A 72,089-nucleotide genomic window follows, 5' to 3' on the forward strand; every position below is an offset into this window, starting at 1 on the left:
TAAAGTCTAAAATTCATCTATCCATAAACAAAAATTCCTTTTTGCGAGTTGGATCCAGCACCATATGCCAAGGAACATGTGAGGAGCATCACCCACTTTTCACTGGGTAATAGGAAGACAGATCCTGGTGTGGACTATGGAACCAGCAGAATCCAGTGAATTGGCTTCATCCCACCTGCCCACCCCTCTGCCCCCTGAGCATGGCACCTGGCAACTGCTGATTTGAGCAGATACCCACAGATAATGGGCATTGAAAACTTGTATAAGCTCAGTTTTTTAAAGGAAAATTCTAGCACTCCACTGAATAAGAAAAAAAGATTTGGGGCATATTAGACTGGGCAAGGGAAGATTGCCAGCACTGCCCCTCTCTGCAAGGTGGCACAGGTTCATTAGAAAAAGAGGAAGCTGGGGAGAAGGGAAGAGTGGTGAGTGACCACCTGGGTTCCCTAGCTGTGCATGGCACTGCTAAAGAAACCTATCTCTCAGATGATGACAGCAAGATCTCCTTGACTAGGGGGAGGGAGGAGATTGGGAAACAGGCAGGTAATATCAGAGGACATTACAGCGATAGTTCCTGCTGACTGTGTTCTGGACTTCCGCGAGAAGGCCACCTAGGAGTGGCTGGCAAAACTTCATTAGAGGATCTCCCCACCTGGCTCACAGGCACCCCCAGTGCCCCAAGTGTCAAACCCATATCTCCCTTGTCCCTCTGGCCTTCTCCTTGTGCATCTCTCTCAAGTGTGGCAGTGAGGATAAACTCAGTAGACAGCAATTACATATAAAAAACAAAACAGGGTCTGTGGGGGAAGGGAGAACCCATAGCCTTGAGCTGTAGCACTACTTTTGATGGGGGTGGGGAGATGTGACCCAAGGCTGGCCTGATGCATTGTAAGATTGAAAGAAGACATTCAAGATTAAGAATTCTGCCACAAGCGGGAGCTAGAAGTGTAGAGCTGCGGTATCTATACAAGGTCAGAGAAAGCCCTAGAACATAAACAGGACCAACAAAAATTACTTTCACCTGAAGGCAGCTAATAAAGTTTAGAGGAGCTGATGGCAACTTTAAACATATAAAGAGAGAGATGCAAAACTCCAGGGGACTAGAAGAATCAGGGAAAATGACATCAGCAAAAGGATCATTGTAAGTTCCCAATAGCAACTCAGACATCCAGAGTGCAAGACAGAATATCCAATAACTGCAGAAAAATATTAAAATGTGTCACACATGTAATTTAAATACCAGAGGAAGGAGAAATAGAGAATGGAGCAAAAACAATATTTTAAGTAGTAATGGCTGACCATTTTCCAAAATTAATGACAGACACTGAAACATAGATACAGGAAGACCAGGAACACCAACCAGGATGAATACCAAGAAAGATTTTCTGAACCCAGGCATACTGTCGTCAAAGTGAAGAAAAAAAGTACTTATTAAAAATCTTGAAGTCAGGTGAAAAGAATTACCTATACAAAAGCCAGAATAAGAATTTCAGAAGACTTCTAACAAGAAAACATGCAAACAAGAAAATAATAGAGTGGAATATTTAGAATGTTGAAAGAAAATATCTACCAACCTAGAATTCTGTGTCCAATGAAGTTATTCTTAGAAGTAGTGAAATAATTTTCTCAAATAAAAACTGAAAGAATTTGTCGCCAGCAGAATCATTCGGAAAAAAAAAAAAAAAGCATAAAAGAATTCTCAGGGAGGTGGGAGATTACATAAGAGCATCAGAATAATAATAAATGGTGGTAAAGCAAAAGCTCTTATTTTTCTTTTCTTAACTGATCTAAAAGATTTTATTTATTTGAGATAGTAATAATTACAATGTATTAGGTGATTGTGGCATGTAGATAAAGGGAAAAAAATGACAGAAATGTTATAAGAGACAAGATAGAGATTTGGGAATGCTTTGTTACAAGGTATTTGAACTATACATGAATTGTGATAGTGTCAAAATAACCCCAGGCAGAATCCCAGTAAGCTGTTTTGTACATATTGACAAGGTAATTGTAAAGTTTATATGGAAAGGTAAAGGATCAAGAATAGGAAACGCAGTCTTAGAGAACAACAAATTGGAAAACTTTTACTTCCCTTTCCCGAAAGTTTCTGTAAAGCTGTAAAGATCAAGGCAGAGTAGGAATGGCAATAGAATGAACATATATAGGCCAATGGAATAGGATTTAGAACCTGGAGATATACTCACACATGTATAAACAACCTATCTTTGAAAATGGAAGAAAGGAAATTTAATGGAGATAGTCTTTTCAACAAACGGTGCTGAAAAAACCTGATGTCCATATGTTAAACAAACAAAATTCTACACATAGACCTTACATTTTTCAGAAAAATTAACTCAAAATATAACATAGATCTCAGTGTATACCATAAAACTACAAAACATAGAGAAGAAAATCTAGGAGAAAAACCTACATTACTTGGGTCTGGTGATGAATTTTTGGATCTAACATCAAAAGCACAATGCACAAAGAAAAGTTGATGTTAAAACTTAACATTAGGGAAACAGCCAATTAAAAATGGGTTAAAGATCTGACCAGACATTACAACAAAGAAAATAAACATATAAAAAGATAACCAACTCTATTTATCCTCAGCTAATTGTAAATTAAATCAGCAATTAGATACCACTGTATGCCTAGTGGAATGGCTAAAATAAAAAAAACCTGACAAAAACTACTGACAGTGAGGCAGGGCAACAAAAACTTCCATTCCTTGCTTGTGGGAATGCAAAATTGGCAAACCATGTTTAAAAATAATTTAATAAGGAAGGGAAGGAGGAAAGATGGAAGGAAGGAAGGATTTTGACAATTTCTTATAAATTCACATTAAATTATTTAATCTAATAGATTAAAAATCTAAAAATTCATATTAGAATATATTCTGGCAGTTTATAAGTCTAAACATAGTTTTATTATACAATCCATCAGTTACACTACTATGTATGCAACAGACTTCAAAACTTATACACATGGATGTTTATAGCAGCTTTATTCATAATCATCAAAACCTGGAAACAACCAAGATGTTCATTCATTGATGACTGGATAATTAAACTATGGTACATTCATGCGATGGAATATTATTTCATAGTTAAAAGAAATGATCAGTTGGGCCGTTAAAATAAGTGCATGAATCTTAAATGCGTTACTGCTAAGTGAAAAATGTCAGCCTGATGGCTGTCAGAGCCAATGTAATGTATGATTCTTACCACAGTTCCCATGGGGTTAGGAACTTGGTTGGAGAGGTGAAACACAGAGCAATTACAGGGAAGTGAAACAATTGTGTATGATGCTGCAATGATAGGTATATGACCTTAGCGTTTGTCCAATTCCATAGACCCTTTCAGCACTAAGTGAGAACTTAAGTATATGCGGATATTAAAAAATTGGAGACTCCCGGAGTAGTGTGCACAATGTAACAAAATAATCTAACTCCAATATAAATGTATGAAACAACCTCACTGAAGGGTGTGGTAGATAAGCTTTATCCTAATTAACTTTAAAAATGAGTGGAATTCTTAAGATTAAAGTTTTTTTTTTTTTTTTTTTTTAAAGCTGTATATAAGACTGTACCCTGCTTGATAGTTGCTCATCAGAGTCTGGGTTAACAATTCTGATACTGCTTTGCATATATAATGGAATTAAGCTAAGTAAATGGATGGTGGATGGTGGGAGGCAGATTTCTTGCTGTTAAAGGAGTTTATTTTAACATTCGTGTGGTATGAATTAGAGTTGAATATACCAATATGAACTCAGGTTCAGCTTTATATAGATACAGATAGTTACATATAGAAATATGTATAGATTTGTCCATATGCATGGCTTAATATGCACACACATGTTTCCTTGCTCTGTCAAATGAAAGGGCTTAGAAGCAACCACACTCCAAGAGTAACAAGTGTATTTAGCATACGGATCTTGGTTTCTAATATCAATACTCAGTGAAAAGGAACCAAATCTCCTTGGAGAAATGGTTGATTCTAAGACTGAGGCAGGAAACATGAGAGTCTGGAATATTTTGTAGTACCAGAAAGTATGGGAGAGTGCAAGCTTAAAGCTAGCAAACAACAAAACCCACAAAGTGTGAGGACATGTCAGAGACACACAGGAGAGCTCCCATACTCCAAAGCTGGGGCGGGGGTGGCGGAATGAATACAAGCGTACCTCATTTCATCATGCTTTGTTTTACTGTGCTTTTCAGATATTATTCTTTCCTTTTCCTTCCTTTCCCCCGTCCTCTCCTCTTCCATCTTCTCCCCTCTCCTCTCTCTCTCTCTCTTTCTTTCTTTCTTTTTAACAAATTGAAAGTTTATGACAATCCTGTATCAAGCAAGGCTATCAGCACCATCTTTCTTTTTTTTTTTTTTTTTTTTCAATAGTATTTGCTCCCTTCATGACTCTGTCACATTTTGGTAATTCTTGCATTATTTTAAACTTTTTCATTATTATCACATTTCTGGTGGTAATCTGTGATCAGTGATTATGACTTGCTGAAAACTCGGATAGTGGTTAACATTTTTTGGCAATGAAATATTTTTTTAATTAAGGTATATACATTTTGTTAGACACAGGCCATTGTACATGTAAAAGAATACAATATAGTATAAACATTACTTTTATATGCACTGGGAAACTGAAAAGTTCATTTGACTCACTTTATTGAAATGTATGATTCATTGCAGTGGTCTGGAGCCAAACCCGCAATATCTCTGAGGAATGTCTTTAAATAAATTTTGGATTATAATCCAAAGCCTAAAATAAATATTCATGAGAATTGATATAAATAAAAACAAACAAACAAACAAACAAATAGGAATGAATAGGATTCTAAGATAAGGATTCCAAATAATGAAAGCATATACTCCAAGTTCTAGAAGTGAAGCATAGCTCCCCATTCCCTAAGAATGGGCTGCAGATAATGATTTTCCTCTAAGGAATATAATAAGCATGGGAAGAATATAGCAGTAAGTTTACAGGGGAAAAATCTGGCAGAATCTAATTCAGCCAGGCATTGAAGGCCAACATCAGCAGTGGTAAGTCATGTTGATAGATCATAGATAGCCTTGCTATGCTGTGATGAGAATAGCACTGGACCTCTGTGGTCTTCCTCCCCCAAACTCATATTCCAGACTGAGCATAACAAAAATATCAGACAAATCTTAACTGAGAGATATTATAACAAATACCTAACTACTCCTCCTCAAAACAGAGAAGGGCATCATCAAAAACAAGGGAAGTCTGGGAAATTGTCACAGCCAAAAAGAACCTAAGGAGATATGAAAACTAATATAATTATAGATAAGATACTGGAACAGAAAAAGAACGTTAGGTGAAAAATAAGGAAATCTGAATAAAATACAGACTTTAAGGAAAATTTATCAGTATTTGTTCATTAATTATGATAGCAGTATGATACTGGTGTAAGACATTAATAATTTGTTATGGATTTGCCATATTAACACCTGTTAAGTGGATGTTGAGCAGGTCAGTAACGGATCACAAAGGAAATTGAAATCGAGAAGTTTATTATGTACAGTATGAGTACTGGAAGAACTACATAGTATATCTTGAGGGTCCACATGAGGAAGACAAGGCAGAGTGTAAACAGAGAGGCTGGTTCTGGGGCACGGGCCTTTGTTGGGGTCTGTGGGTGGAGTGTTTGGGGGTTCTCAGGCTAAGGCCAGATTGGTCAGTTCAGTCTGAAAGAACCAGTTATGGTAAGACATGTGGGGATCTTATCCAAGGGCCATAGAGGGAAGGTGCTGGAAGAAAGGGGAGACTGTTGATTATAAGAGCTGTTGGAGAAATCATACCAAAGATTTACAGTGCCTGTGACTCTACGGGCTGCTATCTAGCGCATGTGCTTGTATGAGGAGGCTACTGTCAGTTTAGGATCATGGCAGGCTGCTTGGACAAACAGAATGGATGCAGAGCATTAGTCTCATGGAGTAGTTTATTTATTTATTTTTTAAAGATTTTATTTATTTATTTGACAGAGAGAGATCACAAGTAGATGGAGAGGCAGGCAGAGAGAGAGGAGAGGGAAGCAGGCTCCCTGCTGAGCAGAGACCCTGATGCAGGACTCGATCCCAGGACCTTGAGATCATGACCTGAGCCGAAGGCAGTGGCTTAACCTACTGAACCACCCAGGCGCCCACTCATGGAGTAGTTTAGATAAACTCTTGACATAAGGGAAACTGGAGCTGGGATATTTAGAACTCTCTGTTGTCTCCACAATTTTTCTGTTTACCTAAAACTGTTTTAAAAATTATTTTAAAAATAGTTTCAAGAAGGAAATAAAATTGGCATCAGCAAAGTGTAAATCTTCAACTATCTTACGAAAAATGAAATTAGAGTTCTTTCAAGAGTGAGCAAATAATAAGCATTGTTCGGGAGAAAAAAAAGGACATCAGAAGTTTAGTGTAATCGCTTCTCAGCCTTTTGGCTAAGATCAAGTGTAGAAAGTTTACTGTACATGGACCTTTTTAATATGTTTTAGTTAAGATGTCCTCAGTAAAATTTAATTTAAAAATCCATAATAGACACAATTTTGATATAAAGAAACAGTGATACATAAAGAAATAAGTAAACTTTAATTGAGACTAATTTTTTTAATGAAAATGTAAAAAAAAATACTGAATTATCAGATGTTCCAATGTGCTATGTAGCAGCTTCTAATATACTCAAGAAACTTAATTTTATGTATTAAATATTAAAGGTTGCCTGTAAAGAAAAGAAAAAGGATATGTAGCTTCTGAATAACAGGAAAAATATTAAGACCTAACGACAACAAAAAAACCACTAGATCAGTCCAATAAAGACTGAGAGAGAAAGGAAATGGATTTTAAAAAATAACAAAAAGAATATATAAAGTAAATGGCCAGAATACCTATAAGCATTCATTTATCATAAAAGTATTAATGAGTGAATTCCACTATTAAAATATGGGTATTGTTAGACTGTGTTAAAAATGCCCAAACCAAAATTCACTTACTATACAAGAGCCATGCTTGAAATTAAAATACATAAAAAAGATTGAATGCAAAAGGATAGAATTATGTATTACCAGCAAATATTAATCAAAAGCAAGGAGTTGAAGAAATGTTACTATCAGACAAAATAGAATTCAAAGTGAATGATTTATATGGGTCAAAGGAATATTTCATAGTGGCAAAAATAGCACTATGCCAAGGTAACAGGACAGTCATGAACTTTTATGTGTACATAGTTTACAAATTACATAAAGCAAGCTTCTGTGCGAATGTGTATATCATATGCATATATGCATAGATATATAGCTCTATTATCTATATTATGTTAATAATCTATTATATCTATTATATATGTATTATATATATTATATACACTATATATAATGTATTATCTATATGGTGTTATCAAAAAAGATAACACACATTCCTTTTCAAACATACATGAGTATTCAGAAACATTCATTATGCATTAAAGCATGTAGAATACAATTTTGGTTGCTTGTCTAGCAAATCTGGATTTTCCTCACTGATTCTTTTTTCCTGGCTAAATATGACAATAAGGACTTCAACTTCAAAAGAGTGGAAGAAACTGGAAGTGGACTTCTATGCAGAACACTCTTCTGTGTCATTTTAATGTGGTATGGAGAACAGGAACATAAGCCAAAAGTTTAAAGACAGTGTGCAGGTGTGGGGTTAAGGAAGGTGTTTCTTTAGGTTGGATGGTAGGTGTTTCTTTTATGCTAATGGAATGACCAACTAGAGAAGTAGAAATTGGTGAGCCAACCATACGTGATAATTGCTGAAGTGAAGTCTTTTACAAGGCAAGGTAGAAAGGGCTCCAGAGCACAAGAGGAATTTCGATAGAAATGGACTTCCACTGTTAACAGTGACTACTTCATAGGATGCAGGTTGTATAAGACAGATTTCTATTACAGGATTGTAATTGAAACACTAGTTGAAGTAGCTACTTGGCAAAATGTAGTGTTGGCAAGTCAGAAGTTGCTGAATTAGGAAGTAACATTAATTTTTTTTTTTAGTATTTCCCTTGAATCAAAGAATTTATGAAAAGACCATTTTCACTACTTATTTGGCTTAGTCACTTGATTAATATTACCAAAGGATGTATTTTTATCATATGACTGTTAGCAATGAGAGAATCTTCCAACAAGGATTGTGAAACATTTTATTAGAACTAAATATAAAACATCGGGTTGTAGATTAATTTAAAAAGAACTAATAATGAGTGAGGGATTTCAAAAGATGTTCTGAAAAAAAAAAAAGTAGATAGATGAGGCAGTGCTAAGGAGGGGAAGAAACATCGATTTTCATTTAAACCTTGTAGATCATGGAGATATCCTTGGAGTTCTTTTTTCCAACAGTACTTCATCAGCCTGGGCAATGACATGGAATAGGATCGTGATTCTTTCATCTCCATGGCTGTTTTTCCTTTTTCTCTCAAATGACTGTGGGGAGGAGATGCCTCTGTGGAAATGAAAGAGAATTAACAAAATGTCCAGAGATATGAATTTGATATGCTAACTTTGGCAGTTATCTTGGAAGATGTTACTATTTTGCTCTTTTTGTATCTCCTCTTCATTCATTTTTTTCCCCCCGTTGGAGACTGGCTATAAAGCCTAGACATATATAAAATACTAGATCTGTATGTTCTTCAAAATGTTAACTGCTAAGTTCAGCAACTTGAGTTGTCACTGAATTACTTCTTTGGGGAGAAAGACGAAGGGAAAAGAAAGCAAAAACAAAACTCAGGTTGATTGACAAACTGCCCTGGAAGACAAATTTGCCTTCTGAAGCCACCAGGAGAGAAACTAATCATTCATTATAATTAAACAATAGCTGAGTCTCCTCCAGCGCTGGTACCTTGCCTAGTTTAGAATTGTGAAAAACTCACAAAAGGTGGCATGCTTTCCAGAAATGCTCAACAACAGTATCCATGTTTCACATGAATGAAACATTACTTTGCTGAAGCTTACTTCTGTCTTCCCCCATTATCTTATTTTTCTCTGATATAGAAATTCTCATTTTTCACAAAATTCTGTGAATCTTTTTTCTTTGAAGTTAAATAAGGTGTAGGTGATTGACAGGATCCAGCTCTTGCATTTTTACCAGATAATGTTAAATTATCTACAGTCTATAGATGGCTCTTCTGAAGTCTTTTAGGGATGCACAACAAAGATAAAAGTACAGCATAAAAGTGGACATGTTTTAATTCTAGAAATGAAATTTGAATTGAATGTAAATTACGGTATAGAAGAAATAACTATCTGTGGGAACATTGACGCTGCCATTATTGTAGATATTCTAAATACACATGCAAAACTTAGTGAATATGAATATGTTAACCCAAAAGAAGAAAGTGATTGTGACAAACAGGATAGAGATGTCCTAGAGGAAGGTGACACTAGCAAAATTGTCACATTAAAGGAGCTCTCTGAGATCTTTCACAACACTGACGGTGCAAAGGATAAAATGTTGGAAGCTGATCGAAACATAGAAAGAATTATGCATTTTCACCTAGACGTGGAAAAGATGCTCGTGCTACATGGTAAATTGTAAGTTGGAAAAAAAAAAAAGGCAGAGACCTTCATACTACTCTTGATAATTTTTTCTTACAAAGACAATAAAACACTCTAAATTTCAATGTTGTAAGTTATAGTATGCAAAGTAAATATTTATATGTTTTCCTGTCCCTATACATTTGTAACTGACAATAAAAGTTTTTAAGGTTTTGAAAACAGGTGTTACAGGTCACAACACAATCATAACTTTTCCCATTAATTATTTAAGATTGCTTTGTGTGGTTTTACTGTGTATGTTCATTTTTATGGTCTCATACAACTGTGCAAAGTGAGGACTGCCTGTATGGTGAAATAAAGCCTCCCATTTTAGGGTCTTTTTGTAGTAGACAATTTTATCAAGTGTATTTGAAGTGTACAGCTGTCAGAAGATGCCAATTGACTTTCCTTCCCTTGGAGGAAATCATTTAGGACATGATGAGATGTGGGTGATTCCAATGCAATACCCTGAAAGTCCAGAGCAATAAAAGTATGACACACAGGGGTCAGGTTCCTCAAATCAGTTTTTGATGTGACAGTTCTCAGAACACAGCCACAAAAATCAAGTTCATTTTGTTGATTAAACCTAATTGGAATAAATAAGTGGAAGCTGGAGGACTTATTTTAGTGATGTATAGGTAAGGAGACCATTTAATTCATCATCCAAACCAGAACACTACTGAGTGAAAGGGATGCTAAAAATAATTACAACTATGCAATTCTTGAAGTATTTCTTGATCAGGGAATTGGTTTTACTATATTGGTGAAACCAATTATTTTTTCCTATCTCGTTTTTAAATTATTTCTAAAAAATCTTAAGTAACATTTTTATTGGTCAAAAATGCAAAAAAGAGTAACATTTTTGTATACTAAAGCCTGATTTTTAAAAAAGCCCTCAGATTGAGTACATAAACAATAAAAATTAACATAAGCAATATAACTTTACTTGGTGCATATTCAGCTTTTTTCAGTTCTTTTTATTAGGTGATACTTTCTTGAAATTTTTATTTATTTTTTTTTAAGTAATCTCTAACCCAACATAGGGACTGAACTCATGACCCTGAGATCAAGAGTCACATGTTTCACTGACTGGGCCAGCAGGCACTACAAAAATATCTGATTTTTTTTTTTTTCAGGTCAATAACTTTTTTTTTTTTTTAAACATATAATGTATTATTTGCTTCAGGGATATGGGTCTGCGAATCATCAGTCTTAGGTCACAGTACGCACCATAGCACATACCATCCCCAATGTCCATAACCCAACCACCCCATTCCTCCCACTCCCCAGCAACCCTCAGTTTCTTTCCTGAGACTAAGAGTCTCTTATGGTTTGTCTCCCTCCCCTGTCCCATCCTATTTCATTTTTTCCCTCCCTGCCCCCATTCCACCCTACCCTGCTTCTCATACTCCTCATGTCAAATAATCATATGATAATTGTCTTTCTCTGACTGACTTATTTCACTTGGCATAATACCCTCCAGTTCCAAACACGTCATTGCAAATGGCAAGATTTCGTTATTTGATGGCTGTGTAGTATTACATATATATATATCACATCTTTTTTATCCATTCATCTATTAATGGACATCTAGGTTCTTTTCATAGTTTGGCTGTTGTAGACATTGCTGCTATAAACATTTGGGTGCACGTGCCCCTTCAGATTACTACATTTGTATCATTTGGGTAAATAACCAGTAGTGCAATTGCTGGGCCATAGGGTAGCTCTATTTTCAACTCTTTGAGGAAACTCATGCTGTTTTCCAGAGTGGCTGCACCAGCTTGCCTTCCCACCAGCAGTGAGGACTTTTCCCCTTTCTCTGCATCCTCACCAACATCTGTCATTTCCTGACTTTAATTTTAGCTATTCTGACTGGTGTGAGGTAGTATTATGCTGGGGTTTTGATTTGTATTTTCCTGATGCCAAGTGATACTGAGCACTGTTTCATGTGTCTGTTGGCCATCTGGATGTCTTCTTTGCAGAAATGTCTGTTGTCCTCTGCCCATTTCTTGATTGGATTATTTGTTCTTTGGGTGTTGAGTTTGATAAGTTTTTAATGGATTTTGGATACTAGCCCTTTATCTGATATGTCATTTGAGAATATCTTCTCCCATTCTGTCAGTTGTCTTTTGGTTTTCTTGATGGTTTCCTTTGCTGTGCAAAAGTTTTTGATCTTGATGAAGTTCCAATAGTTCATTTTTGCCCTTGCATCCCTTGCCTTTGGCGATATTTCTAGGAAGAAGTTGCTACAATGGAGGTCAGAGAGGTTTCTTCCCGTGTTCTCAAGGATTTTGATGGATTCCTGTCTCACATTGAGGTCTTTCATCCATTTGGAGTCTATTGTTTTGTGTTTTGTAAGGAAATGGTCCAGTTTCATTTTTCTGGATGTGACTGTCCAATTTTCCCAACACCATTTGTTGAAGAAACTGTCTTTTTTCCATTGGATATTCTTTTCTGCTTTGTTGAAGATTAGTTGACCATAGAGTGGAGGGTCTATTTCTGGGCTCTCTATTCTGTTTCACGGATCTGTGTGTCTGTTTTTGTGCCAGTACCATACTATCTTGATGGGTATAGCTTTGTAATACAGCTTAAAGTTTGGAACTGTGATGCCACAACTTTGGTTTTCTTTTTCAACATTCCTTTGGCTATTCAGGGTCTTTTCTGGTTCCATGTAAATTTTAGGATTATTTTTTCCATTTCTTTGAAAAAAATTGATATTATTTTGGTAGGGATTGCATTAAATGTGTAGATTGCTTTAGGTAGCATAGACATTTTCACAATATTTGTTCTTCTAATCCATGAGCATGGAACCCTTTTCCATTTTTCTTGTGTCTTTAATGAGTATGTTATAGTTTTCTGAGTACAGATTCTTTGCCTCTTTGGTTAGGTTTATTCCTAGGTATCTTGCAATTGTAAATGGGATCAACTCCTTAACTCCCCTTTCTTCTGTCTTTCTCCTGGTATATAGAAATGCAACTGATTTCTTTGCATTGATTATATATCCTGACACATTACTGAATTCTTTATGAGTTCTAGCAGTTTTGGAGTGGATTCTTTTGGTTTTCCACATAAATATCATATCATCTGCAAAGAGTTAGAGTTTGACTTCTTCTCTCCTATTTCAGATGCTTTTTATTTCTTTTTGTTGTCTGATTGCCGAGGTTAGAACTTCTAGTACCATGTTGAATAGCAGTGGTGATAGTGGACATCCCTGCCATGTTCCTGACCTTAGGGGAAATGCTCTCAGTTTTTCCCCATTGAGGATGATATTCGCTATGGGTTTTTCATAGATAGCTTTGATGATATTGAAATATGTACCCTCTGTCCCTATACTTTGAAGAGTTTTGATGAAGAAAAGATGCTGTACTTTGTCAAATGATTTTTCAGCATCTATTGAGAGTATCATATGGTTCTTATTCTTTCTTTTATTAATGTATTGTATTACATTGATTTGTGGATGTTGAACCAACTGTGCAGCCCAGGAATAAATCCCACTTGGTTGTGGTGAATAATCCTTTTAATGTACTGTTGGATCCTATTGACTAGTATTTTGATGAGAATTTTGCATCCCTGTTCATCAAGGATATTGGTCTGTAATTTTTGTTGGTGGGGTCTCTGTCTGGTTTTGGGATCAAGGTAATGCTGGCCTCATAAAATAAGTTTGGAAGTTTTCTTTCCATTTCTATTTTTTGGAACAGTTTCAGAATAGGTATTATTTCTTCTTTAAATGTTTGGTAGAATTCCTCTGGGAAGCTGTGTGGCCCTAGGCTCTTGTTTGTTGAGAGATTTTTGATGACTGCTTAAATCTCCTTACTGGTTATGGGTCTGTTGAGGTTTTCTATTTCTTACTGGTTCAGTTTTGGTAGTTTATATGTCTGTAAAAATACATTCATTTCTTCCAATTGTCAAATTTGCTGGTGTATAGTTGCTCATAGTAAGTTCTCATAATCGTTTGTATTTTTTTGGTGTTGGTTGTGATCTCTCCTCTTTCATTGATGATTTTATTTATTTGGGTTCTTTCTCTTTTCTTTTTGATAAATGTGGCCAGGGGATTATCAGTCTTATTAATTTTTTCAAAGAACAAGCTCCTAGTTTTGTTGATTTGTAGTACTGTTCTTTTGGTTTCTGTTTCTTTGGTTTCTGCTCTGATCTTGGTTATTTCTCTTCTCCTGCTGGGTTTAGGCTTTCTTTGCTGTTCTTTCTCCAGCTCCTTTAGGTGTAGGGTTATTTTGAGTACTTGAAACCTTTTTTTGTTTCTTGAGAAAGGCTTGTATCACTACATACGCTCCTTTCAGGACCGCCTTTGCTGTGTCCCACAGATTTTGAACACTTTTCTTCTCATTTTCATTTGTTTACATGAAATTTTTCAATTTTTCTTTAATTTCCTGATTGACCCATTTATTCTTTACTAGGATGTTCTTTAGCCTCCATATATTTGAGTTCTTTCCAACTTTATCTTATGATTGAATTTTAGCTTCAAATCATTGTGGTCTGAAAATATGCAGGGAATGATCCCAGTCTTTTAGTACCAGTTGAGACCTGATTTGTGACCCAGGGTGTGATCTATTCTGGAGAATGTTCCATGTGCACTAGAGAAGAATGTGTATTCTGTTACTTTGGTATGGAATGTTCTAAATATATCTGTGATGTCCCTCTGATCCAGTGTGTCCTTTAAAGCCTTTATTTCCTTGTTGATCTTTTGCTTAGATGATCTGTCCATTTCAGTGAGGAGGGTGTTAAAGTCCCCTAGTATTTCTGTATTATTGTTGAATTGTTTCTTTGATTTTGTTATGAATTGGTTTATTTAATCACTGCTCCCATGTTAGGGGCATAGGTATTTAAAATTGTTAGATCTTCTTGTTGGACAGACACTTTAGGTATGATATAGTGTCCTTCCTCATCTCTTATTATAGTCTTAGGCTTAAAATCTAATTGGCCTGATATAAGGATTGCCACCCCAGCTTTCTTTTGGTATCCATTAGTTTGGTAAATTGTTTTCCACCCCCTCACTTTATATCTGGAGGTGTCTTTGGATCTAAAGTGAGTTTATTTTATACAACATATTGATGGTTCTTTTTTTTTTTTTTAATTTATTTTGATACCCTGTGTCTTTTGATTGAGGCATTTAGCCCATTTACATTCAGGGTAACCATGGAAAGATACGAATTTAGTGCCAATGTATTGCCTGAAAGATAACTGTTACTGTATATGGTCTCTGTTCCCTTCTGGTCTACTACTTTTAGGCTCTCACTTTGCTTGATGGACCCCTTTCAATAGTTCCTGTAGGGCTGATTTGGTGTTTGCAAACTCTTAGTTTTTGTTTGTCCTGGAAGCTTTTTATCTCTCCTTCTATTTTCAGTGACAGCCTAGCCAGATATAGTATTATTGGCTGCATGTTTTTCTCATTTAGTGCTCTGAATATATCATGTCAGGCCTTTCTGGCCATCCAGGTCTCTGTGGATAAGTCTGCTGCCAATCTAAAATTTCTACCACTGTATGTTAGAGAGCTCTTGTCCTGAGCTACATTCACAGTTTTCTCTTTGTCAATGAGACTTGTAAGTTTTACTATTAGATGAGGGGGTGTGAACCTATTTTTATTGACTTTGAGGTGGGTCTGTTCCTCCTGGATTTTGATGCTTGTTCCCCTCACCAAATTATGGAAATTCTCTACTGTAATTTGGCCTAATATAGCTTCTGCCCCTCTCACTGTTTCTTCTTCTTCTTATATCCCTATTATTCTAGTATTGTTTCATCTCATGCTATCACTTATCTCTCAAATACTCCCCTTGTAGTCCAATAGTTGTTTATCTCTCTTTTTCTTAGCTTCTTTATTCTCCATCATTTGGTCTTCTAATATCACTGATTCACTCTTCTGCCTCATTTATCTTAGCAGTAAGAGCCTTCATTTTTTTATTGCACATCATTAATAGCTTTTTAAATTTCAAATTTGTTAGATGTTAGTTATTTTATTTCTCCAGAACGGGATTTTATTTTTCCAGAAAGTGATTCACTAGTATGTTCCATGCTTTTTTTGATCCCAGCTAACATCTTGATAATCATCAATCTGAATTCTAGATCTGACATCCTACTATTGTCTATATTGATTAGGTCCCTAGCCATCAGTAATGCCTATTTTTTTTTAAATTTTGAGATGAATTTTTCCACTTGTCATTTTATCCAAATAAGAATAAATGAATGAGAGAACAAAATACTAAAAGGGTAGAAATGATCCCAGAAAAATATACACTAACCAAATTGGGAGATACCCAAAACCAGGGTGGTGGGAGAAGAAAGGAGGGGGAAAGAAAAAAAATATATATATGTATACGTGTGTGTGTGTGTGTATGTGTGTGTGTGTGTTTATGTGTGTATATATATATATATATACCAAAATAAAACCAAATATATGTATATGTATATACGTATATACATACATACATATATACATACATATACATATATACATATATATATGTATATACACATATGTATATGTATGTATACATACATACATATACATATATTTGGTTTTATTTTGGTCTGTTAGAAATAACTGCCTCCCAAAATTTTAAAGAAAGAAAAACTTGTATATATACAAAAATAAGGGTAAACAGGATGAAGAGATGTACTATGACTGCAAAGATGAAAATTTAGAACGATTCTAAAAAAGGAATTGATAAGAAGTTGGTTTAAAAAAAAGGAAAGAATATGATCAGGCTGAAGACTAAAACAAAGCCACTCATTAGATTTGGGTTATTTTTTGATCTGTTAGAAGAAACTGTATTCCAAAATTTTAAAGAAAGAAAAACCTATATGTATACAAAAATATGGCTAAATACAATGAAGGGATAGAATATGACTATAACAATGAAATTTTTAAAAGATTTTTATAAAGTTATTGATAAAGTAAAATAGTTAAAAAACGTTAAAGTAGGAAAGAGGAAAAAATTTTAAAAATAGAATAATGAAAAAAATAAAATTTAAAAAACTTAACCTTGAAAGACTAAGGAATTATGGGGGAAAAGCCATGCATTCTGTGTGTTGCTTTCACCTAGCTTTGGAGTTCGGCTGTTCTCATTGATTGGTGAACATGGTCTTGGCTGGATGTTCTTGCTGATCTTCTGCATGAGGGGCCTGTTGCAGTGATTCACAGATGTCTTTGCTTGAGGTGGAATTGCTCTGCCCTTGCCAGGGGCCAGGCTAAGTAATATGCTGGGGTTCAACCTTGGGAGCTTTTGTTCTGTGAATGTTTTCAGTAGAGCTCTGGAGGATAAGAATGAAAATGGTGGCCTCCCAATCTCTGGCGTGGAAGAGCTGAGAGCTCAGGGTCTCAGTCCTTCGTGCACCCTCAAAGAAAAGCAGTCAATCCCTCCCATCTTTCCGGTCTCCAGCCACACTTTATGCTCACCCATCCTGTGACCCAGTGTTTCTGTCTCTGATGCACAGTTCTGTTTGGAGTCTCGAAACCCGGCAGATTCCTGCCCCACACTCCCACACTGCTCCTCCTGGAGGAGGAAGGTGAGTCTCCTTGGGTTTGAACTTGTGGGATCTCTGCTCAAAGGGCAGTGGTCGGAATGTGCTTCAGATAAGGTAACCCTGAGCTGAGAGCCCCCACCTCAGTTCTCTGTAGGCGGCCTCTCCACTGTGATACCTGGAAGCTCTGCAATACTCAGACACGCCCATTCTTTCTGTGACCCCCTGTGTCCCGAGACCACACTGTCCCTGTGAAGGCTCCACTCCCGCTTAGCCTCCAGAGCATTGGCCCTCAGTGGAGCTGACTTCTAAGGGTTCTGATTTTGTGTTCCACTCCTTTACCACTTGCTAGGACCTGCCCCTCCCCCCACAGTTTCTCTTCCCATGGCTTCAGATTCACTTCTCTGCATGTCCTGCCTTCCAGAAAGTGGTCAATTTTCTGTTCCTGGAATTGCTGCTCATCTTCTCTTCTATCTCCTGTTGAGTTTGTAGGTGTTCTGAATGGTTTGATAACTATCTAGCTGAAACTTCTGGGACCTTATGATATTTCAGTCTCCTACTCTTCTGCCATCCTGCTTCCTCCCCAAATAGTGATAATATTTTTTTAAAGCTAATAATTTCATCAGCAATAAAATATCTGTTTCATTTGAATATATTACCATTCACTTTAAAAATTTTTTTAATTAATATATAATGTAGTATTTGTTTCAGGGGTACAGGTCTGTGATTCATCAGTCTTACACAATTCACAGCATTCACCATAGCACATACCTCCCCAATGTCCATTACCCAGCCACCCCATCCCTCCCACCCCCTCCCCTCCAGCAACCCTCAGTTTGTTTCCTCAGATTAAGAGACTTTTAAGGTTTGTTTCCCTCCCTGGTTTCATCTTGTTTAATTTTTTCCCTCCCTTCCCCTATGATCTTCTGTCTTGTTTCTTAAATTCCTCCTATCAGTGAGATCATATGATAATTGTCTTCTCTGAGTAACTTATTTCACTTAGCATAATATCCTCTGGTTCAATCCATGTCATTACAAAGTCAAGATTTCACTTTATTTTTTTAAAGATTTTATTTATTTATTTGACAGACAGAGACCACAAGCAGGCAGAGTGGCAGGCAGAGAGAGAGGAGGAAGCAGGCTCTCCGAGGAGCAGAGAGCCTGATGTGGGACTCGATCCCAGGATCCTGAGATCATGACCTGAGCTGAAGGCAGAGGCTTTAACCCACTGAGCCACCCAGGCACCCCAAGATTTCACTTTTTGATGCCTGCATAGTATTACACACACACACACACACACACACACACACACATACATACCACATTTTCCTTATCCATTCATCTGTTGATGGACATCTAGGTTCTTCCCATAGTTTGGCTATTGTGGACATTGCTGCTATAAACTTTGAGGTTCATGTGTCTGTTCAGATATCTACATTTGTATCTTTAGGGTAAATACCCAATAGTGTAATTGCTGGGTAATGGGTAGCTCTATTTTCAACTTTTTGAGGCAACTCCATGCTGTTTTCTAGGTTGGCTGCACCAGCTTTTATTCCCACTTCTATTCCCAGTAATGTTAGAGGCTTACCTTTTCTCTGTATCCTCACCAACATCTGTCATTTCCTGACTTGTTAATTTTAGCCATTCTGACTGGTGTGAGGTGGTATCTTACTGTGTTTTTGCTCCACAAAGCCTTTCTTTTTCTTTTTTTTTCAGTTTTTAAAGTATCCACATCTCTAATATAATGCCATCTTTTTTGATAAAGAATATTATTGATACAGCATATGGAACATAGTCAATAATATTGTAATACATTTGTATGGTGACAGAGTAATTAGACATATCATGGTGATTATTTCATTTGTATATATATATATATGAATTTTGAATCTTGATGTTGTGTGCCTGAAACGAATATAATACTGTATGTCAAGTATACTTCATTTTTTAAAAGATTTATTTATTTATTTGAGAGAGCACAAGCAGGGGCAGGGAGTGGCAGAGGGAGATGGAGAAGCAGACTCCCCATTGATCAGGGAAGCCCAAAGTTGAGTTCCAGGGCTTGGGGTTCCATCCCAGGACCCTAAGATCATGACCTGAGCTGAAGGCAGACATTTAACTGACTGAACCACCCCAGCACCCACTTCCCAGTATACTTCAATAAGGAAGACTATAATCTGTAATAAATCTTAGTTTTTTTTCATAAAATCAATAGTCTTGAAAGTTAAATTTCTTGAGTAATAGATTTAAAATTGTTAATAGTCAATTCACTCATCTATGTAGATAATATTTTAATTAAAAATACACATAGATAAAATCCTGATAAATTCAGAGAATATGTTGTAAATGGTGATTATTATAAATATTACTTAATTAAAATGTGTAAATATTCTGTATGAACTAAGTTCATGTGTACTTTTATTCTTTATTTAGAGGAATTTCTTTGGCAAATAAGAAATGATTTTTTTTAAAGATTTTATTTATTTATTTGACTGACAGAAATCACAGGTAGACAGGGAGGCAGGCAGAGAGAGAGGAAGGGAAGCAGGCTCGCTGCTGAGCAGGGAGCCTGATGCAGGGCTCAATCTTAGGACTCCAGCTCATGACCTGAGCTGAAGGCAGACGCTTACCAGACTGAGCCACCCATGCATCCCTCTTTGTTGGTTCTTAACTGTCTGTTGTCAGATTAAATTGCTATCAAATCATAGGGCTTTCCCATTGGATTCAGTTTTTATATAGATTATCAAATGATCCAACTGCAAATCATGATGGAGAGAGAAACAGAGAAGCAGATAAAGAGAGGAAATTTTGACAATATAGGGCCTATTTATATTGGTAGGATATTATAACTTTGGGGGAAATTATGAAATATATCATATCTACCAAAACTAATTCCAAAAGCATTTCTATTATGAAACTTTTTAATTTACAAAGAGCATGGCTTTAGCAATGTATTCCATCAAAATTTGTGTTCTTATTTCAGAACAATATAATAAAAATAATTTTAACTTTAATGTTGGACTTTTGGACCACATTTACAATAGCATTCATAATAATGTCAAATGTTTTTTCTTCAACTGAATACAATTCCAAATCTTTATGTTTTGATATAAAAATACCAAAACACTATAAGAATGAATTGATTTTCTATTTAAAACATCTGTGACTTCCGTAAAAATCTGCTATTCTTCAACTCTTTGTAGAATTCTAATGTTGATGGAGACAGCCTGTTAACAGTTATAGTTTTACTTTTTGTCTATGTACAAGATAATGTCAAATAGAAAATCAAATATAGAAGTTATTTTATCTATATAAAAAGTTATGCTTTATAAAGTGATAAGTAAACACACCTTTTGAAACTACATATGTTAAATTGTTATTTTTCATCCCATACTGCTTAAATAAAATAGTCACTATCTTTTGAAATAACTGGTCGATCATCCTTTATCATATTTGTGCCTTCTTATTTTTATATCCCTGTATCACTACAGCTGTAAGAGGAGAGAGTAAGTGTCAGTAAACATTTTGTGCATGTTACATGTTCAAAATGATATTTTGTGAGAAATGAAAATCCGATGTTTAATTCTTTATTAACTTGTACTTTTATTTTCTTAGAGTTCATTGCTGCCTACACACATTAGAATTCACTGAATTCCATTGCAAAATGAAAATGTGAGACTTAAAAGTAGCCTCAGGTTGTTCTAGATTTACACTGTCTAATAAATGAAAAGTGTAACAGGGGGGTTTGAAATATTCTTTAAGAACTGTAAAACAGTATAGTTTGGCTTCTGTTTGCTGCACCATATATTTCATGCGTTACTAATTTACTACCTTTCATTGCGAACACTGGTAGCCCCAGCGGCTTCAGGCGTTACAGATTTCAGTACTTTTCCCACCATCACCAGACTGGATGGTGTTAGTGTCTCTGGCTGCTCAGACCTTAACTCACTTCATTTTATCAGCAGTCTGTGTTCTGTCCTGAAGGGAGGTATTAATTATCTTGTGCCTGAAAAGGGTTGGGGAAAAACAGTTTGTCTATCACTTTTTTCTTTCTGATATAGCAACATATTATATTTGAGGCAGTTTACCAAAATAATATGTAATTAAATTTGTGATGGACTTAGAAAAGAACAGGGTGTTAGGAGAAATTCTAGCAGGGAGATAATTTAGAATAAAAATCAGAGTGCTGGAGTTAAACATGCTTAAAAAATTGTATTCTCAATTTCAGAATTAAAATTAAAAATTTGAGAATGACAGAAAAGAATTTTTTTAATGAAAAATGTATTATGCTATGAAGATGTGCTGTGATGCTCTATACTTCAGAGAACATAATTTCAAAATAAATTTTTTAAGTTGCAGGAATTATAATAAAATACTCTGAAATATTGAAAAACTTGAAATTACCTCTCAGGCCTTAAAAGTAAAGTTGACAAAAACATGTAGATATAAAATAATAGGAGAATAGTAGTACAGGTTTAAATGGGCATAAACTGTGAACAAGCCATTAAGTGTTTTAATAGTTTTTAATGATGGTTTGGTGTTCATGTTATTAAATGTAAAAAGCAGGATACAAAACTATACATATTGTATCAAGTTAACTATGCAAATATATGTGGATTTATATCAGATGAAAACATTTTAATGGAAACAGTATTAAATTACTGTGACAAATTTTTTGGTTAGTGTTTGCGTGATTTTTTAATTTTCTTTTCTTTTTTATACTTACCATGATATTCATGATAAGAGTAAATACTAGGGGGGGTGCCTGGGTGGCTCAGTGGGTTGAAGCCTCTGCCTTCGGCTCAAGTCGTGATCCCGGGGTCCTGGGATCAAGCCCTGCATCAGGCTCTCTGCTCAGCATGGAGCCTGCTTCTTCCTCTCTCTGCCTGCCTCTCTGCCTACTTGTGATCTCTGTTTGTCAGATAAATGGATAAAATATTTAAAAAAAAAAAAGAGTAAATACTAGATTATCTTTTTTCAATAGGAAGGATCACAACAATTAGCTCTTTTAATAAAGCATAGACAGCAAGAAAAAGATACCAAAGTCCTGTTTATCTGTATGGTAGATCAATTGTAAAATGAACTGAGTTTTCATACTTCTCTTTAGCAGCATGCTTTACAATCTGTGTTTGAAGCTCTTCTCTCTCTCTTTTTTATTATCGTAGTCACCATACAGTACATCATTAGTTTTTGATGTAGTGTTCCATGATTCATTGTTTGCATTTAGTACGTGCTCTGTGCTCCATGCAATACGTGCCCTACTTAATACCCTTCACTGGGCCAAGCCTTCCCCCCACTCCCCTTGCTTCTAAAACCCTCAGTTTCTTTCCCGGAGTCCATAGTCTCTCATTGTTTGTCTCCCGCTCCTATTTCTCCCCCCTTCATTTTTCCCTTCCTTTTCTTAATGTCCTCCATGCTATTCCCTATGTTCCACAAATAAGTGAAACCATATGATAATTGACTTTCTCTGCTTGACTTATTTCACTCAGCATAATCTCCTCTAGTTCCAACCATGTTGATGCAAAAGTTGGGTATGGATCCTTCTGATGGCTGAGTAGTACTCCATTGTATATATGGACCATATATTCTTTATCCATTCATCTGTTGAAGGGTATCCTGGCTCTTTCCACAGTCTGGCTATTGTGGACATTGCTGCTATGAGCACTGGGGTACATATGGCCCTTCTTTTTACTACATCTGTATCTTTGGGGTAAATTCCCAGTAGTGCAATTGCTGGGTCATAGCTCTTCTCATTAAGAAATGGTGTCTCCTCACTTTAAATCTAGGTTGGGCTTTGACTAATCTATGCAGAAGTGGGACTCAAAAAGTCTTGGTTGAGGGGCACCTGGGTGACTCATTCAGTTGGGCATCTGCCTTTGGCTTGGGTCATGATCCCCCTCGTCCTGGGATTGAGCCCTCCATCGGTCTCCCTGCTCAGTTGGGAGCCTGCTTCTCCCTCTCACTCTGCCCCCCTTCATGTTCTCTCTTACCCTTTTTCTCTCTAAAATGAATAAATAAAACCCTAATAAAAAAGTCTTGAATACTGTTATGCTGAAAATAAAAAATAAATTAAAAAAAAAAAATTAAAAAAAAAAAAAAAAAAAAAAAAAAAAAAAAGAAATTAAAAAAAAAAAAAAAAAAAAAAAAAAAGTCTTGAATGCATGTGCCTTTTTTTTTTTTTTCCTGACTTTGGCTTTACTCTGAGAACAAGCTTGGGCTTGCACATTGGAGGCATGTGAAAGGCACATGTGAGAGAAGAGTAGGCAACAGTCAGCCAACTACATAGATTGAGAGACCCCAGTCAAGATCAGCAGAACCTCCAATCCAACCCATAGCTCACTGCAGACTTATTAGTCAAGACTAAAAGGATCACAAAACCTATCCATAGCTTTGGGAACAGTAATAAATTTCTATTGTTTTAAGACATTGAGTTTGGGGGGTCGTTTATTATAGAATTGACTGTGGCAGCAAATTGCTGAGACAGAAATTAATACTTGACAGAAGGTGCTATCCTAACAGAAACCTGAATATGGGGCATTAATGTTGGGAACGGTTGCAGGAGGGGCTGGAAAATAGTAAGCAAACTGTTAACAAGGACGGGGGGCATGGTAAGGAATTGTAATCGGAGTCTGGAAAAATGATGATCCATGTAATGTCATCACAAAATAATTGACAAAACTGTTGCCTGCAGTAACTTGGAAGTTGGAAAATGCATCTAATGAACTTTAGGATTTGCCTGAGGAGATCTCCAGGCAGAATGTTGAGATTGTCAGCTGGATTTTCTTAATTGTGTATGGTACAGCGAGAAAGTGATGAACTAAGAAAAACCTGGCCAGTTCCTCAGTCAAATTTAGAGGGAGTATGAGAGAGATAGACGTGTGGGCTACAAATAGAACAGTTTCTCATCTCTGGTTCCCTCTAGTCAGGAAAAGATTATCAAAGTAAAATATAGCCTCCGGGCCTAGATCAAATCATCAATATGGCTTAAGACACTTTGTTAAGACCTCTGAAGGAATTAAGTAAGTACTTAGCTGGTCCCCTCAGGTAGACAAAAGGGCTGGTAGGAACAAAGAGTGTCTCCCACAATTATCTGATATGCCCCAATGAGTGTGATTAAAAAGAATTTGTTCAGTGGAATAGATGCAAATCACATAACTTGAAAGCCCACAACAGTGTTTTCAGGAGTTGTATAGGCAAAAGTGGCTTCACCGTCCTGGCTTCAGAGATTGTACTGAGATTGTTCAAAATGCATAAACAACTTCAGAGGCCCCATCCTCCTAAGAAGAGAAAGCCAGCTAAAAAAGGTTATTTGGAAGATATCAGTTCCACTGACCTATTTAGAATGAGTAAAGTGAGAGATGGGAAAAGGAGGTCCCGGGAACTGGGAGGGATGGACTAGGAATCCTGTCCCGGGGGCAGGATGGAGGCCAAACCTGGGAACATCTCTTCTCCCAGTGTCAGGGCACCTGGCAACATTTACCCAGTTATATTTCAGAATTTTTAAGATCCAGGGAGTTCTGTATGCTTCTTATCCTTGCCTCTTGAATGACAATGCTGTTTAGGGCAGTTTTCCTATCCCTGTCACTATTGTAATTTTCCTGTTCTGTTTTTCTGTGTTGTTGGTTTTTTTGTTTTGTTTTGTTTTTGTTTGTTTGTTTTTTTCTGAATGGAAAATGGTTAAGTACAAATAACTTGTGTTTTTGGTTCACATGTCTCTAAACAAAATGTGCCACACCTGAAGAGCCTTATGTGAACTTGGTATAGATCTGCTGGACTTTGAGGACAATACGATAATGGGAAGAAACTTTGGGGCACCTTGAGAGGGAGATGGGGGATGAGTGTAATTTGAATGTGGGAAGCATATGGAATTGAGGACAGAGAGTGAAATAGAAAGTGGACTGATAGTAATTGCGGCCTCAATTTTTCACCCGTCACTGAAACTGCACTCTTTCAGTATGACTTTGAGATCCTCTCTCATCAAGAGGTGGATTTCACAATCACTTGAATGTTGGTAGACTTCGTTTTCCATATAAAATACAGCATAAATGATTGTGAGTCAGTTCTTAGCCTAGCTCAAAGGGGCCTTACACACTTATACTTTTTTTTTCTTAGACCTCTGTCTCACCATATGAGCACCCTGCGCTGATTTGCTGAAAGGATATGACAAATACATAAAGAGCTAGACCAGCCAACACCTGGCAGCCACCAAACGTTTGGTCAGGTGACATTAGAAGAATGACCTACCCAAATACAGCTAATAGGAGGTCTGTGAGTGAAGCTGGCAGAAGTCAGAGGGGTCCAGCTGGTCCACAGATCTGTGAGTAGTGCTATATACTTGCTCTTTTCAGGTTCTCAGTAGTGGGGCGGTTTGTTACACAACATTACACAACAACAGGTAACTGACACAGCCTGCTCTAGTAATTCCTAGTGAATGCCCTTTCATGAAGTACTGCAAACGAGATAAATTGCTTTTAAAAAAAAAAATAATAACTCTCCTTGGAGTAGAAAACGACAATTAATGGGATCCCCATTGCTCTTGTACAGATGCAGGTGACACTGAATTTTCTCTCTCTTCTGAATTCTGTCAAGTCACTTGAAAGTGAGAAGAATATAGGAGCGGTAGATGACTCTGGGGAATCACTTTGGTAGCCAAGCATGGAAGACACTGAGGTAGCAGACAGCTGCCACTGTGATGCAAGCCATAGGGACTTAACCAGACCCTGAGAAACCTGCTTACAAGATCGGGGACCATTGACATTTGAGAAGAGTATTTTTACTCTTTGTTTCATAATAGAAAAAAAAAAATAGAAGGATTAAGAATTATAATATTTAAGGCAACTTTTCCCAAAGAGGAATATTTATAGGTTTTATATGAAAACAGGGTTCTATGGTCAGGAAATTTTGAAAAACACTGAGCCAAACAAAGTGAAATATATTTTTTTAACTGCAGGACTTCCCAGCCTCTTTTCTATACCATTTGTATTGTGAATCCCCCAATGGAACATATAACATGCAATATTCTCCAAGTTTATTTGACCATAGGACTCCTTTTTTCACAGGGTATTTTGTAGGATTATATTTTCACCAAGTACACTTTGGGGAATGCTGAGCTCATGGTTTGTAGAGTATATAATTTTTACTTCCTTTTTTTAAAGTTTTAAAAATCTGTTTTCTGAAGCTAACCTTTTTACCAGTGTTTTAATGTTCATACTTACTTGATTAAAAAAAAAAAAAAAAAAAAAAAGCCTGAAAACTCCAAAAGCATACGCCAGTGAAAAATCATGGCATTATATTCTTTTTTTTTGTTTGTTTGTTTCTAAGGTTCTATAATATGGTGTCACATCTTTTAATACTTGTTTTTAATTATAGGTCAAAATACTGATAATAACTTTCATAAACATTCACATGTTGAAAAACTTACCATATGTCAGGTGCTATGTGAATTGCTTTACATCGGTCGTCATAATTACTTATAAGAAAAACCCTGTGAGTTCAGTATAGTTATACTAGAATTAAAAATGATGTCATTCAAGCGTAGAGAAGTATGGCCATGCCACAAATTGACTTATTTAAAAGAGACAGAACTAAGATTTGTAGAGTTCAACCTTATGCCGACACCTGCTCACTTGATGACTGGACACCATTCACCAGCAGGAGTACCTCTGGGTTTTCGAGAAACACGGCTTTACGGACTCTACTGAGAAGGCCACACTCGTTGTTAGAGGACCATCAAAGAACACATATATCAGAATAATCAGGAAAGTGGGATAGTGAAGCTGATGAAAAAAAGCCTGTCTGAAGACCACCTGAAACTCAGCAGAGTTTAGTCTTCATATGTAGACATAGAGGTTAAGGAGCTGACGTTAAATGTGGAAAGATATCAAATGCTGTGCCTTCACTGGCATGGGCTATTTTCCCAAAGTCAAAGTTTATAATTTCTTTCCTTGTGATTCTTTTTTTAAATTAGAAATTGGAGTTTTGATATGAATTCTAAAAATATACTTAAGTTAGCTATATTATGAGTGAATGAGCAGTAAATTATTATGAGTATGCTTTGGACACAGAAGCAAAAATTACAAAGAAAGAAAAGAGATGTTGTATATAAAATATTTTGGCAGATGTAAGCACTAGTTGAAGTGTCCTATAATACATAACCCATAATTTTTTAACAGGTTTGTAAATATAACTGTGATGTGAAGTAAGCCACACATATTTAGTTTACCATGTGATGAATTTTGCTATGTGTTTGCATCTACAAAACTATCATCCTACCAAGGATAGGGAGTGTATAGCGCCTCAAAAATTTGCTTATATTCTCTTGCAATTCTTCTTTACCACCTCTCCCCATTTCCAAAGATCTGGGGCAAACACTCATCAGCTGCCACTTTAGATTAGTTTGCATATTATAGAATCTTATTTAAGTAGAATCATACACCATCTTTATGTACCCTTTCTTTGTCTATCTTCTTTCATCCAGCATAATTATTTTGAAATTTATCCATACTATCATATGTATTAATAGTCCATTATTGTTTCATTGCTCAGCAATGTTCCATTGTAAACTCATCCTAGTTTTTCCGTTCACCTATTGATGGATATTAGTGGGTTGTTTGCAGTCCTTGGCTATGACAGAGTTCTGATGAAGATTCATGGACAGGTCTTTTATGGACATATGCTTTCTTTCATCTTGGTTAAACTTAGAAGTGCAGCGTGAGGATGATATGGTAGATACACTTTTAAGTTATTAAGAAACTGTTCACTATTTTCAAAGTGGGCTCATCCTTTTACATTCCTATGAGCAATGTATGAGAGTTCTTCATCCACATCCTTGCCAATGCCTGGTATGGTCTACCTTTTGTTTGCTTGTTTGTAATTAATTAATTAATTAATTGAGAGAGCAGAGCTAGTGAGAACACAAGTGGAGGGGGGGTGATAAGGAGAGGGGGAGAATCAGGTACTCCCCTGAGCAAGAAGCCCAATGTGGGGCTCCATTCCAGGACCTTGGGATCATGACCTCAGCTGAAGGCAGATGCTTAACCAACTGCGCTACCCAGGTACTTTTTCTTTTTTCTTTTAAAGCTTTTTGGTATGGTATAGCTTTTTAATTTTGAGAGTCTAATAAATCTCTAATATAATTTCATTGTGGTTTTAATTTGCATTTTGACAAAGGATGTTGGACATCTTTTCACATGTTTATTTGCCATCCATGTATCTTTTTTGATATAATGTCTGTTCAGATATTTGCTTATTGTTTTCTTGGGTTATTTGTTTACTTATTAAGCTTTAAGAGCTCTTTGTATATTGAGTATATCTAGTTTACTTGGTCATTTTTCTTGTAATGAAATAAAGATTTTGTTTAATTTTAAATTTTGATTTATATATCTGGACTTTCTTAGGCAGAGAACTAAGGCAGAAAGCTGGCACAAAAACAGACACATAGATCAATGGAACAGAATAGAGAGCCCAGAAATAGACCCTCAAATCTATGGTCAACTCATCTTCGACAAAGCAGGAAAGAATGTCCAATGGAAAAAAGACAGCCTCTTCAATAAATGGTGCTGGGAAAATTGGACAGCCACATGCAGAAAAATGAAATTGGACCATTTCCTTACACCACACACAAAAATAGACTCAAAATGGATGAAGGACCTCAATGTGCGAAAGGAATCCATCAAAATCATTGAGGAGAACACAGGCAGCAACCTCTTCGACCTCTGCCGCAGCAACATCTTCCTAGGAACAACGCAAAAGGCAAGGGAAGCAAGGGCAAAAATGAACTATTGGGATTTCATCAAGATCAAAAGCTTTTGCATAGCAAAAGAAACAGTTAACAAAACCAAAAGACAACTGACAGAATGGGAGAAGATATTTGCAAACGACATATCAGATAAAGGACTAGTGTCCAGAATCTATAAAGAACTTAGCAAACTCAACATCCAAAGAACAAATAATCCAATCAAGAAATGGGCAGAGGACATGAACAGACATTTCTGCAAAGAAGACATGCAGATGGCCAACAGACACATGAAAAAGTGCTCCATATCACTCGGCATCAGGGAAATACAAATCAAAACCACAATGCGATATCACCTCACACCAGTCAGAATGGCTAAAACCAACAAGTCAGGAAATGACAGATGCTGGCGAGGATGTGGAGAAAGGGGAACCCTCCTACACTGTTGGTGGGAATGCAAGCTGGTGCAGCCACTCTGGAAAACAGCATGGAGGTTCCTCAGAATGTTGAAAATAGAACTGCCCTATGACCCAGCAATTGCACTATTGGGTATTTACCCTAAAGATACAAATGTAGTGATCCAAAGGGGCACATGTACCCGAATGTTTATAGCAGCAATGTCCACAATAGCCAAACTATGGAAAGAACCTAGATGTCCATCAACAGATGAATGGATCAAGAAGATGTGGTATATATACACAATGGAATACTATGCAGCCATCAAAAGAAATGAAATCTTGCCATTTGCGACAACATGGATGGAACTGGAGCGTATCATGCTTAGCGAAATAAGTCAAGCAGAGAAAGACAACTATCATATGATCTCCCTGATATGAGGAAGTGGTGATGCAACATGGAGGCTTAAGTGGGTAGGAGAAGAATAAATGAAACAAGATGGGATTGGGAGGGAGACAAACCATAAGTGACTCTTAATCTCACAAAACAAACTGAGGGTTGCTGGGGGGAGGGGGTTTGGGAGAAGGGGATGGGATTATGGACATTGGGGAGGGTATGTGCTTTGGTGAGTGCTGTGAAGTGTGTAAACCTGGTGATTCACAGACCTGTACCCCTGGGGATAAAAATATATGTTTATAAAAAATAAAAAATTAAAAAAAAAGAAAGCTGGTTTTCTTAATTTTCCTTTCTATCTGGGCATCCAGGCATGTCCACAGTATGGGACACTGGTACCTCCAATCCTTTAGGGTATGTGTGTGTATGTGTGTTTTCCTATAGCCTCAAGTAATTTCCTTACATGCAAATAGTACCTCAGCTGAATAACCAAGGGGAGTCTTCGACAGATCTCTGGAATTCTATTTGCACAAGTCCATCTTCTCTGGTACTCTGTCCAGCAAATTTTAGCTGTTGCTATGTCCTTAGACGTTCAGTTCCATCTCTTTAACTTAGAGAATCTTTTGAACTCTATCCACTCATGTTCCCTTTTCTGAGATGTGGCCTAAAAAGTCTCTCAAGGAAGTAAGTGGGGCAAATGTAGGGTCACCTCATTTACACTCTGTTGATCAGGGATCATTGCTGTTTATTGTGTGATGCCCAGTATCCTGAAAATTGTTTTCACATATTTTGTAATTTTTGTTTGTACTGGGTGGGATGGTAAATCTGGCCCCTATGACTCCATCTGGCTTGACACAGATGTCTCATTAACACTTTCATTTTCATATATGACAGTGATATTTATTTTTAAGCCCACTGATTTCTCCATTTTTATGTGTTATTTTCCTTTCTTCGGGGTAGGCTTTGTGTTTGCCTTTGTTTTATTTTCCCTTAGATTTTTTTTTTTCATTCATCACGTGGTCTCAGCTGTTTTTGGAAAATATATTTGAATATTCTGTACCTGATGCTGTTCTAAAAGCTGGACTTACAAACATAGGAATGACTTCTCTGCTTCTCTTATGGTTTAGATTAGAAAGAAAGGCCAAAAAAATTAAAAATTATAAAGGGTTACATACTTGCTTTGATTCCTTCATGATTCTTATGATTGGTTTTTATTTCATGTATTTGAGGGTAAAAACTGCCTTATTCAGTGTTAGAATTCTGGAACCCTTAGGTGCTTGCGACAAATACATAATTACAAACCAAGGGACTAAGTGCTTGTATTAATTTGTTTTTGATTCTAAACAATGGGTGTTTATTCTGTATTTGAGTGAAGAGACTTTAATTTAGTTTGAATCAGTGAATGAGATAGATATTCATTGGGTGTTTAGTGGAGGTAAGGACACTAATCTGGGAAGTTAGAAACAAACCCAGAGGAACTATCTTTTGAAATGAGACCTGAGAGGTGAGTAGAACTTTTCTAGCAGGAAAACGGTAGAAAGGGCTTTTCAACAAAGCCTTTGAAGATAGAAAGAGAGTGATTCATTGGGGGACATCATTCAGTTCAGAGTGAACAGAGTAGAGGTATTTTGTGTGTGTGTGTGTGTGTGTGTGTGTGTGTACGTGTACATGAATGCGTGAAAGGACTTTGCGGCATGGGCAAATGGGGACAGAAAAAGGATTGGAAAGAAAATAGGTGCTGCATTGTTCAGGACCTTGACATCATGATGAGTTTGACCTGTATGACATAATCAAGAGAGAATCAACTTGAATCCTAAATTAGGATGTATTATTTGTATATAATAGGCAGTAGACTAGTGGGTTTGTTGATCAAAAGCAGGAGACGTGAGGCAAGAAGACAAAGTAGGACGCTATTGCGTAGGAAATGCATGTGTCAATAGAACTTATAACCAAAATCTACCCAGGATGGTATGTTGAATAGTCCAGATTAATATTAAGCAGAGCATTAATTACAGTGTTAGAGGAAACTTTAATAGGCCATGCAATAGAAACTCATTCAGAATGGAAAGAGTGTAATTTATACAATCTGAGCCACAGAAGGGTTTGATGTTGTAAATATGATTTTCCTTGTATATTTCAAAACTGTTGCTATACATGGTTACTATAGAAATATTAGAGATTATCTGGTAGAATGCTTTCATTTTACTTCTTCCCCATACTGATATATGACAGACCTCAGTAGTACCATCTTACCCTTCACTTTGTTTCATTTGTACATGTGGACATATGTGCACACATGTCCACATATGTGTACATGTATACACACATGTTCAGCTGATGTTCTGTTTGCTCATCTCCTTCAATATAATATATGCCTGTTTTATTTATTTTTATATTATAAATGATCAGAAAAGAGCATCTGCTTAAAACCTGTGGAATTATTTGATGGATAATAGCGTATTTCTGAAGATAATATTTGATTCTTTACTGTTTGGATTTTCTAAAGATTATCATAAATGTTTTCAATTCACAGCTGCTTATAATTGCCATATTGAGATACACACATTTTTTATGTATGTAATAACTAATACTATTCAATTTTCATATTGAGATGCCATGCATTTTATGTATGTAATAGCTATGTTTATTCAAACATGCAGTTGGTCATTTAAAACTGTAGTGCATCTTTTTTAGACTATCACTTAAATAACTCAATTTCTAATATTTTGAGAGTTAAAAAACAATTTCATACAAAATTATCCCTCTAAAGAGTTATGGTAATAACTTTAATTTATATTATACTCTAATATCATAGCTGTTGCTGTTTCCTTAATGTTGGCAAGATTTTCAGCTATTAATAACCATAACTTTCCATTAATAATTATGATGAGTGAAATAATCCCAAGATCTTCCAAAGTCTAGTGTTATTTATACATGCTTAACAATTTATTATACAATTATATTCTTGTGTTTTGAAAAGTCTTAAACTTTTGTAACTGGTTTACCTTATTAGTTTTTTTTTATCATAAAATGAGGCTTTTGTTTAATTTTTAATGGTGTTTCATATTCATGGTCTTCCTACTCAGAGAGAAAAAGCAAGTCCTAGACATCTGATTTGCTTCATTCGTCTTTCCTATTCACCAAAGTGTTCCTCACATCCTTACATCTGGGGGCATGTTGATAATCTACAAGAGTTGCTTCAAAAATTTAAGATTATGATAGAAATGCTTAAGAAGTCCAGCGTCAGACCTAGCCCTTACCTTTTGTCTAAGAATGGTCAAACCAAAAAGTATTACTGAGAATCAAAATTTTACCTTTTGTCTTAGAATGCTCAAACCAAAAAGTATTACTGAGAATTAAAATTTTGTTTGTGAAGTACAAGATGAAAACCTGAAAGTAATGTTTATTTTGTCCAAAGTAGTCATCTTTAGCTATCCTTAAAATTTCTCTTAGACTTATTTCTTAAATAAAAACTATGCTATGACTAATGTAGCACAATAAAAAATGTATTTATCTTTTACATATATCAGGCACTTCGACAGCTGCTAGGAATTAAGAAGACAAATTACTACTCGGAATTCAAGAATAAAAATATCAGATATTTCACTCCAAAAAAAGAAACATTTTCTTTTAGAACATTATAAATATAAAACAAATAGATTCTTGAAATGAATAAGTAAAAATTGATAAATCCAAGTTAAAACAAAAATACTAAAAAATAGATCTTTAAATGCATAACAGTTGATTTCTAGGGTTCCTAAGTTCACATAATCTTTTTCTTTCTTCATACATTTCCTTTTTTTTTTTTTTTTCAGCAGAAAACAGATGAGCTTATCACGGCCACTTTCCCTGCCTCGCTAAGCTACTCTGTCTGCGCTTGCTGTTTTTGCCCTGTGTTTTTCTTACTTGTTACACTTGGTCTCTTTTTTCTTCTGTGTACTGTGGTGGTGGTGGTGTTGTGTGCATGTGTCTGTGTGTGTTTATGAGGCGGCGATGGGGGTATTAATAATTCTCAGGTTATTTTCACTTCCTGTTCAATCCTCAGTACTGCTTGTTGGGTACAGGACTAGAGTAGTATATAGGCAACACTATGCCATAACTTTCTAATAGTTTCTAAGGTTTATGGCATGAGGTTGAATGGTTGTGTGGTTGTTAATATTGAATTATGGGTTCTTTTCCCTCTACTGCTTCTGTTCTTACTCACTTGATAACAATAAGAAGAAGGGAAATTATTTGTTTCAGTTTTGCTTTTCCATCTTTACTTTAAAAATCTGGGCTTTCTTAAGAAATAGCCATTACATTTTTGAACATCTTTTTTTTTTTTAAATATAATTTTTTATTTTTTATAAACATATATTTTTATCCCCAGGGGTACAGGTCTGTGAATCACCACGTTTACATACTTCACAGCACTCACCAAAGCACATACCCTCCCCAATGTCCATAATCCCACCCCCTTCTCCCAAACCCCCTCCCCCCAGCAACCCTCAGTTTGTTTTGAAAGCTTAAGTTGATTTTAATGAAGCATGGATTTTTAAAAACAGACTTATTCTTTTGATTTCTCTATAGAATGAGTCCTTTAAGAAAGCATGTTCCAGGGGAGGGCAAAGGAGAAAAAAGCTAAGTATCTTTTCACCATATTGTGATGTTAAAGTACAAACATCACATATTTAACCGATCAATCAATCAATCAATCAATCAAGCAGAATCAGGCTGCCAACATTGAATTAGATTATATAATAAGTTATATATAACAGGGCACTTTTCAAAATGAATTTTCCTTTTATGTAAAACTTATACAAACAATGCATAATCCAATTAATTAAAAAGTCATTAGAGGGAAGAATTTTTACCAAGTCAATGAAATAAATGAGAATGAATTCCAGGGGCTGTTCCTTTGTTTTCTATCTCTTCATGGACCTGCATCTTTCAAGGGTTTTCTGTGCTTTTGAAAGCTGATGTACCTTGGCTTAGAATTCCCTGTTGTTGTTTTGGCTGCCAATTCACTCCGAGCCACCATCAAGAATAAATTAACTCAGCCATAGATCTTTTAAAAAAGAAATGATAATAACAGGGAGGAGAAGTAGAAATGAATGTTTGTAGGATTTATATTTCAAACGCCTATGAAATACCCATATTTTAAAGGATTCTGAAAATTCATTTAGCAAAGGTCTGTTTATGAGTGGGTTTCTGGTTATATTTTATATTTAAAATAATTTCCGGAGATTATGTCATTAAAAATAGTTTTTGTGGTTTGAATGAGAGGATATTTCAGTTACAATTCTTGCCTTCTTATTTTTATGCCCTCTTAATTATTAGAAGTGAATTTCCAGAATTCAATACTTTGAAGAGGATATCAATTCTTTCTTTTCATTAACACTTACATAATTAGTTATGAACTTACCCCCCCCTTTATTTCCCCAGTACAACTTTTCATCCTCCTAGGCATTCAATTGGATTTATCCTTTCAATTATATAATTATTGAGCAAATATTAATGAGTATTATTTGCACATCATTATTTTGGACATTTTAGAGGGAATTTGCAATCTGGGTGAGCAAACAAGCTTACATTTATAAAGAGATGTCACATTGTAAGTGTCAGTTTCAGAGATGGAGGCTATCCCTATGCTATGGAACAGTCTAAGGGATAATGTGTATATGGAATGCCAAAAGGAAATGACCATTTTACGTAGGCAGAGGGGGAAAAATGGGGCGGTGATGGGAAAACAGTCAGAGGTACTGACTTACAAAAAAGCTAGACATGCTGAGGGGCTGGATGAGGTTTGTTTTAGCTGGGGAAAAAAAAAAAGCCCTTTTCAAGTAAATGACGAGAAATCATATTTTATGTGTGGTGATTGTGTTAATTTTAGGCAACAGAGTTTCAGCTTGAGGCAAGAAGAGGTAGACAATAATTAAAGAGGTACTGAAATGAAATTATGAAAGGCTGAAATACTTTTCAAATAATTTGGATGGAATTTGGAGAATGGATTTAAGAAGGCCAGGTGGGATCATAGTGTGAGTATGTCATCCTCACACAAGAGAGGCTTTCATTGGGGTGGTGGTGGTGGAGATAATTGAAAAGTTAGAATCTAATGGACCTCAGATGAATCATGCTTTCATTAGGGTAATTCTAACCATAGAGATAGAATCAGTGGGAAAAAATAGGAAGGAAGAGTTGACTATTCCTCAACATTGAAAAAACAAATATCCTTGATAGCAAAGAGCCTGAGGAGTTATAAGTATTCAGGAACTGCCTAATTGTTGTTATTAGATATTTGCTACTATTATTATGGAAAAGTTACTCTGCTAAATCCTTTATATTCATTGTCTAAATTAAAAACTGAGAGTGTTTTTATATCAAACACTTTATGGTATTTGATATAAAGCATTTTATGGTGTTTTAATATCAATCAAACATGGATGTTTTCTCTCAATTTTATTTTGTTTTATCTTTTATATTTATTTTTTAAAGATTTAATTATTTTAGAGAGTGAGTGAATGATAGCATGAGCAAGGGGAGGGGCAGGAGAGAGATAGAGACTCAAGCAGACTCCCGACTGAGCACGGAGCCCAACACTGGGCTGAATACAGGGTTTGATCTCAGGACCCTGAGATCATGACCTGAGCTGACACTTAACTGCTTGAGCCACCCCCGTGCCCCTTTCTCTCAGCTTAAAAAAAATACTATCTGCAGTTCATTTCGTTGAAGGGGTTAGTAAATTTTTTCAGTAACACATATTATATATTCATTCATTGTCTTTTATTTAAAATATTGTTTCTAACATATACCGATTAATGTTCGATACCAAGGTTAGTTTATGAGCCTCTTCCTTCCCTCACTTGACCCTTCCTTCCTTCCTCGCTCTCTTCCTGTCTTCCTCCCTCCATTCCTTCCTTCTTGTCTTTTTTTGTTTATGAATGCCTCATCTTTTCATCTTGTTCCTGTGATTAATCTTTTTGCTCTCTTTGTATATGTACTTACTATCTTAAATGTATTAAAATTTATTAGGATTTCTAAATCATAATAGAAAATGTGATTTAAAATATTTCATATCATAAACAGAAAATCTGTTGACTTGCTGTGGTGTTATACTGTCTCTAGTCGGCTCATAAAACTTTCTTAGTAATTACGATAATTTCTAGTTGATTTTCTTGAGTTTTCAAAGTGGCAAATCTATCTCTTAAGAATAATGATGAAGTTATCTCTTTCTCTGCCCAATGTAAACTTTATTCATTTTAGTCTCACTATCCTGACTACAAATTCTTAAAGTATATTGAATAATAAAAGTATTAGTAGACATTCTTTTTTTAGGAGTATATTTATGTTACAAGTTAAACATACTGTTAGTTATTGATTTAAGATCTGTATAGTAAGTGGTCTGTATATATTTGATAACAAATTCTGAGATGTTGGAATTTTTTTTATTTAAAAAAAATTACTTTTATTATAGGACCCTTCATCAATTAAAAAGATGATTAAGTTTTTCTTTTTTTACCTGCTGAGATAGATGATTATAGCAAGTATATTGCATTTCAGACAAACTTGAAATAAAGTCAACTTAGTCATGATGTTTATTAATATTAGTTTAATGTAATAGTTGGACAGTCTAGGACTGAGATTTCCTGTCAATGAGTTCTCTTGTTAGATGGTGGTGTCAAAAGTCACACTAGTGAAGTAAATCTCAAAGCTTATATTCTTGTAAGTTTTGGAATTCTTGAACTACAGTTTTTTGAAGATTCTAAAAGAAGTCATTGATAAAAGTTTTTGTTTCTAGCTATATTTTTGGAGCAAACTCATAGGTCAAAATCTTCTTAATGTCTTTCAGATCTTTGTCTTAAAGAGTTACTTTTGATTATATATATTTTCCAAAAAAGTCCATTTTATGTTATTTTTTCAATATATGTGTGGCATTCTCTTTTTTCTGTTAGAAGGTTTAGTTTAATTTCTCTGTGTGTTTATATTGTCTTTCTTTATTAGATTTTCCAAAGAGTACTCTGTTTTATTATTCTCTTCTATAATTGTATTTTTAATTGTTTTCTAATTCATTAACTCTACTTTTAATTCATGCTATTCTTGGAATTATTTTGTTGTTCTTATTCTAAATTCTTGAGTTGAAAGTTTAGTTCAATTTTTAATTTCTTTCTAGTCTAATAACTAAAACGTTGATAGTTTTAACTATTAATTTAAATGCTGTTTTGTTTGCATTCCGTAAATTTTAATATATGGCACAGTTCTTTAATATTAGAGTCTATAATTGCAGCTTTGATTTCCTCTTTAAGATTTACATGGCACCTTTGAATTATCAAGTGATTTGGTTTTTAAATTGTGTAATTTTTTAATTCAATTCAATACTATTTAATTATGAGCAAAGGATATAGTTTATGTAATTAGTTTTCTTTTTGAAAAAAAAACTCATGTGGATTTTCACTAACAAACAAATAGATGAGAAAAGTAACCAATTGTTCCGAAACTTTATTGAATATCAGAATTATGGGAGACCTTATTAAAATACAATTTCTTGGCTCCACTCTTAGGGAGCCTCAAACAGTGGGCAAGTGGAACAAGCAGGCACACAGGATAGCAGGCAGGAGAAGTTTGCTTCACAGAAATCAGGCAGCCTGTGGGTAGGTCTCACCATTGACTGTGTCTCAGACAAAATGTTGTGAAGCTTTGTGGCGGGGAGAGAGCACTGCCTGATGTAGGATAAGATGAAGATACAGTCCTCTTCACCATAAGTAGGGGAATAGCCTAAATGCCCAAATGCACCTTAAGGTTTGCTTTATCAGAAGAAACAAAGTGTTACAAGATAATTTACTTACACATATATGGTGCCTCAAGCACAAACTTAAGCATTCTCCATGAAAGACCAAAAGAAAGGGCAATAGCTAGGATAGGAAAGCCGTTTTCTAAATCCTGTTTAGTGAATCATTCCTTCCAACATCATAATAAAGGAAAGCTATATCAATGAAAAGAAGATAAATGTTGTTATCGAAGGATGTGCCTTCCATGTGTTTTATTGTACGCGGGTGAAATTCTCTCCAGCATACTACCATTTGTGTTGACATTATCCCTTAGAAATCTTTTACTTCCGAAAATGTACATCTGGTAAGAAAAACTGAGCCAATGACTTGTGCATATATAAATCACTTCATTCTTCCTTTCGGAGGCAATTTCGGTCTGAAGACCTCCCTTGGAAAAAATAAATAAAAAGTAAATGAAATTAAAATAAAAAGGGAAAGTAGAAAAGTTAGAAAACATAGCCCAAATGACAGTAAATGTTAATGGTCTGATCACACACGCAAAAATTGTCCTTCAAACTGAAGTGTGTATTAAATAGTAATGGATAGATATACTTCTCTGTGAGATCTGATTTGTCTAGCAAATCCTTACTGACATATACTCTCATTTACTACTATATAGCCTTTTGAAAATGCCATTCCAGCAGAGCATAAAAAAGGTTATTTAGATTAAGTATAGTTACAAGATAAGCAGTATACTGAGTTCATTGGACTTCATGCACACTCATTTAATTTCCACCGCTCCATTACTCTGAATCAAACTGTCCCTGAAAGAACAAAGAGGAAGGAAAAGGGCATTAAAAAACACAAATCACAAAGTAGAGAACATTCTTCTTAAAAACGAAATGGTCTCCATGTGTTACCATTTAATACCATGGAAATACTTTCCTGACTTTTATAGCATGCAAAGAAATTGCACCAATCTATTAAAGAATGCAATAAAAAAGAGACTTTGAGGTGGGTTAACATTTTCCAGGTCTTTATCATTCTAGATGGGCTTGGAACTTCAAAACACTGTAAAATATTATAAATGGTGTCCATTTGCATCTGTGTGCGGCTTATGGCATAATGAATGTGTGACCGCTTAACCGTTTATTGAATACAGGAAGAAATACGATGAGACCTTCGGTGATATCTTTTAAAACAAGGCCCAAAGCCAGGCTTTAAAGAAAGACAGAGTGCCAAAACAGTTTATCTTCTCCCTTTTCCCTTAACTTCAGTGCCATTAAGTGGCTTTTTGGACTTCGTTTGAAATTCAAGTAATTAATATAACTGGAGAAAATAATTTTTTGAAGGCTAAGGTATTGTGATAAAATATAAACAAGAAAAGCCTAAAGTTTGGAGGACAAAATGACTTGGCTAATACCAAAGTTATGCGGGGTGATTTAAGTCATTGTTAAGACCTTTCACATGTTCAGTTTGCATTTGACAGTGGCTGAACTTTATTAGCCTTTAATGGCCTTCATTAAATTATATTTGGTATCTAAGAGGCTATGCATTGAATGGGGATCATGAGGACATTCTCCTTTACTAATATATATACCTCAGCTAAGGAGGTATGACCCTGAGCTTCTCGTTTTAGGGACTAGACTCCTATCTTATTTCTGACTGTGGACCAACGGCAGTTTTACAGATATTCACTCAGTGGGCTCCCTCCCAGGAGGCTCCCTCCCAGTAACATTTAAACAGTATCTCTCTTAAAAAAAAAAAAAAAAAAAAAAATTCCCCTATGGATGCTTCCTCTTCCCACAGGGACTGCTGTAGCTTCTCTTGTTCTTTGTCCTGTCTTGTCCTTCTCCCAAATGGGAAAACATTCTCTGCATCTTTTCACCTCCAACCCTGTCCCCAACAGACTCTTCTAGCTTCTTCACCAGCCTTACCCTGCTCAGCTCACACCAAGGTCACTAGTAATGTGACATTTAAATCACATTTAAACTTTCAGTCACTGTCTTTTATCAGTTACTACTAGATTACCGTATTTGGTAAGGAAAAAAAAAAACTATCTTTTTAAATTATTTTTGCACGTTGCTCGTGAATGTGTAGGCTTGTTTGGGTCTTCTAAACTGGGGACTTATATTTAGGCAACCCATTCCCCCTCCAGTTTGGTATATGTACCTGTAGCCAGACCCTGACCCTACATGCACGAGAACAAAGCCCCTTGGCTGTATCAACACAACGCTAAATAGTTCCTGGCACACAGTAGGCTGTCGGTAAACATCTGTTCCCTGGCTGGCTGACACAGCTTCCTTCTGTTCACTAAGTCCATACAGCAAACTGCCTGGAGAACATTTCTTTTAAAAAATTGTATTTCTTGATTTGAGAGAGAGAGAGAGAGCTGGAGGAGAGGGACAAGCAGATTGGTGCTGAGCACAAAGCTTGACGCGGGGCTCATCTCACAGCCCTGACATCATGTCCTGAGCTGAAAACAAGAGTTGAAGGGAGGAGCACCTGGGTGGCTCAGTGGGTTAAAGCCTCTGCCTTTGGCTCAGGTCATGATTCCAGGGTCCTGGGATGGAGCCCCACACCAGGCTCTCTGCTCAGCAGGGAGCCTGCTTCCTCCTCTCTCTCTGCTGCCTCTCTGCCTACTTGTGATCTCTCTCTGTCAAAAACTAAAATTCTTAAAAATAAATAAATAAATAAATAAATAAATAAATAGAAACAGTTGGAGGGAGGCTTGACCAACTGAACCACCCAGGTGCCCCACCTAGAGAATATTTTTAACTGGAGGTGTCTCTGTTACCTGGAACTCAGAGTTTCCTAAAATCAAGGTATCATCTCCACAAACTACTCCAACCCCACCGTCCCCTCTCAGGGTTTGGGAGGTCAGTGCGCTTCCTAATTCACAGCAGGGTGTCAGCAACCTGCTGTCCAGGGGATACCCTGGGAGTCCTTCTTAACCCTTTTCTTTCCCTCACTTATTTCCCAGTGAGTCACCATAACCTGTCTTTCCAATTTGGCTTTCCACCCTTACCATCACCATCAAGTAACGAGGCACAATTATTATTTTAGATTTAGACTCCTTCCATAGCCTGCCAACTGCTTTTCCAATCTCCAGTTTTAATCCAAGATTTCTTCCGCTGGTAAATTTCTTTTCCAAAATCAAAGCTAACTCCCCTAGTGAAATCCCTTCAATTTCTTTTTACTACCCTTCAAAGGAAAAAAAAAAAAAAAGCCTGATTTGTTAGGATGATTTTAAAAGGCCCCAACGTAGACCTTTCCCACCTTCACTCCTATCAGTCCCTGTTGTGGTAAGAAACCGCGGTCACAGTAAACTTTGTTTACTTCTTCAGAATTCTTACCTAGTTTGAAACGTACCTGTCCTAGTTTCATGTATTGGATTATTCTTTATTATTGTTTATATTTCAGTCACATTTCACTTGGAGCAGGAAGTCAACCCACACTGCCCACCTCCTCTATGCTCTTTACTCCTGTTCTTCGGTTCTGGAGAATAATGTGCCTTTCTCTTAAGTCAGTATTGCTAGAAGAGCAATATAATAAAAACAGATAATCAGATTTCTTCTTGATTATCTTTCTTATATATCATAAGCTCAACGAATATGGAAATCTTGTGTGTCTCGCTTATTGTGCATGATATAGAAATAATACATTGCATGTGCGCAATAAAGATTTAGAGTATTGGAAAATATGGAATGCCTTTACAATATTGGGAATCCCTTAGGTCATCATGGCAGGCCTTATGATAAATTTCAGCTGATTTTGATTCCTTTTTATAAAGCTCAGTCTTTAAAAAGAGAAATCCTCTTTTTAATCCTAAAAGGAGGAGTTCTCATTCCTTGACTGTTTATAGAGGCATGGGGATTGCTATCTGTGTTAACATTAATCTTCTCCATAGTTTACTTGTCAAAAATGATTTATAAATTACCCCTGGTCCTGCCCTGCCTAGGGGGCCTGCAGTTGTCTCAAGGTTCTGTGCACTTACTGGCAGTTTATCATTTAAACATTCATAAATTTGCCCAAATTATTTGGTTTTCATTTGTATTTCTGACTACAACACTTCTTGCTTAAGATAATAAATCCTTTTATGTTAATAGTCCCTTATCCTAATTCTAAGGAGGTCTGTTTTCTATTCGTATTTTGGTGTTTGATGAAGGGAAACACAATTCCCTTAAACAGTAGTGCACGAAACACAATTCCCTTAAACAGTAGTGCACGAATGTATATAGCATCTAAAAGCATCACTTTTTAGAACTGAAGAATCCAGTTATTTGTTTCGTCTTCATTTCAAAGTCCACAGTCATTTCCTTCTTGCAATTGTTTAAGTCTGTTTCATCTCTGTATTTGAGTAACCATCTGTTCCATTCTAATTGGTTTTTCACTATTACTCATGCCTGGATTTTGCCATCATGTTAAACCTTTAACATGGCCAACTAGTGTCTACTCTGATGGTCAGATTTTTTATGGCGTATGACTATTGTCGGGTCTTTCTTTTTTCTTCCTGGGGTATTTGAAGTTTAACAGAGGCTTCTCACAGAGGACCATGATGAATCCAAATAAGTAAATATTCTTAAGCATTTTGGTATGTAAATGGAGAAAATTGTATTTTCTGAGTGGGATTTTCCTTGGAAGATTCCAATCAACACAACAAGAAATTTTTTCTTGCCTACATATAAATATGGCTTTCCTCAGAGTTTGTGTTAGTAAAAGACAAAGTTTGTGGCATAGCAAGGAAACATTTGAGCTTTTAAAAATGTAATATCCTGGGACGCCTGGGTGGCTCAGTTGGTTAAGCAGCTGCCTTCGGCTCAGGTCATGATCCCAGCGTCCTGGGATCAAGTCCCACATCGGGCTCCTTGCTCCGCAGGGAGCCTGCTTCTCCCTCTGACTCTGCCTTCCACTCTGTCTGCCTGTGCTTGCTCGCGCTTGCTCGCTCTCTGACAAATAAATAGATAAAATCTTTAAAAAAAAAAAAATGTAATATCCTTCTGAAGAGCTGCTGGTTGGTTGTAAAATACTGAGGATTTGGGCAAAATCTCCCATGTATAAGCATTAAAAAAATACATAATAAATAAATAAGACATAATTTTAAGACCACTACATACTTAATGTAAGAAATACTGTAACTCAGAAATGAGCCACCTAGATATCCCCAAGTTCTTGGCTCGCTTGAGGTGATAGAACTAGTAAGGTATATATAAAATTGCCTTGCATACCTTTTCCACCAAAAGTGAAAGCCCATCTTAGCTCCCTGTATCTCCAGGGATTTTAGGTGGAGTCTTATATTTCACTGGACTTCCTTGGCCCCAACAACCTTTTCCTACCAAACTGATCTCCAAAGTGTGTATCACCAGTGTATATGCTATTCCATTTCCACAGTAGATCACCCTGCTGCACGCTACCCAATTACACCTGAGAAGAAACTACCTCTCGGGCAGCAGTTTTTAGTATTTGAAACAATGGAGAAGGGTTATTGTTCAATAAAGAATCAAAAGCATTATTGGGAGTCATTGATTAGTAAGTAATACATCTACAATACAGCTAAGCATGTCTATTTTTATAACCACAAAAATCCTAAGTGAGTTTGTAATGTTAAAATCTGCATCTTCACCTCAAATTATTATATCTGAAATCTCCTGGAATATAAGATTCAAAATTAAGAAGTTGCTTGTCATTATAGTGGAGGTGGGTCAACAGTAATATTGTCTAAACAGCAATTAGCAATATGTGAAGCACTGCGGAGATACTACTCAATATGGGGATGATTTTGGAATAGAAAGAACTGTTATCGTTAAGGTTAGCTGCATACGTGTATGTGGAGTGTGTATTTGTTTATCCAGTAGTTGGTATGGAACATGATGTTCAAGATTACATTTAATGCTTTCTGGATAGTCATTTCCAAAATAGTGACTGAACATGAAAATTTTCACAATGTAACACATTTAGAAGAAATGAAAAACATCTTATAAACCTGTAGGTTTTCTTTTGACTATACATGAATAAAGTATAAAAATGATTCGAGGAAACTTTAGGAATCCCAAACTAATCTGACCTTTGTGTTTGCCTGATTGGCCAGCTGTGTAACGCATAGAGCAAGAGAGCCATCAAACAAATTATAGATAGCTGAATGACAATGAAAAATCTCAATATGTATAGAGTAGAACGTCTATGCAACATCTCAACATCAGTCAAAGTTATTAAACAAAATGTTTACAATTCTCAATATGCTCATTGTTCAGAAAAATAAAAACACATGCAATGTAGTCGTTGTTATCTAAAAGCATTTTAATTTTTAAAGATTAGTGGTTTTGGTATTCAAAAATTTTAGTCATTCCTTTGCTGTTTCTACAGCTTTAGTTTCTATTTTTCCTTAATCACACATACACAGACGTAGTCTCAGTCTCCTCTGAGTCTTATGAGTCATGAGAAATTTAACTTCATTTTTAAATTAGGATTTTTTTTCTTAAACCCGCTGGAAAGAAACAGCAACATAATTTGTTTATACTTGCTGTAAATTATTCGTCATTTAATTTGGAGACTCTGCAATTTGCCAGTAGTGGAAGTAGAGATTAGTAGAGAATCTTTGAACAGTCATATTACCCTTTCTAAAATATAAAACTAGAGAGGTGAACTTACTCTCAATCAGTTCTTTGGGTTTTACTTGAAGATCTAAAACATTTAGAAAATAACAAAGGTAATGTGTTATATATCTGTTAACCCATCACTCTGCCATTTTTGTCCATTTTTAATACAATAATTTTAAAAGTAAAGTTTGATTTTCAATCCTTCACCAATCCCTGTTAACCTCTTTCACTCACCAGAGGTAACTATATTTTAAATTAATCTGACCACTGGGACTTAATGAACTATATGTATTGCCTCTGTTTCATAAAATGCATGTAAACTTCATCACATAATTTTAGCATTATGCTTCATTTTTGCTCAATATAATATTTCTGAGATTTGCCAATATGTTTTAAAGCTGTGAATTAATCCATCATATGGCTACATTTAGATGTTTTGAATTGTTCTCTCTTTCTTGCTTACTTGATTTTCATTTTAGATTTACTCTGATACCACAACTCATATAATATGTTCTATGACGGAGATGTTTGGCTTCGGTGTTGGTTTTGGATAAATGTCGATTTCAACATTTAGCCCTTAGATATTCAGCTAAAATATTTATGTGGTCTATCTGTTGATACATGTGAATATTGGCTTAAATTAATATCTTTACACATAAATATGAATATTGAACTAGATTCTAAAGGGAGTTATCAATCCTCCTCTCTGAGAATTTAAAAAATAGGCAATTGTGATACATTATTCATCCATTTGTTCATTCATTTTTTTTTCTCTTTGGTTTCTCTATTCAGTAACATTCATATCCCATGATAACCACCAATAAAATAGAATGTTGCATCAGTAGATATAATAAAAATTGCAGATAGTTCTCCATTCCTCTTTCTACAATTACCTGAAGATCATTTTGAATTTAGTGTGTTTAATAAGTGCTTTTTCAAAAAGAAATGCACTTTTCTTTAATTAAGTCTTCCAAATGCGGGTGATAGCCACTCAACATAAAATAGTATTTAACTTCTCATGTCAGTTAAGTGTCATTTTCTGATAAGAATTCTTTTAATGGCATCATTCTATGGAGAAGTGTCTATAATGACTGTTACATTTTTCCCACGTCCCTATCTATAGGGACAAAGGAACAGAGAGCAGGAAGCAACAAAATACTTGTTTCTATGACCCCAAAATTAGTCCGAATAGAAGAATTGTATTCCAAATACTCTAAATGGAATCGAACCTTGGCTTTTTGTAAATTTCAAATGCTGCTGCAGGTTATTTAAAAACACTTCACTTTTGATTCATCGCCAGCCGAACTCAGGAATTCGTTGAAGGGTGACTTTTTATTTTCTATATTCAAACAAAAATGTCAAGTATTTAGACGTGGGCCCAATGAGAAATGTGCAAAATCTTTTCTGAGGAGTATAAAAATAACAAATAATAATATCAGGAATAAAAAAATGACATTTATTAAGTAGTGTTTCTATGGCAGGCACTATAGTCATCTTCTGTATTCATTGGAACTGCTCTGCAGAGGTAGATGCTCTTGCTGTTATGCCCATCACCATTGACAGGAGAGGAAACTGCTTCTTTGTACAAGTTTATACAACTACTGAATGAGAGATTTAAGATATAGGACTTTGTGACCCCACCAGTTACCTATCCACTTTCTTCTACTTTGCTTCTCTTTAAATTGATAATATCTGAGAAACTTACCTGTTAACTTATTAAACACTGAAATGTTTTGAATCTAGTGGGTACCATAAAGATATACTCAGTGTCCTAGTTTTATAAATGAAGATACTAAGTTATAGAGAAAGTCAGTGATTTGAACAAAGTCCTACACAAAGTGAACCAAGGGCCTAGACTCCAGTGCATAACCTACTGTGCAAAACATACTTATTTTCATGTAACATTTTCTGTAATTCCATGTTTCTTTACAGAACTTCTTTGACTTCTGATAGGATATGTTCCAAGAAGCCCATAGAACTGAAAATGCATTTAATACAATTAACCTGCTGAACATCATAGCTTAGCCTAGCCTACACTCAACATGCTAAGACCATTTAGCCTACAGTTTGGCAAAATAATCTAATAAAAGTCTGTTATGAAAAAGGTGTTGAATATCCCATGCAATTTATTGGATAATATACAGAAAGTGAAATACAGAAAGTTTGTTTGGGGCCAGAAAGCTTGTAAGTGTACCTGTTGCTTACCCTTGTGATCCCACGGCTGATTAGCAGCTGCCATTCACTGATCTGGCTTCATCATGAGAGAGAATCGTACCACGCATGCTAGGCCAGGAAAGATCCAAATTCAGAATTCAAAGTACAGTTTCCACTGAATGCATGTCACTCTTGTATCATCATAAAGTAAAAAAGAAAACCCCCAAACGCAGGTTGAACCATCGTAAGTTGGGGACCATCTGTATTTAATGGAATCTCATCAAAAAGTTGATTTAGCTGCTCATTTTATTTGTACACAATTCCTATTTCCATTCTTCAGCCCCCCGGACTCCTTTTGCCTTTTGTTTTGAAGCTTGTCTCCTCGCTTGTCAGTAGGGTCCTGGTTTGTGTAGTTACTCATCACACTTTTTCAGCTTCTGCCAGCATACAGGTGAGCATGTGACACATACTTAGTAGCCAAAACTCCACAATTCTGCTCAGAGTTCTTAGCCCAGAAATGGACACAAATCCCAACACAAGGGGATCCCAAGGATGTGTATAAATGCCCCGAGAACTATAGGTTCTCCAACTGAATTCATGTCAGTTTAAAGCTGTTTTCAGCCATTTTCTTCAATTCTTCCATAAGAAACAGTAAGATCAACACAGATAATACAGATAACAGTGCAGAAAATGGGGAGAAACCAAGCAGATAAAAGAAACACATATGTACATGTGTGTGCGTGTGTGCACACATACACGCACGGATTCAATAATCTCTAAAATAACTCCATCCTAGGTTTCCCATTTACTGAGGCTAATGAAATGCATTTTTGTTTAAACTATTTAGAAATTGAATTATGATTAAAATATTTGGATATGGGCTTTAAGTTGATAAAGGCATAGGTTACACATTTTATTTATTTTTTAAACACTTCCTTTTACTTTTTCTTTAAAGGCACTGTAGGAGGAAAGGGTAATTAGAATGTTAAGTTTATTGGGTGGTATTGCTTTCAAATATCCATCACCTTTATCATCCAGGGAGTTTTTCAAAAGTTAGTTTTCTTTACTGTATTTTTTTAATAGTAAAATCAAGTGCCATGTGTGATTATAGAATTGAATTACCATGTTTTTATTTTCGGAAACAAAAGTGAAGTATAATATATTACTGAAATTTATTCAAATAATATTATATATATAGATAGTTTATTTTTTTAAGGTGTCATATACTTTTGGGACTATGTATTTGTCAAACAGAAATATAATTTACTCAGAAGAGACAGTTTCTGAAGGTATATTAAAGATTCACAGAACTTTTAGGTAGGCTTAATGTTTAATAACATTTCAACATTGTCTTCAAATTTAAACAAATGATAGAATCCCTTTATAAAGTGAATCATTATATAAATGCAAGTAAGTCAAAATTTATGTCAGGAAATATACATGTGTACCAGAGAAGTTTACCGTAATAAATACATAAGGCTCAGATGGTTGTTTTATATTCTGATAAACTAAAGGATGATGGTATTTTCTGAACATTTCTTTCCATTATTGCTGATACTTGGGATCAAAGATCATTAAATTAAAACTGTTAATAGTAGGTAATATGATAATTTATATTTATGGAGAATTTATCATCTGTGTTAAGCATTGTACATGCTTTATCTTATTTATTGTTCAGAATCCCTGTCATATGACATGATTTGTTTCTCTGCCTAACAGTGAAAAGGTGAGTTTATAGAGGATACATAACTTGGTGGTGGTGGAGTCTGGCTGAGGTCTAATGACCAAGCTCTTAACTTCCAAACAGTATTGTAGCCCAAACATGATCTTTGCCTTAAACTATCATGATAGATTCCAGTTTTAATCACAACCTTTTGTCAAATTTGTAATAGAAAGAAACAGCTATTTTCTATCCAAGCACTTAACCTAATTGAAAAATATTTGTTCTCTAATATTTGTATAGGTGCAAATGTATGTGCCTGTGTAATGCTGGGTATATATCCCTAATATACATGCTTAACACTTAAAAATGCATATCAGAGTTCATCTCTTGTATAAGAAATAAGAATTGTGACACTGGCCATTATAAGGTATTAAAAAATTCATGGCAACTTTTGAAAAAGGAGGAATGTTATTAACCTTGGTGTCTTGACCAAATTACAATTTGGGTAATTACATTTGTCTTCCCTAATCTTCTTTTCGACTTTCAATTGGGTAGTGTATTCTTAATGGATTTCATTACCAAGCTTCCCTTAGGATTTAAAATAGGACTTATCTCCTAAGACTGGGTTCACTCCAAATTTATGTTCTCTAACTTCAATTGAGCTGTCACTGAAACTCTTCAATTGTGTGTGCATATGTCTTCAATTCATTCCTCTTTTTTTGTTTTTTGCTTTTTCATTTGGCCTTTCCAAACCATTTCCACTCTCTTCAAGACCCAAACACACATTTCAGCTCAGCTATTATTTTTGAATGCCAAGTATGCAACTACTTTCCTATGTGATGAAGTACAGAGATCAGTTAGGTTTTCTTCTACTTACCATGAGCTCCCACAGAAGAAAGAATTGCTCTTTTAACCCTTTTGGAGATGAATTTACTGGCTACTTCACTGAAAAGATCAGTCATCTAGGGTGTATTTCTGTAGCCTGTCTCTTCCTTGTGAGAATTTCTTCCTGTGACCATACCCTTGACTCTTCAGAACTCCACCATATCATTCTGCCATTTCCTTTTTCCTCATTTCTGGCTATTTTGAAGAAAGGTATGTGCCTTCTTTCCTAAATGGCTGCCTTCACCTATGCTCTTGATCTCTCCTTTCCTTATTGTCCTCTCTCATTCTTAATTCAATCATTTCACTATATTCCATAAATATGTAGAACATTTTTTTTTTTCTTATTAAGGAAAAAAAAGCCCATTTCACATTGGTTTCTGCAACCCTCAGGCAATTACCCACTTCCCCCTCCCCCCATTCTTTTATCACTATGTCCTTACTTCCCATTTTTTCATCAGTTCCACACAATATGATTTCTTTTCCTGCTATTCTATTAAAACTGTTCTTTGAAGAAACCAGCAAATTTCAAATTGCAAAATCAATACCTCTTTCTTAGCACTCAGAATTTCTCTGTTGTCTTAACATTGTTGACTGCCCCTTATTCATAAAATCCATGGGCTTTTCACTTCCCATTTGTTTTTCTCATCTGATTTTCTCCTCCTGCCTTTGTGACTTCTTTAACATTTTTGCTTGTTCTCTTCATTTTTCAAATTGTAGTGTAAGGTCTAACCCAGTGTTTTGCTGTTGGCCTTTTTTTCTTTCTACACCTCTTTATTATTGAACAATTTAAGTAACTAGTTCAGGTGAGGGAGAAAGGAAAAAAGGTGACAATGTAGCATTTGCATACTTACTATGTACCAGCCACTGGACTGAATATGTTACATAAAGAATTCCATTTATTCACTAAAACAAAACCTAGGATATCATTTATCAGCATTTTACTGCGAAAAAACCAAGGCCAAGTAAGAGCTAAACATATTTTAAGGAGTACTTTTTTACATACCTGGCTTTGTATTTTTCTTTCTACTTAAATTGAATTTATTCAGTCATCTCAGACTTAGTATTACTATCTTTAGTGGTTAGTTGTAGTATTTCAGATAAAAGATGATGAATAAGCTATCCACTGTTTCATAGTCAGATTTTATAGTAGGTCCATGATATAAATTCAAATATATCCTTTGTAACATTGTGCTTTGAAACGATTATTCTGTCATATACCTTCACTTACAAAATGTCTCTGGAATAGCTTTTCTAAGGATTCATCACATTTACATGGACATCCTACTGTCATTTTATGTTCCACACATGTAAATAGCTTAATTTTAATCTTTTCTAAAAATGTATTTCTCTATCTGATAGCGCTGACTTTCTGTTTCTTTCAAGGAGGGCTGGCTTTTTATATCAACATTTACGTTTCCATTTTCAGTTCTTTTGCTATAACTTCATTTAGGAACGCATGTGACCACATATCACTGACGTACAGCTCCAGAAAAGGAGTTGGAGAAGAGTGAGCCAAGAATTATGGAATATTTAACTTAATGGTTTAAAGATATACATCTGCATAATATATTGTGTCAAGTAGATGGATGTCCAATGATACTAAAATCTTACACATTAATAGATTGGGAGGGAGTTTATTGAAGTCTGAATGGCTTAGATTCACATTTCTAAGAGTCTTCATATTTTGCATTAAGAAGCAGGCTTTTATGGAATGAGCTGTTTTCTCAAAATTCTTATGTAGAACCCTTAATGCCCAATATGTCTATATGTAGATATAGTCTTTACACGATAACCAAGGTTAAAGAAGGCCAAAAGGTCCTAATCTGACAGGACCTTATAAGGTGGTCTTACAAGAACAGGAAGATATCTCTCCCCATCCCCTTTCCGTCCGCCATGGGAGACACAACAAAGAGGGCCATCTGCAAGTCAGGAGGAGAGCACTGAAACTGAAACTGACCATGCTTGCATATACAGTACTGTACTGTTAATGTATTTTATCTTCCTTATTATTTTCTTAGTAACATAGCCTTTTATTTGGCTTGCTTTATTATATGAATATAGTATATGATACACATAACATACCAAAAATGTGTTAATTGGTTGTTTTATATTATTGTAAGACTTCCAGTCGACAGTAGGCTATTTATAGTTAAGTTTTGGGGGAGTCAAAGTTATATGCAGATTTTTGACTTTGCAGGAGGTCACTCCCCTAAGCCCCCCTCCCAGCATTATTCAAGGGTCAGCTGTATATCAAAATCCTCTGAATGAATTTTTTAAAAGATTTTATTTATTTATTTGACATAGAGAGAGACACAGTGAGAGAGGAAACACAGCAGAGAGAATGGGAGAGGGAGAAGCAGGCTTCCCGTGGAGTAGGGAGCCGGATGTGGGACTCGATCCCTGGACTCTGGGATCATGACATGAGCTGAAGGCAGACACTTAACGATTGAGCCACCCAGGCACCCCTCTGAATGAATTTTTAAAAGATAAACATATATATGTATATATATATATAGAGAGAGAGAGAGAGAGAGAGATCCTCTTATAGATTGGAATGAGCTTTTCATCTTCAAGTTTTTACAGCTTTTTCTTGAAGTTTTTTAAACCCCCATCATTTCCTTTGATGCTGTATACAAATTTTCTTCAAGTCCTATTTGTAATTATCTAGACTTGTGGTAATGAGTAAAATAGGGAAACAGGTCTCTGTGAGTGAGATTTCCCACAGAAAACTGTTGTGCTTATCTCTCCTGAGAAAATAGGAATGAAATCATATTGAAGATACTTGTGTTCATCCTGAGTTTGCTATAGTTTAAAAATTCTGGATGAGTCAGAAAAGAATTAGTCTTTTGATTTTGAGGTAGTATATGATTTTGTATCACTAATTGTTTTCTAAAAGTTGATCCAGTAAGTAAAATAAAACATATCGGTTTTGTGTTGGAGGGCTAATCCAATCCCAGCATTCTTGACTTGTTAACTGCTCACATCTGTCCTCCTTCCTTTCTTTCTTCCTTCTTTCCTGTTTTTGTTTGTTTCTTTGTTTTTGGAAGGGAGTTTATTTATCTACTATTATTCTTGGGTCTTATGAATTGTTGTTTATTTTATTGCTTGTCTGCCAGCCTTGCTCAAATACAAGCTCTGAGGGTAAATATCTTGGTATGTTCAGTTCCCACATGGAACAGCTCTTGGTCAGTGGTCAACATGTGCTGAATAAACAAATGAATGACTAGTTCCATTCTCCCTTGCCAAGGTCTAGGGAGAAATAAGCCCCCAACCAATGTACTTGGAGTTACAGGGAAATGAGCACGTCTGCTTCTGAAGACCAAGACCACATGAGAGGATGGAGGAGGAGGAAATCCAAACTCGGAACTTGTCACAGCTAGTGATTTCTGTGACGCCAGCTTCTATTTCAATGATTCTATTATTATGACAGCCCTAAAGAATATGCCAAACATTAAAATATTAGGGATGGTGTAAATTATGACCCCAAAAGGGTTAGTAGCCCTATATTCAAAAACATCCATATCCATCCTTAAGAAGAGTCTTAGAGAACCAGGAATGGAAAAGGGGAATGTGTAATTTTGTTGCTTTGCCTCTTATCATTGCTATCTCAGAGCCCCCCACACCCCCACTACGTGTGCTCTTGTTTTTTAAAAGAGCTCCCTGGAGTTGAATGGTGAGTGGAATAGGAGGATGCAGAAGCTGGTCCGCACTTGCTCATTCTATTCCGAAAGCCATTCTGCAGTTTGTTCTCATGGAACCTCAGCAGAAGCACTCGCATTATTCCCCTGGAGCTGAGCAGAGCTGTATTAAGGGGCTTACTCAAGTTTCAAGGTTTAGGAAATTGGGTGGTGGGTCCACAAATTGTGCATCCTGACTTTTGATCTTTGTCTTCCGTATTTTTTTTCAGATCTGTCTCATAACTTAACTGATTCTGTAAGATGGGTTTTTGTCCTTTTATTCATCATGTATTCTTTTACTCAGAAAAGTAGATGATTTAATCACAGAGTTTGCAAATCAGCATTCTTGGGTTCAAATTTAGGTCTGGCACTTAATACTTACATGATATTGAGAAAATTATCCCGGCTCTCTGTCACTCTCTTTCCACATCTCTAAATTATGGATAATAATAGACCACCAGGCATTATTATTGTTTCTGAAGTCACTTGTTTTAAAATTTATTCAAAATGTATCATTTTCTGTGTTCTTTATTATTTCTTGAATATTAATCTTCCTTCTAAGTTCACTTTCCTTCTGTTGGAAGCATTTACTTAGAAATTTATTTTCTTATGAATGTGGTGATGACAAACTCCTTGTTTTTGTTTGCCTGCTCTTGTTTTTGAAATAAATTTTCACTGCTCACAGTATACCGATTTGAGAGAGATTTTCTTTTAGTACGTTGAAGATATGATGCCACCATCTTCTGGTTTTCACTATCATGTGAGGGAAGGAAGCTGTCGATATAATCATTGCACCGTGAAAACGAATCCGCTTCATTCTGCCTGCCTTTATGATCTCTTTTTGTGGATATTCTGTTGAACTGTGTGTATGTGGAGATGGGTATCTTGCTTGAGCTTTGTTTATCTTGCTTGAGCTTTGCTGGGCTTCAATGGTTTTTTTATTTCATTGGTTCTAGAAATTTTTTACATTAGATCTTCAAATACTTTCTGTGTCATGTTCTCTCTCTTTTCTACTTCTAGAACGAAAACTACGTGCTTATTGGGACACCTGAGTGACTCAGTCAATTAGACGTCTGCCATCAGCTCAGGTCATGACCCCAGGGTCCTGGGATGGAGTCCCATTTGGCGCTGGCTCCTTGCTCAGCGGGGAGCCTGCTTCTCCCTCTGCCTGCTGCTTCCCTTATGCGTGCTCTCTCTCTCTCTCTCTGACAAATAAAGTAATAAAATACTTTTAAAAATTTTTAAAAATACATAAAATTATGTGCTCATTAAACTTGCTTAGTTTTTCATATATTAACATCTTTCATATTTTATCTTTTTGTTGTACTCTTCCCTTATAGCTATAATGTAGTTTAATAATTCCATAATTAATCTGTGCAAAAACTGTCCACTGTGTTCTCATTCTAGTTATTCAGGTTTTAATTTCTAACAGTTTTATTGAGTTACTTTTCAAATATCTTTGATTATTCTTTATTTTTTCTTGCTTGCTATAAATATTTTGAGCTTAGATTTTATGTTATTAAGCATAATCATTAGTTATGTTAAAATCTTTGTGTGTAATTTATTACCTAAAATTTTCTGGGGTCTCCTGGGTGGCTCAGTTGGTTAAATGTCTGCCTTAAGCTAAGGTCAAGATCCTGGGTCCTGGGATTGAGCCCCAGGTCAAGCTCCCTTCTCAGTGGGAAGTCTATTTCTCTCTCTGTCCTACCCCTCACTTGTGCTCTCTCTCTCTCTCTCTCAAATAAATAAATAAAACCTTCAAAAAAAATTTTTTGGATAACTTTCTTTTGTCAGTTGCTGGCTTTTGTTCATGGTGCCTTATTTCCTTCCATTCTTATTTTTGTTGCTCCCCTTTCTAGGACATGCAGAGAAACGTAGAGACAGGGAAAAAGATTATTTTACTGTACTATATTTATCAAAAATAATCTACATATAAGGAGACCCATGAAGTTCAAACCCTTGTTGTTCAGTGAGCAACTACACACACTCACATATTTGTGAGTGTGTGTATTGTTGTCCTATGATTGTGTAACAAATCACACAAACTGGGTCCCATAAAACAAAATTTATTCTCTCACAATTCTGGGGGCCTTATATCCAAAATTAAGGTGTTGGGCCACACTCGCTCCAGAGGTCTAGGGGAGAATCCTTCCTTGCCTCTTCCAAGTTCTCATGATGTCAGTATTCACTGGCTTCCTTGGATCGTGACCACATCACTCCAACCTCTGCCTCTATCTTCACATTGCCTTTCTACTATGTGTGTCTTTCCCTCTTCTGTCTTTGTGTTTCTTATGAAGACATTTGTCATTTTATTTAGGGCCTGTTACTGATGGGAGGGTCTGCATTGTGTGGATGGAGGTGCCAGTTCTTGGATTCCCCACAAAATATTTATGTGAGCACCCATTCAACCTACTGTGGGGGCTTTGATATTTCTTTTGATAATCGTATTTTTATTTCAAGGTCTTAAAGCTTAAAATCTTTGCCATGGTTCCTCCTTATGTCCTATCAGTACATGCAATGAAAATATTTTAGGAAGTAAAATACAGAAAAACAATGTAATTTTACAAATGGTAACATGAACCATCTGAAAATATTGACTGAACTTTATATCTTTTGGGGAAAATAATTGGTTAATTTTGATGAAAACAGAACATAGCTTATATAATTGACTTGATTTTCTTCAATCCTGCCATGAATCCCAGTAGTTACTCAGACAACCTTCTGTTTCTGCATAAAATTAAATGTTATATAAAATACCAGTAAGAAGTAAAAGGTCAAAGTGATACCTTTATTCTTTTTTTTTGGTCACATTGTCACAAAGGACAAAAATAATAGAAAAGGTCTGGAAACATTGAAGCATCAATATCATAGAATAAAAATGAAAAAGAAAGAATTTTAATAAAATGAAAAGGAAACATTTATGCAGAACAGAAATAAAACAAAAACATGACATACTAAAGGGTTAAGGCATAAATGAATTAGGTATTTGAAAACCTGATGAATATGTAGGCTATGTCTCGGATTTTCTGCTTCCCTCCTGACATTCATGTATCTGGCCTCACTGCCTCAGAGAATTCTGGGTGTTGGAAAACTCTTTTGCCACTTTGGACATTTCAGACCTCTTCACATCTCCAGGACAATGATCTATTATGTACCAATGGCAAGTCAAAATGGCCATTAGTAAGAATACAGAAGACCCTCTGACAACATTTACTTACCGGCAGCTACTCTATTCTGAGCTGATCATTTCCTTCACTCTTAAAACTTGCCTTTCAGTACTGCACTGAGGCCCATTTTCCTCTCTAAGGAAGCTGTATTGCATTTGATTGAGTCTCCCTTTCTCTGAGAGTGACCAGTGTAGATTTATCTCTTTCCTCTCGTCTTTCCCTTGTGTAAGGTCGCACAACTTTTCTGCTCCAACCGCAAAACTGCACTCAGCTCCTTTGGTTCTCTCTGTTCTTGAACAATAAATATATTACCTCAATTCAATAACAGATTAAAAACAGAAAAGCAAAGGCAAATTTGCTGATTTAAAAATGATCATTTGTCCATGTTCTTTTTTTACGCCTTTCAAAAGAGAAGGAAAGTTCTCTGGCAGAAAATAGGTGATCCCAAGGGGATGTTGGGCATGTTTAATAAAACCAGCGCTGTTTGATCAGTTGGCTTCTGCATAATTGAGAGGAAAAGCTTTGCTGTCACTTGCATCCAGCTTTTATGATGGCTCAAAAATATCTTCATAAAAATCAACCTTTTAAAATTATATAGCCAAAGCCATAGCATCCTACTTCATTGTCTGTATTCAATAAAGGTTTAAAAGACAAATGAAAAGATCATTATTGAGTTTTCATTCTCACCTGAAATCATTTGCTGGTGGTAAAATCGGTCAACGTGCCAGAGATGAGTTCTAATGGAGACTGACATTAACTCACCATGAGGCCACTAAATCAGAAAGAACCAATCAATTGTGTTCTGCATCTTGGGTTTGATTTTTCCAACTTATATGTTACGTCTGAGCGTCACTCTTTTCCTTGTCAGTGAGTATTGAGTTGGAATTTAGTAATATGAGAATATAAAATATTCAGTAATCTCTGAGTGGCCAGAGAAAGCTGGCGTGACTTGATATTCTATTTCTAGGATAATTTTTTTCCTCCCCTGGGAGTTTGGGACAAAGCATGTAAGAAGATGCTATGACCTTTGGAGGAAAACCCAATCCAAATTTAAGAGGGTGTTATCTTGGGCTCAAGCTCTTTGCAAATCTACTTTAAATATTTAGCTATTTTGTTAGGTAATAAGAGTATTACAGTTTTAATCTCTGCTGTGATTTAGAAAGGAATAAAGAAGTAGTGATCTGTTTACAGTACATATTAACTAAATGCATTAATTTGCATAATACCTCTTTAGGGATGGACTACATCATTCAGTGATTTCTATATGTGGAACTACAGGGATATTTTAGGCTTCAGTGACACTGAGGTCTTAACTTAAATTCTATTAGATTAGCCCGACAACATTTCCTGATTAAAAATTCCCATTAGTGGTGAGACAACTTCTGAGAAGCACTTTTCACCTTATGGTGCCAGCAACTGGGGAGAATAAATATTCTTGTTTGAAAGTGAATTCCATATAGAAAGGCATGTGGTTACTTTTAGAGATATGAAAAGAAACAGTTTTTGACGTGGAGGAATTTAAATGTTCTGTAGGAAAAAAAATCCACCACCCAACTCCATGCTTTTTTAAATATTTAAATTCCACATTTCTAATTGAAAGTTTGCAAATGCTAATTCTGTGGCAAATTTCAACTTTGACACCTTCATTAAAAAATGGAAAGTGTTGATAGTTCTTGATTGTAAACTGCTGGTCTTACTTTTAATTGTGTAGGTGTTTGTGGTGGATTACATTCCAATTTCCAAATGTTTCCGTCCTTCCCCTGTAAAAACACCCTCCCACTCCATAATCAGGCTTGATCATATGGTTTTTATTAGTCTTCCATAGGAGAAGATTTCTTCTCCATCCATTGACTGAATCCTTTGTGACTTGGTTTAGGCAATGAGTTGTGAGTAGCAGTGATGCATGTTCCTTTCAAGAAAAAGTTTAAAAACCACCAGCAATCTGCCATATCTTTTCCTCTGTCATGGAAATGGCAATATCCTAACCTAGGGTAACTCCTCATCTAAAATTCAGCAGAACAAAACTTCTGTTTTACCTCATAAATGATAGTGTTTCCCATGTGTATTACTTTCAGTGCAACTACTGCATGACTAGTTACTAATCTCTCAACTGAGGTCATTACTGTCCATTAATCAAAGTGCATAGCACTGCCTTAAGGCAGGTGTTAACATATGGTAAAGGACAGTGACATTAGGGTATAGAGCAAGAATTTTGTATTTGTATCCTCCTTGGGAGGATGGAGTTGCCTCCATGCCTTCCTGCCTGCTTTGAATTTTCAATTATTTCTAATATATGTATATTTATTTGATGTATTTGTTTCAAGTTTTGGCTCTTATTTATAGGGTATACTATATTAAAGTAAAGACATTCATAGCATCTAAATTATGTTGCTCCAAAGTGAAATAAAAATGAAGAAAGTCTGCTGTGAGGGAGAATTAGAATCAGTTATATTAGACAGAATGAGAAACGAGAATTGAAAGAGAATGTAAAATCAAAGAAACAAGGAAGAAATAAGAAGGCCATACAAAAAGAAAAATGAGATGATTTTAGCCTTTAGAATTTTCTAGAGATATGATTTTAAAACAATCGCCAAATGTTAAACGGATGCATAATTCTGAGAACATGAAGAAAAGCAGCTCAGAGATACTCAAATGAAAGATATCTATTTGAATATGGACACAGTTGGGGAAAAAGGAAAACCAAGAAACAACACCTCCCTCTCCCCCATTTAGGTCTATTCTTTCAAGTCATTGTCTGTGAAAGAGTTTAAAGGTGATATAAAATCCTTGGATGAATTTGTGTTCTCTGAAATCTTCAAATTATGTTTTCCAGGGTTATGGAATTCAAGGTGGGTCCTAGAAAAGAACTTGTGGTCATCTGTACCTTAAGAAAGACAAAATTTCTTGTTTTTAAAATTTTTAATTTTTTTTATTAACATATAATGTATTATATGGGGTACAGGTCTGTGAATTGCCAGATTTACACACTTCACAGCACTCACCATAGCACATACCCTTCCCAATGTCCAAAACCCCACCACCCTCTCCTTAACCTCCTCCCCTCAGCAACCCTGTTTGTTTTGTGAGATTAAGAGTCTCTTAATGGTTTGTCTCCCTCCCAGTCCCATCTTGTTTCATTTATTTTTTTCCTACCCACCAAAACCCCCACATTGCCTCTCAACTTCCTCATATCAGGGAGATCATATAATAATTAAGAAAGACAAAATTTCTTAAGACAACATTCAGAGACATCTCTGAATAAGTGAAATCGAGCACATTCATATTGTGCCTTCACACTCTTTATTTTGTTTTCCTGGCTGGACAATAAAGTCCATTTGGCCTCATCCATTTTGAGGAATCAAGAGCATATTGAAATTCTCTTACCTCTGCTTCTGACTGTAATCTGCTGCCGCAGCTGCAGGTATGAGGTGTAGAAAATGAGAAAAGAAGGAATATGTTGAAAAATGCTAACACCAGGACAAGGGGTGTACTTTTTAACTGGCATGGAATAGACAGTGACCAGTCAGAATGGGATGGGGCACTAATTAACCGTAAGACATGTATCAGCCCTTACCTGTACACAATCAGTTCTGAAACTTGCCAACAAGACCTCTGGGTTAGAAACTGTCTTACTGAGAAGCTGGGTGAGTTCACCAAAGTGGCCACAAAGTTCTCATAGAATTTGCTTTTAACTTTTTCTTCTTATAGTTCCAGAGTAATAATATCTGTCTCCATTTTCATCAGCCTTCTTTCCCTGTCGAGTTAAAATCAGAACAGATCTAGAATATTATAAAATTGGCATTTATATGTTAGTGTAACTCCACCCCTGAACTTGGTCTAGTTCATCGAGTGACCCACGATCAGGAATCTCAGAGGTCAGAAGAACAGCAGTAAAAGGAGGAGCCAGCAACTTCCCTGAGTAAAAGCCAAAACCTAAGACTGTCCAGCTGAGGTCAGAGTGTTTTCCTTCTCCTGGATAGCAAAACCTTATCATGGTTAAGAGCATGATCTATGCAAATTAGAATGCCTGGATTTGAATCTGCCAATCTGTATGACCTTGCCAAGCTATTTAAATGTTTTGTACCTCAGTTTACTTCATCTGTAAAATGGGAAATACTGTATTAGCTACTCGATAGTGTTTGGGGAAGAATTAAATAAATAAATATGCAAGGAATCTATAAAAGTACCTGCCACATACCATACACTACATATATGTGCGTTAATACTATATTAATGGTATTTTCCTCTGTGTTGTCCCCTTTAGTTTCTTTAATTTCCATTCTTAGTTGTAATAAAAATATTCTCACCTGTAGATTGGCCATCTTTACCTTCTCTCACCAACTATTTTTAGCCTGAGGTCTTCTAGCAACTAGATGAAGGTAGAAAGCAAACATATGTGCTATTTAACTCCCCTTCACAAAAGGTAATTAGATAGAGGATTCAAGGAGACATCTCAGATCTTGGACCTTCTGCGGACAAGAATGTAAAAACATCCAGGTGAAGCTGGATATTATTTGAGTATATATGTATGAGTTGCATCCAATAAAGTGAAAATTAAATACAACATAGAATGAGAAAAATTATCAGTGGCAGTATTTATTTCAAAAATCACAAAACTAACATAAGAAAACTGTAGAAATGTACACAGTTTAAAAGTATTTTTTTTGTAAACTTCTTACGTCTATTTTGATTATATCATGACTGAAAACATTGTGTCATGCTTTAAATTGGTTAATAAGAAACAGACCTTCATGGATGTTTTATTTCCTGTTTATAACACACCTTTTATTAAATGACACTGTTTACTATGTTGGTCTTTATTTTGCCAGGATTTTGCCAATTTCCATCCCAAAGCACATAGCACTCAGAGTGACTTGTCCTGTTACTTCTTTTAGAGACTGGTTTCCCACTTTGGCAGGAAATATAGTCAAATCCATATGACACTAAAATATATTTCAAGAAAGCTATTTTTGAAAAGGGGAGGCATATGACTTAGGAAATTTTTCTTTCTCTCTGAGATGTCACTCCTTGTTCTCCTTGTAAGTCTACTTTGCTGGTTATTTTTTATTCCTCTTTTTTGGTTTCTTCTGCTTTCCTTTTTAATATTGATGCTATTTTAAGAAGTCCCCGTCCTTTCCTATTCTCTTAAGTGCACTTTCTCCATGTCAGCTCATCTAACAATGCTCTCACTCTTGTTTTGCTAATAGACAGTTGTTTTCTGGAGAACTTTCCCAAAATATGTGAAATGTTGGCAACAGAAGGTTGAGCTTCATACTCCATAGAAATAGAGACCCAAATATTTGATTGAAAACCTAACTCCCTAACCCCAGAAGTAGTATGAGGAAAGTCACTGAGTCTAGTTTTGAAAATCTTGGAAATATTTTTTTCTATGATTGTTAAAAACCAATTTTTTAAAAATTGGTTATACGTTTTTGATGAGTTGTCCAATTGGATCAGTTTATCTTAAAAACTTTAGTCTGTGATTATGGGATTTTTATTGTCTTTAAATTTCAAGTACCACCTAACCTGCATCAGTGGCTAGAGATACTTGAGATAAGAAAGAAAAATGAGAATTTTCTTATACAGAAAAAGAAGAATGTAAAGGACAAGGGGGTAGGGTGGGAAGACTTTGTAGAACTACAAAGGAAAGGTAAAGGTACTCTCAGAAGCTTCATGTTGTTTAGCAAAGCATTTCTTTGCAGTTGATTTTGCTATATGGGAGAGTGTGTGAAAAGTAATTTGGAGGGAGAGATGACACATAGTTTTTAATTCACCCAGGGTCTGTAAGGCATATATGTTGACCTCTAAATTACCTCTTAACAACTAAACAGGTTGAAAAAATAGAATAAGTCATCAGTGATAATGCTACAAGATGAAAATTCTGGAGAATAAACTTCCTCTGCCATCTACCCTGAGGTCCTAGACATGTCAGTGGGCATGAGAGTACATTTTATGCAGTAGAATTCAATGTGGTTCAGAAAGGCTATTATGCCTGAAGTTTGGGGATGTATGAAACTCAATAGCAGTTAAGAATAGTTTTAAATATAACCTATTATATCTAAGCATATCTTTCTTACCCATCATGGTAAAAGCATATAAATGTTTATACCACTGTTTTTCAACTCGAGTAGGTTGTTTTGTTCTTATGAAACCAAACCAAGACCCTAAATAACTTACGTAAATATGGCTGACTCCACCCACATGGCAAACTTACTTGGAAAAGACCTGATTTTACAGGTGTGCTTCAGTAAAGAAACATATATTCATAATGATAGTGAGTTTTTCTGTCCTATTTTAATAATTCTTTCTCCATATAAGTTCTAATCCTCCCTGCCTAATTGGCAACCAGTAGAATATGTACAATCAGAGGCATATAGGCAAGAAACTTCCCAATGTAAAATAGTCCCAGAATGCTTTTTGGGAATCACTGAGAAGGATCCAGCCTCCCCCTCCCATCATTAGTCATTGAAAGAACTGTGCAAACAACCATTCTTTATAAATATGAATCAGGAGGAGATCAAACATGTGTATGTATTAGTATATGCAGTCGACACCCATATATATATACAAATTTAGTCACCTCATATATATCAAGACTTTCTAAGTACAAGTATTATATTCTTAAGAATAATAAAACAAAACAAAAACAAAAACAAACAAAACAAAAGAATAGTAAAACATAAGAATATGAGTACAGTAGATCTAACACATAAAAGAGGAGATTTGGCACGAATGCAAATACCTAGGATATAATGTAAAATCTAGATAACATAAGAAACTTTATAATTAATTGAGGGAGGTAGGGTGAGTAATGGTTTTTGAGTTAAACTTAACAGTGAAGGACATTTTGGGGCACGTGGGAGGCACAGTTGGTTAAGCATGACTCTTGGTGTCTGCTCAGGTCCTGATCTTAAGGGTCCTGAAAATCAGTCAAGCATGTGGCTCAGTATTCAGCATGGGAGACTGCCTGAGACTTTCTCTTCCTCTCCCACTGCCCTCTCCCACGCTCTCTCCTCTCACTTCAAAATAAATAAATAAATCTTTTAAAAAAAGTAGTGAAGGACATGTAGCTAAATACAAATACCGGCTAACCAGTTGTAGGCAAAGGAATAGAATAAATGAAGGCATAGTAGAAAATAGATGGATGAATGAATGCCTGGGGAATTTCAACTTTATTTATAAAAAGTCAACACCATTCAACGTGTTAAGTAAGGAGAAAGTAAGAATGAGTACGGGGTGTTGAGGCAAAGGCATGTTCAGAAGTATTTTGCAGAAACATAAATATAGTCACAGCCGAAAAGGAATCAAATGGGAGAGGAGAAGAAGGTGAAGTAGTACTCCAAAGTTTTTGACCAGCTTTGTTGCAAAGAAAAGGATCTTTAAGAAAACGTTGGGAATTATTATAATGATAGGGATTTGGAAATCATGTACATAGTATCTAGTATCAAGCAATGGGAAGTCATCAGATCATCCTTTATGATAAAATTAACTGCCATTTATTAAATCTTAATTATGTTCTGCTTTGCTTGGTGCTTCACATGTTATTTTATTAATTCTCACAACTCTTGGAAGCACAGATTATCATTTGCCTCCCTGCCCCATTTACAGAGGTGGAAGTGGTGATCCCACAAAACATACACAACTCGTCAAAATGTACTCAATTAGCAGGTGGCTGCCTGGAGATTGACTATATTCAAGCTCAAGACTTGACATGCTCTTTGCTACTGCTGTTTGCTTCTCCCTCAAGGCAATTAGTTTAGTAAGATAAAGGAAAAAGACAAAAACATGGGAATTCTCATAATGAGGTGGGATGTAGGGATTTAGATTGGATAGGGAGGAGGCACCTTAAAACTGAAGACCTAGTTGGAGAAATGAGAAAAGAACCACACATTTTGTTTCATCATTTCATGGAAGGAGCAAGAGAAGTCCCATTCCGCTTGAGTGGAGGGAAGTGAATAATCACAGAAAGGTCAAGAGATACAGGTGAAGTGAGAGAAGTTATATTAAGATGATTATTGAAAGCAGTTGTTCCCAAATGGCCTTAGGGGTTTTTTTAGGGTCATTAGAAACCTGTTGAGGTATTGCCACTTCCAAAGACAGTTCTTAGTAATACAGATGCCAATTTTAAACTTTCCTCATAGAACAAACCAGGAAAAAGATGGGTTACCAAAACAAACCAATGTAGACACTATGATATTGAAATCTCAACTGTGATGACATTTAAAAGCAGAAAAATGATGATGAGCGTTTTTCAAATTGGTTATTTTTTCAGTAAGAAACCTGAGATTCTAAATAATTTCTCCAAAAATGGATAGGTTTACAAAGCAAGCTTATTTATAAAATGGCCGGTTCTGGAATGTGCGTTCTAGTAAAAACAAGATAGACACACACACGTGCAGTTTTAAAACTGTGATAAATCTGTAAGTTTCAGTGATATTTCAAATACTCATGGTATTACCAAAAGCTGAGCTCTGTTGAAAGAATGACTTATTTGTATTATCAGTTGCACTTTAACCTCATCTTCCAGACTGACTATGGAGTGTTCGAACCCAGACAACAGATGGGATTATAACACGGGTAACAACCATGTAGTTTTACAGAAAGAAGACCGGGGCTTGACTCCTCTTTGTTCTTTACTAACTAGTGACTATAGGCACCCACTTAAATTCTCCATGACTCATCTATAAAGTGAGAATAACATGGAAACTTCATCTCTAAAATGGGAACAACATTGCCTATATTAAAATGGGGTTGTGTGGTAATATTTGTGAAAATGCTATATAGATTGGGAATTATTTTTTAAATATGTGACAATATTTTAAAAATTATTTTTATAAAAATATCAAAAAATTTTGTCAATGTTTGTTTCTGAGGTACAGAGTCTTTTTACTTTGTTGTTGTTGTTGTTATTTATATTAGGAATCCATGGTCTTAAAGTGAAAATTTGAAAAAGAAGACCAGCTATAAAAGGTTCTTTTTTCATATTTTAATTTTATTTTTCTTACGTAGTAGCCAAAATCTCCACCAAAGGAAAAATGGGTCAGTTGGAGAATATAGATTTTTTATTAAAGCAATAATACATTATAGGAAAAAACCTTTAAGGTTATGGGATCATTTTTCATTCTCAATCGAGTTTTAATTTAAGGTGTGTGTGTGTGTGTGTGTGTGTGTGTGTGTTATTATTTTCTGAATCAGGTACTCGAACAATAAGACTAAAATGACACATTACCCAAAGTTATAAATAAAGAGTACAATTTAGTGTGATTTTTCCTCTAAACTATTCATGAATTATATAAAGTTTTTTTTTTTTAATCTTTCCAATCAATGTTTTCCTTATGTCCAGGAAAGAAAGAAGTCCTTGTAAAGAGCAGCCAGCATTTTACAATTTCCTTCTGCCTCCCTGACACTTGTGTGGCTCTTAATGTTGCTCTTGAATGCTTCCCCCCTGCAGAACGCAGAATCATGATCGGACATTTCATTGTTTGACTTTCTGTAACACCCTACTGAAGACAGTACATTTAATCATTGTGTTTTGCAGATTAGATAAGGCTTCATCCTTGCTTTCTCTTTTCCTCCAGCAATTTAATATCGTGGTTGGCTTGCACACTTGTAATTAAAAAGTGACTTATGGAAGTGCACTGCAAACAAGACACCCACACCCCTTAGCAACCAGGGCTGGTGACTAGTTGTAATAATAATACAATGTCAAAACAGTATGATTTTTGCAGTGATTACTCATGTTTTTCTTTCAAAGGATGGATAAACAGGCTGTTAGGTTTGATATTCCAGAAAAGTGGTATCTGGAGCAGAAGAAGGGGGAACCGATGTTAATGTGCCCTCCAGCTTTACGATGGAAGGTCAAAAAATGCATCTTTCTATACTTACGTCTTCATTTATCTCCTTGTGTGTGTGTGTGTGTGTGTGTGTGTGTGGCCATTTTGCTTACATGGCTTTTTAAGGTGAAGTAATTCTCTTAAAATTTGATTTCCTGTATGCTGTGGACCTTCACTAAACTCCAAAACAGTCCTCCCTTCTAAGTGAGGATCATAGAAGCCAACAACAGGGCTGCCCTTGACTCGATGAAATTTTTCTTCAGTGTACTCACCATTCCGTGTGAGATTACTAGCTTTGTGGACTTCTTTCTTAGGAAGGAAAGTTTCTTACAGTCTCTCTTTCTCTCTCTTTGTCTTTCTCACTTTCATTTTGTGGTATCACTTGTAAATAAAATATGTTCCTGTCTGAAAATCATTATTGTATGACTGTACCTCCGCCAGACATAAGATTGGATACTGAGGATAATTGGTAACAACAATAGGGAAACGAACATGTGGACAGCCACAAGCCAATCAGGGAAGTAGATGTCCTGATAGTTTTGGAATATGTGGTTCTGTTAGGGCCCAGAAAGGACAGAATGAACTGATCTTTGGAATAAATTCATATGAGTATCTATCTTTTTAAAAAAACTTTTTTAAAAATTAAAAAAAAATTATTAACATATATATAATTTAATATTAGCCCCAGGAGTACAGGTCTGTGAATTGTTAGGCTTACATGCTTCACAGCACTCATCATAGCACATACCCTCCCCAATGTCCATAAACCTACCACCCTCACCCTACAACCTCCCCCAGGCAACCCTCAGTCTGTTTTGTGAGATTGAGTCACTTATGGTTTGTCTCCCTCCCAATACCATCTTGTTTCATTTTCTCCTTCCCCACCCCCCAAACCCCCCATCTTACTGCTTCACTCAGCATTATACCCTCTAGTTCCAACAACGTCATTGCAAATGTCATGTGTCTATCTTAACAAGTGTTTTCAAATTAAACTCTAGTATAATCAAATCCTTGCTAGACAACACCAAGAATTAATAGGTATGTCTAATAAGTTTTAGAAGGCATTAAAAAACTAAGTTTCCACTCGGCTACAAAGTATAGTGGTCAATTAGAGCAGATGAAAAAGAAGGCAGAATAAGGGTGAGTTGCAAGGACTAGGTCAGGGATCAGGACCAGAGACATAGATTCTGACCTGCTTTCAGTATAGAGTCCTGGGGTTTGAACTCGATAGGTAGTTTGAGCAAAGATATAGACAAGTTGGACAATTCTAGAAACCGTCTGTAAAAGTGTCTCCAGTGTGGCAGAGTTTGGATGATTGCAATATTTAGATGCTAAACTGGAACAGCATTCCAGAGTAAAAGGTTACACCATTAGTTATTACACCAGACAAGTAGTAATAAACTGGAAATGACCCTGGGAAAATTGGGGCATAGGCTCATTCTAAATAACTCTAATTCTAGGACCAAACCCAATGTCAAGATGTTTGACATTGGCTTTTCTATCTTCTTTTCTTACTCTTCTTTCTGCCCCCCTTCATGATTATAGAGGCCATTTCTCCATCAAGCCCACCTCTACTCCCCTGGGAAGGTAGAGAACCATGAGGTAGGGCTTCAGCAGCAGGCTGTCCTCTTCACACTTTAGGAAACACTGCCCTCCACTTTTCCACTCTGTCCTCAAGCATGGGATTCTCTAAATTTTCCATGGCAGAGCTAATAGCAGTAATTCACATTTTTATATTTAATTAACTATATCAAAGTATAATTTACTTATAGTTAAATACTGTCATTTTAAGTTTGCAGTTCTGTGAGTTTTGACAAACACATGCATCAATGTATATGTGCACCGCTATAAAGAAGATACAGAACATTTCCAATGCCTCAGAAACTTCACTCCTCTTTACAGCCCCTGTCCTGTTTTCTAAAATTATACAGTTGACCCTTAAACAGCATGGGTTTGAACTGTGTGGGTCCACTAATACACAATAAATATAGTACAGCACTATAAATGTATTTTCTCTTCCTTATGATTTTTTAATGACATTTTTTCTCTAGCTTATTTTGTTATGAGAATACAGTAGGTAATACATATAATGCAAAAACTATTTGTTAATTCACTGTTTATACTATTGGTATGACTTTGAGCAGCTGACTATTGATAAAGAGCTTGTGGAGTCAAAAGTTATGGATGGATTTTCAACTGCATGGGGTAGGGGCTTGGTGCTTCTAAACCCCACATTTTTTAGTGGTCAGCCCTACCTTAACTTGCTCTTCTATAATTTCATATAAGTGTGTTCTTTTGATTTTGACTTCTTTTGTTCAACAAAATGATTTTGGATTCATCCATGAGGTTGATTGTATTCTGTAATTCACTCCGTATTATTGCTCAGTAATAATAGTCAATTGCAGGGATATATCACAATATTTATCCATTCACTGGTTGTTAGACATTTGGTTTGTTTCTAGTTTTAGATATAATGAATAAAGTTATTATTAAGATTCATGTACAGGCCCTTATGTGGACATATGTTTCAATTTATCTTGGTTAAATACTTTGAAAAGGAGTTTTGGAGTTTTATGGTATAAGAAACTGTCAAATTGTTAGCCAGAGTGGTTGATGATAATTTTATGTTCTCACCATCAAATTATCAAAGTCTCTATTATTCCAAAATCTCATCAACACTTTTTATCTTCAGTCTTTACTTTTAGCCATCCTTGTCGCTGTGTAGTGATATCTCACTGTGTTTTAATTAACCCTTTTCTGACAGGTAATGATGCTAAGCATCTTTACATATGCTTATTTGGTTTATCTTCTTTTGCAAAATTTATTTGAAATCTTTGTTTTTCCAAAATCATTATTATAAAAAGTCCAAAAATACAGCAAATTTTAAAGAACTTCACAGTTAATAGGAATATGTCATCTACAGCCAATCATTATATTTCACTGCAAGGTTTAAAAAATCATATTCATCTATTTATCCTTCTACTATCCATAAGTGAGTCTTATTTTTTTATTTCAGAATAAACTGTTTTCTGATTTAATACATGAATATGAAATTCATTAACTGGATTGTAATATACTCACAGTTTTAATGTGACTTTTGCAAGAAAAATGCTTTTGCTTATGCATTACAGTCATATCATTACATAGAATGTTGCCTTCACTCCAGAATATTCCTTTATGCCATTTTCCAGTCAAGCCTCACTGTAATCACCTTTCTTATGTTTTTTTTCCCATTGATTAGTTTTTTTCTTTTCTGGAATATGATTTATAAATTATAGAATATTCACAATTTTATACTTAGTTTTTTTTTTTATAGGAGGAACTACGTTGACAAGTTCCCTAGTATTTTTTTTAAGATTTTATTTATTTATTTGACAGATCACAAGTAGGCAGAGAGGCAGGCAGAGAGAGAGGGGGAAGCAGGCACCCTGCTGAGCAGAGAGCCCGATGCGGGGCTCGATCCCAGGATCCAGAGATCGTGACCTGAGCTGAAGGCAGAGGCTTAACCCACTGAGCCACCCAGGTGCCCCTATACTTAGTTTTTTGATTCAACATAATTTTTGAGTTTTATTTATTTTGTTTTATTAGTTTCTTTTCTATGACCAAATAACAGTCCATTGAATATTTATTTATCCATTCTCCATTGGTGGGGTTTTTTCCCTATTTGAGTCTTTAGGAATAAAGCTACTATAAACATAATTGTACAATGCTTTTTGTGAACATATGTTGGCACTTTTCTTGAATAAATTCCTAAGAGTGGGATTGTTGGATTATAGAGTATCTTTACATTGAGCTTTATAAGAACCTGTCATAAAATTTTCCAGTTGGATTGTACCACTTTCCACTCTCTTTGCTTGTATTCCCTCTCTCGTTGTGTCTCTCTCTGTCGAATGCATGAATAAAATCTTTGAAAAAAAAAAGTGCAGGTATTGAGCAAGTCTGCTGAGGAAGCTTTAAGGTATCCTCTAGGTGATGTCTACTATGCTATTGGCATGGCCGCCACGTACCTCATTTGAAATACTCTCCTTATGTAGGTCTCCCCTGTCTTCTACTTCCCAGACTACTTTTTCTCCACCTCTGACTTCACTTGTTAATAAAAACTAGAATCCTCAGAGTTCTAGTCTAAGATAGCAAAACCCAGAGAAAGTAGGGAGATAGGGAGTTTCTCTCCTTCCTCAATCTCGGGCTACTTTGCAATGACTCAGATTTCTTGCCTTTTTTCTTGTATCTTGTATTTTTTCCAGATAATTGACAGCAGGACTGTACATTTCCTTTAAAGGATTCCTAGCCACGTGGATACAGTTTGCTTGTTGATTCCAACAAAACAATCATTTCAGATTACAGTTGTTCAATTTCCATACAGGAAATATATATAAGTGGAAGAGGGTTATTTTCTTACATTCTTTCTTATGAATTTCGTAATAAAAGAGCAGCTCCTTCATTAGTAAGAATTTACTGGAATCTGGGTTATTTATTCATTATTGGTCACATATAACATCAGTGGTACAAACCAGGTTGTGCCATGCCAAACCAAGAGAGTTTCCTTTATAAAAGTTCTACAATGTGAGGGAAAGACCATTCTTAGCCATTATTTTGGTAGCCTTCTCTAGCTTGACTCCTTATTTCCTTAGTGCAGTAGCTTAAATAAGTGCACATATTTTCCAATAGGACATGAATACTTTGAACACAGAGCACAATATAAATGTAAAAAAAATAATAATCTTTTTTCGTATAGTATGCCAATTCCATCAATGTTTTAAAGATCTCTTGGTCAATTCCTGCTGAAGTTTGAGTTCTCAGACTCTCATTTCTCTATGATGCCTCCAAAGTCTCTGTAAGAAGGATGCTTTTAACCAAACATGCGACCTGGAATGAGAGCTTAGCCCAAAGCTGATACTTGAAAATACTTTCATCTTCTTATGATTTGAAGAATCATTGCCTTTTTCCTCTGCAGTGGAAAACCTGAGATTTCAGCTAGGCCACTAGTATTATTTTTCATTTACTACTGATAAATCTGGCCATATAAGCTTATTTTTATTATCCAACAGTGACAGAGAAATTATTGTAGTCTTTATTCCTAATCAGTGTGTAATTACTGAGAGAAAGGGCAATCTCTAGGAAATATAAAGTAAATTTTGATTTATTTTCTCATCGAATGTTTCATCATTCAGACTGATTCTAAATAGAGTTAAGAATATTAATGTTTAGTGAGTTTGAGATCATGATTCAATGAAATCATATCGGGCTTATACTCCATACTCCTGGACAGGCATGTACAGGACACTTATTCATTTTCTTTAAAGAAAGAAAAATAAACATACATGGACTCTTGTTTTCCACTTTGTCTCTTACATTAGCCATCTGTGAATTGATACCACCTGAATCTCACTTCAGCAGATAAGTATAAATTGCATATATTATAAAGATATATAGTGTATATAGATGTAGTGATATGTAGGTCCCTATCTGTCTGTCAATCTATATAGCTATCATGCTTGGCCATGTTCTGGAAGCCATATTTGTCTCCTTTGTCAAAAGGATATAGGCATTGTAGGAGTCTTGTCCTGAATAACAAAAACTCCAAAGAGTTCTTTAGAAAATGTGATAATTTAAAAGTTTCTAGGCCTACAGATTATTTTTTATTGTGTTTATTTTATATATGTTTATTTGTTTGCTTGCTTATTTTTTTTCTTTTTGTAGGAGAAAGGATAGCTCAGGAACATTGTTACACATTACACTTGCATTGAATAAGACCAGGTATCCCAACCCAAATGTTCAGGTGTATCTGGTT

Source organism: Mustela nivalis (genome assembly GCF_964662115.1).
Source record: "Mustela nivalis genome assembly, chromosome: 3".
Classification (NCBI taxonomy): domain Eukaryota; kingdom Metazoa; phylum Chordata; class Mammalia; order Carnivora; family Mustelidae; genus Mustela; species Mustela nivalis.